Below are 72,089 nucleotides of genomic sequence, written 5' to 3' on the forward strand. Positions count from 1 at the left end.
CCTGCTGCGTTTCAAATTTCGAATTCTGCTCGCGCATTTTACCTGGCTCGTGGTGTGGCGCGGAGCAGCTACGGAACTCCGCATGACGTCTTCATTCCTTGCCAAGCTCACAATGCTGCCTATGGACGATTTTGCTGCAGGAGCGCACCGTGAGCCACCCGGCGTGCGTGTCCTGTACGTGCCACCATCTTTTGTGTGGAAGCACCAATGATGTATCAAAACAATGCTGTTTTTTTTTTCACAATGCGAAAAACCCTGCCAACCACAATTTGTGTCTGTTAATAAAGTTAATGAAGATGTCAAACAGAAGGACATCGTCGCTTCTACCTGAGCAATGCTGTGTTGTTTTACACAGCGTGGATGATAGATAAGTTTATTCAGCACGACAACCTCAGGTACATTCTTTTTCAAAGTAAAATCATCCGGTGGCAAGTTCATTCTTTTTACTAACGTTGGTTGACAGCAACACATGGACATTTGGAAATGCTTACTCTAAGAACTTTTTTTTTCTGAACATTTGGGCACAACATGAATCTGAAATTGGAATTGATGTTGTATTTTAGAGACTAACCTAATAACCATCACTTCATATGTATTTCAAGCATAATCCGGGTGAGAGATCGCTCACTGGTGTTGTCATGGTTGCTTTTTCTGAACTGCCTGTGCCTTGTTTTTATTGCGGTGACAGACACACCATTGTCATTTTCAGAGTACAAGTTTGTGGTGTAGATGTACAAGTATTTAACGCAAAAAATGTTTTCTTTTTCAGCCAATTGAAGTTTATGTATTTTCTGTGAACCTTTACAGCATGCTAACAGAGCTTTAAGGTGTTTTGTTAGCATAGGATTTGGGTTATATTCCCAATATCCTTATTTTTACACTCACCGTTCCTAGTTTTGGAGGCTGGATATGGGTTAGAGTCCCATTATCCTTGTTTTACACTCACAGTCCCTGGTGTTTGGGGCAGGATATGGGTCGGAGTCCCATTATTCTTAGTTTTACACTCACCGTCCCTCGGTTTAGGGGCAGGATTTGGGTTACATTCCCATTATCCTTAGTTTTACACTCATCGTCCCTTGTCTTAGGGGCAGGATTTGGGTTAGAGTCCCATTATCCTTGTTTTTACATACAGTTTCTCCCTACGTGGGGGCAGAAATATGGGTTTTAGTCCCTCTTTCCTTGTTTCACTTTATTCACACGTTGCTACGTTGTTAACTTTTCATATGGTTGGGTGATGGCTTATAGTCCTATTCACTTTACATTTCTATTTGTTCATGGGTTTTAGTCCCATATGCTTGTTTAAAGTCACTTGCCCATTCTAGGAAGATGACTTTATTGGTCTTAGAGCCAAGGTTTGTTGTCAAGGGTTTGATCCCTTATGTGAGGGGTGTAAGATCTTTATTATGTTTGGTTTTCCTTACGTAGAAATGTTTCTATCTCTATGGTTAATAATAATATCTTTCTGGTGGGACGATGGTTAATGTTAACATCTTTTGTTGTTGTATTTTTATCCATCTTTCTTTGATTGTTCACACTCTCGTGATGTGGTATTTTATTGTATATCTCTGAGAGTTGAACTATTTCGTATATTTGTTCTTGTACTATGTCTTTCCTTCTCGCATGCTTGTCTGGCCAGTAGGTGTGTCTCTCGGATAGTCATTAGTATTTTCATGCTTAATTTTCTCTTAGTTGTTTTCTTTTGTTGTGTTCTTTTCTTTCTTTTGTTATTCATGGAAAGGAGGATGGGTAGGTTCTTCTGTATATTTTTCCATTTCTTCGCGTTTTCTGTGCTGGTTATGTTTCTTTTCTTTGGTTCTTTCTGACCAATGTTCCTTCCTTTTTGCTTTCATTATGGAAGAAAGGGGATATCGTAGTATCCTTGCACCATGTTTATTTAATTTACATGTTTTCTCCATCACTAGCCCAGCCTGTAGAATGCTGCAGCCATGATGCGCAATAGAATGTTGGGAATCTGTGGGCCGCGGCCTTCAGTTGTGATTGGGCTGAGCATCATCCTGGAGGCTCCTGGTGGGGCTCTACCATCTTATCTACTTATCTACTAATAAACATCTTATCATCATCTACTGTGTGTGGACGTGAATACTACAGATTTACTTACGATGTAATACAGCAAAAATACCACAATGTTTTGTAGTTTTCCTTGGTCTGTTACAGGTTATTCCTGGATCTGGTGTAAATTTGTCAAGTGTGTGTGGCAATAGTGCAACTATTCGGGTGAGAGGATGCTCACCGGCGTGGGGCATGGGTCTCTAGTGTTCTACAGTATGTGGAATGGTATTAGTATTATCAAATGTTTGAAATTTCGTGATGCCACAGTTTTAAGCTGTTTAAGGGCTGGGACGTTCTAGTCTCCCGGTGGGTGGACATCACAGTTTATCCCTTACATGAGGGTAGTTCTGGTTTTGGTGGGTGGTTTCCCAACTCTATGTATTGTGGTTATGTCACATATGTGGTTTTGTGTCATGATCAATGTGTGTAACTCGTCTTGCGTTGCACGTTTGGTCTGCACGTTTGGTCAGATGTGTTGGTAAGTCGCCTTGCGCTGCACGACTTGTCTGTTAGTATGTGTGTAAGTCGCCCTGCGCCTCACGTGTTGTCCTGTGTAAGTCACCCTGCGCTTCAGATGTTGTCATGTGTAAGTCCCCCTGCGCATCACGTGTTGTCCTGTGTAAGTCACCCTGCGCTTCAGATGTTGTCATGTGTAAGTCGCCCTGCGCATCACGTGTTGTCCTGTGTAAGTCACCCTGCGCTTCAGATGTTGTCATGTGTAAGTCGCCCTGCGCATCACGTGTTGTCCTGTGTAAGTCGCCCCGCGCTTCAGATGTTGTCATGTGTAACTCACCCTGTGCTTCACTGTGTGTACCCACTATGTGGTCCATTTTATGGTACACGTGTGTTTTTAGTGTAGGTCCACCCTAGTTGTCTGTTATGGCCTTGGGTGTTAGTCGTGGGGTGTGCCCACCCCATACTACTTTAATTTCTAATGTTTTTTTGTTAAAGATGGAGTTATTGCTAGCTTGATATTTATTACTGCTTGGTATTCATCCTTCCCAAAAGTACGCATTGTTAGTTTTCTTTTATGCGTTTTAACATGGTTTGTGATTTAATAACTATATGTCTTAATAATTTTCTTGAGGGAGGATGGGGGATATTGATGCACATTTTTATATGTCATATTTTGCCATCTTTTTTTTTCATTGTTCTCCCTTTTGTGATGTTTTACTTTTAGTTGCATCCCTTAATTATGAACATCATCGCTTTTTTGTGTATAGTATTCTTCCTTAAAATTGTATTTTTTGTTTCCATTTTAAAAGGAAAGGGATAATGTTATATCCTGAGTATTACATTTAATTGTAATCACCCTAGGTCCTCCTAGCTGCTCAGCCAGAGTGAGAGATGGTAATGGAATGTTGGTGTGCCCGTGATGCGTGGAATGTTGGTGTGCCTGTGATGAATGGAATGTTGGTGTGACTGTGATGAATGGAATGTTGGTGTGACTGTGATGCGTGGAATGTTGGTGTGCCCGTGATGCGTGATAATGTTGGTGTGCCTGTGATGCGTGGAATGTTGGTGTGACTGTGATGCGTGGAATGTTGGTGTGACTGTGATGCGTGGAATGTTGGTGTGATTGTGATTAATGGAATGTTGGTGTGACTGTGATGCGTGGAATGTTGGTGTGCCCGTGATGCGTGGAATGTTGGTGTGCCTGTGATGCATGGAATGTTGGTGTGCCTGTGATGCGTGGAATGTTGGTGTGCCTGTGATGCGTGGAATGCCTGGGTGCCTGTGTGGATGGGTGGGGACAGTTGGAGATGGGCTGAGCAGCAGGCAGGCTGCTCATGGTGGGGCTGGTGTAGGAGATGTAGGAGCTGGTACATGGCTGAACTGAGACTGATACTACCCTGATGTGGAACAAATAAAGAAGACTTTGAAAAATACTACAAGGCTACCAGTCTCTCAATGCGCAGGTTACAACACTTAAGTTCTTTATTTAATGGAGGAAAAGTGCCGGGCGCGGTTGATTCACAAGTGCTGTAACCCGCCCTAATGGCCACCGCCTTACCGTCATGCCTTGCTCCTGTGACGTGGTGGTAGCAACTAGATTGCTACACCACATATCTCCCCCCCTTCAACAACACCAACAAAATACCAACAATATATGTTCACTTTTTAAACACTGTGCCCCGTTGGGCTGAAGATAACGTGCCATTATTACATCGTATCACGGGGTGGGGGGGGCAGGAAGGAGGGGGGGAACAAGGAGGGTAAAACATTTCAAATAGAACCAGGCTTACATACTGAAATCTCGGTATCTTGTAGGTAACACTATCGCTCTGCCTGTGCGTGAGCGTGTGAGAGGTGCTTGTGTCCTCTGTGCCTCACTTGTGAGTATTCTGGGTTCCCCAGTACTTTCCTCCCGGGCCCTGCTGTGCACGCGTGGAGTGCCTTGTATGGTATCTGAGACACCGGAGTCATGGCTCTCGTGGGACTTACTGCCTTGTGTGACATCTGAAGTACTCTGCCCATTTGTGTGGTCCACCACACTGTTGCTGTTCCTTGTCGTGTCGTTGCTAGGCGCGCTTGTACTTGGTCCGCCCTCATCATCACTCAGGTGCCACTCTGCTTGTCCGGTGCGCGTCGATGGTTTGGCTATGTTCCAGCTGATCACTTTGTTGCTTTTTGCCATCCTACTGTGTGACCATATCTTGCCATCACTTAGCAGGGCAAAGCACCCATAAGTTTCTCTGACCTGTAAAGGCTCACTGAACTTGCTGTCTCCTTTCCTGTGTAATTGTCTAAGCTTCTCCCTGACCCATTCCCCTTTTTCCAAGCAGACAGGGCGTACTCCATGCTTCCTGTTGTAGTTTTCCGTGTATATCGCCTGAGCCTTCTCTAAGTTGCTTCTGACCATTGCTGGGGACCATTTGCTTTGCAATGTGAGGTTCATCCACACCGAGTTATCCCGCGTGAACGGTTCCCGGCCTCAGAGGATTTTTAAGGGGCTTTAGCCAGTCATGGTGGGTGTATTGCGTTAGGCCCAAACGGTGTGCTTGATTTCCGTGTCCCAGTTTTTACCCGCACTGATTGCTGCTTGCACGGATCCCATGATTACGCGGTTAAATCAGTCCGCTAGGCCGTATCCTCCAGGGTGGTAAACTGGGGTGTGTCTGGTTGTGATTCCGTTTTGTTTTGTGAAAGCCTTCCACTTGTCGGACGTGAATTGCAGCCCATTGTCGCATGTGATACCTTTCGGGATCCCTTCTCATAAGAATGTGGTGGAGAGGAATGCGATGACAGTGTCTGTATCCACTTTTTCGCATATCTCGACTTCCGGCCACTTGGACTATCGGTCAATGAGAACAATGGCATACTTGGGCACTCCACAAGAATCCAGGGTGGGGCCCAGAATGTCGACAGACAGCTCCTCCCAGGGGTTGTGGGGAGTGGATAACGTTCCATGGGGTGGTCGAAGTAATGTCTGTGATTTGTCTGCATTCCCACACTGCTCCCATGCCCTCACGTACCTCTCCACGTGGGTGTCGTCTCTTCGATTTTACAATTCCTAAGTGGCCTTCATGCAGGATATTGAGGAGGCGGTGTAGTAACTGTTGGGGAGGGATGACTTTGGACCCTCGTACTAAGAAGGTGGCATCATTACTAAGGGAGAGCTCATCTCTCACCTCCCAGTATTTCTGGAGCTCGCTGCTGATGTGTCCTTTCTCTGGCCACCCTTGTGTAACGTATGTATTTACGCTCACCAGTTGGGGATCTGAGTCATATGCTGTCTTCCATTCTTGTGCGCTGATGACCTCCTCCTGGTCCGTCGTGAACGCAATGGTGTAGTCATCCCATGCTGTGCGGGTAAGCATTTCTGCCATTGCAACTGATCGGCTTAGGTAATCCGCCACTTTGTTTTTCGTCCCCGGTAAGTAGGTGACATCGTATTCAAAGTCCAACAATCTGAGAGTCATCTTGGCAATGCGTGGCGTGGCACTGGCATGCCCGCTCGAAGTGAGGACTTTGACTAACAGTTTGTGGTCCGTTCTGAGGGTGAATCAGGAGTCCCATAGATATTGATGAAACTTTTCCATGGCCCAAACGGCTGCCAGCATCTCCTTCTCAATGACACTGAATTTTTCCTCGTTGGGGGCGAGGGAACGCGAGGCAAAGCTAATGGTGGTTTCTGTGCCATCAGTGGACAACTGTGACAGGACCACCCCCAAGCCTTTGTTGCTGGCATTCGTGGTCTAAGCCGTGTAGTGGAATGGCGTCCCAGATGTCTGTCTTCATACTGTCAAACTCAGCATTGGTTTCGTCTGACCAGCTGAAGGCATTCTTCTCTTTCAAGAGTTGCCGTAGGTGGTGCGTTTTGGTGGCAAAGTTCAGTACAAACTTGCTATAGAATTCGGCCAGCCCTAGAAATGAGCGAACTCCCTCTTTGTTTCGTGGAATGGGTGCGGACATAATTACGTCGATATTTGCTTTCTTTGGGGTCATGCCGCTGTCGCTGATTTCGTGCCCCAAATATATGACGGAGCGTAGGCCAAACTTGCATTTCTCCCACTCCGCAGTGAGGCCGTTGGGGGACAGGGTCTTTAGCACAGCCGTTAGTTTGGTGTCATGATCCTGTTTGGTTTTCCCCATGATCAGTATGTTGACCTGAAAATATAGGACACCGCTGATGTTTTTGAGTAGTTTGTGCATAAGTTTCTGAAAAAACGCCACTGCGGATGCTAGGTCAAAGGGCATGCGTCGAAATCTGTAATACCTGAAGGGCGTGATAAAGGACGTCAATTTCCTTCAGGAAGGGTGGAGTGCTATTTGGTGATATGCTGCCTTAAGGTCGATGGTGAAGAACCACTTAATCCCTTTGGTCTGGGCTAACATTTCGCTGATTTTCGGGAGGGGAAACTTATCAACTATGATGTTCTTGTTTAGTTCCCTGAGGGCAATGCAAAGGCGCACCTTCCCATTAGGTTTGCGTGCCACCACCAAGGGCGCCAACCATTCAGCACTTTCAATTGGTTCAATCACCCCGTTGTGGTCCAGGCGCTTTAATTCCATCTGCTCTGCCTCTCTGCAATTCAACTGGATAAGCCTGACTTTGTGGCAGACCGGCGTGGCTCCTCCCTTTAGGCAAAGTCTATGTGTGAATTTTGAGAGTTTGCCTATGGTGCCGCCGAAGACTAAGGGAACGTAGTCTTTGTGTTTCATACTTCCTGGCGCTGGTGGATAGTCTGTCATGAGCACTTGTGTGTCCCCACCGGGGTTGAGTTGGATCTCCAAGGTCCCTTGGTCTGCCCACCCTAACACTGAGGGCCCTTTCTCTGCCACATACAGTTTGCCCATGGAAGTCCTCCCTGTGAATTATAAGTGAAGTGGGTGAAACCCTACCATGGGGATTTTTTTGCCAGTAAAGGTGACTGGGTGGATGTCAGTGGGGTGAAGGTGCGTGCCTAACATGTCCCAAATTTAATTTTGAATGATGGTGTATGGGGACCCTGAGTCAGCTACCATGGAAACTTGGACTCCCCCAATGGTTAACAAACATGATGGCTTCCTGCTGCTGTTACAATCAATAACTAGGATCTGGTCATTAATGCATAAAACACTGTCTTCATCGGCAGCTCCCTCCGCCCCCTTTGTGTCTGAATCATACATGACACATTTAACAGCTGCGTGGCTGGGTTTCCTTCTACAGACTTTTCAAAAATGACCCATAACCCCACAAAATGAGCATTTAACACAGAAGGCTGGGCAGCGTCTATCGTTGGCCATGTGCGAATGGCTCCCACACCTGAAGTAACTTCCTTTTTTGGTCTCGCCCTGGCGAAAGCGCGAAGCGCGTTCTCGCCGCGAGACCTATAGCCGTCAGCTATGCTTACAAGGAGCCAAAAGGGAGACAGGAGATGGGCACGCGCAGCCTCAGGAATCGGATCAGGTCGCGCACGCGTTCACCATCTCCTGTCTCCCTTGAAAGCTCCAACACACACAGCCACACCTCCCCCTGCTTTCGCACACGCTCACGCTCGCACACGCTCACACACACACACACACACACAAGCGCATACACAGAGAGACACACACACTAGTGCACATACACGCACGCATACACACGAGCGCACACATACAGACACCCCCCCGCTGCACACACACACACACACACACACGAGTGCACAGAGACCCCCTGCCGTGCACACACACAAGCGCACAGAGACCCCCCCACCACCACGCACACACACACGAGCGCACAGAGACACACACCCCCGCCGCGCACACACGAGCGCACAGAGACCCCCCCCCCCGCGCCGCTAAGCCCCACTCACCGCATCGGCGCCACTCCGGACTTCTAAAGCCTCCGTGGGGCTCTCCCTCGGGCATGGGAGCCCCGCGTCACCACTGCTCCTCTGGCCAGCCGCTCTGTGGGCGCGGGCTTCCTGCAGAAAACGGAAGTCCCGCCCCACGACAGGTTTCGGCAGTGCACGCGCAGTACTTTCCCTTTTAGACAGATGACTTCACATTCGGCCTGTAGAGAAAGTGAATGCCGGAAAGAGGGACGTTTTGCCCCGATGGCTTTTTTTGCGATATTTGAAAACACATATGGCTTGCTGTGGCGTGCGTGCACCACTCACGGGTGTGGTTTTTTTTTCGAGTGCCGCTTGTTTTCTGTCTGCGCATTGCGCTTTCAGGAAAAATTTAAAAACTTTCCTGTTTAACAAATAAGTTGCTTCTCCTGTACTTGGCCCTATGGGCAACACCTGTTAGTTTTCAGCGCTGGGACGCCTCCGGGCAGCTATTCTGCGCTTTATAAAACCTATTTTCATTTCATTTCATTTCATTGTTGTGAACATAGCAGCTAGTTGACAGAGAGAAAGTACTAGCCTGCGAACAACGCCTATTGGACAGCGGATGTGATGCTGTACGTTCACCCGTGTTCAGTGCTAGGCAGGAAGCGGTCACGGCTGGGCAGTAGGAAGATGGCGGCGTCTCGTCGCGCTCAGCATCAGCACCATCCGCCGCCCCCAGTGGTACCCCCAGCTGCCCATGCTGTGCCGCCCTCCCCGCCGCGGACCCCAGCCTCTCCCCGCGCCGCGGCTTGGACGCAGAGCCCGAGGGGGAGGCCAGCAGAGCAGCCCTAGCGCCGTCCTGGTTGGTGCTCCCTGCGGCCCTAGCCTCCCCGATCCCTCTCCTCTGGGGGTCGCCTCACGCTCTTGCTCGTCTTCCAGCAGTAGTGGCAGTACCAGCGGCCCCTCCTCCGGCTCCAGTCCTATGGATAGCCCCGCCGAGGCAGCTGGTGTGTCTGGACCCTTCCGAGAGCTCTTCGAAGCTTGCAGGAATGGGGATGTGTCCCGAGTTAGGCGACTGGTGGACACAAGCAAAGTAAATACCAAGGATATAGCAGGCAGGAAGCGCACCCCTCTGCACTTCGCAGCCAGTAAGAGAAAGGGAGATGCATTGACAGGACAGCTCGGCCATTGTGTCTCCTGGCTTATATTGATCTTAAATAGCTCCACTTGCGTATTTATTTATGTTATCTGCCGGTGTCTCTAGCCTATCGATCACAAAACCTATTCGTCTGTCCAAATGTTTACATTTTATAATAGACATGCTCTGTGTCAATAATGAGGTGGTGTTAATCGTTGCTGTCACTTCTTTGTATTGCATCATTTATGTAGCGTTTGCTACCCCTGTATGGGATGCTGAAAAGCTTGTGTACATGGACAGCATGCTCCGCCATATCGGGTGTGTTGTTGGAACTAGGTTATCTTTGTTTTGATTCTGTGTGGGAAATAGTTCCATCCTTGCATGATGACCACCGGGGTGCTTTTATTGTGTTATGGGGCGCACCGGGGTGCTTTTATCTTGTTATGGGGCGCAGTGCTTAGTAGTGTGCCAGAGATGTGCTGTTCTTGATTTTCCAGTAGCTGGCAACTTTGAGCTGCTCTGCAGGCCCCTGACAAAGCCAATAGTGACCTATGGGATTTGCCAATACTTGTTTTGTTTTGGGGTTGGGGCGGGCCAACCTAGACTGTGTGTCACGAAGGCCAGAGAATCCACAGGAGTCGACGCTAGTCCCAACGCCCCACCACCTCAGCAGCCACCCGATAATAAATATCGAAGTAACTCCTAAAGCGGGGGGGAAAGGGAAAGTGGAAGAAAAAGAGAGACAGCCACAGCGTTGTTGGTGATATGCTTCTGATGGGTCCACCCAGGCTCTTGTGTTTCGCGCCCTGCAGAAAGACACAAATATACCACAACCAACCCAACTAAGCAATTATATCAACACTCGTGATGCATTAGATTTGCTCTTACCCTTGGACCCGTGGCTATTGCTGCTCTCTGCGGTGTGTAGTAGGAGTTCTGATGTCTGTGACTATCTGGGTAAACATAACACTATCAGTAACATTTCATTTCAACAAACTCAGCTCTATGCAATGCTTTTGTCACTTAAATACCTGTCACTGGTTTGACTCCTATGATAAGTAATATTCTTCAACTGAAGTGTACCAAACTTGAAATAGATGCTGATTACTGGTCCTAAATATTACACCCTAACTATGAGTAAACTAAGAAAGCTCTAGCAAAGATACTTCTTGACTTGGTTTATCTCCAGATAAATTCTTGGAAATTCTTCACCTGTGTCAGAAAATGTCGCTCCTTAGAAGTTTCAAAATACAGTCTCTAGAATACGGCAAAATGTCCTTACTTGATATCCCACGTTGCGCATGCGTTTTTATTGAACTTGCCAAACAAACTGGAACCTCAAAAGCTGAATTTCGGAGCATGAGGAACAGAAGCTCCGACTCTCGGAACAGCGACAGTTGAAGTGCGCGGTTCGCTATTCGAACGCGCACCTCATTCCCTCCGCCTGCCGCGAGCCAGAAACACTAGACCGGCAACCCTGAATTCTGCCGCGTCTCAAAGTCTCTCCATTAGTTGTTCCTTGAGCTCGCAACACAGACAGACACTGTCTCATAAATAGTGGTGACACCACATGATGCCTTCTCCATCGTGAATATGTAAATTGTACTTTGACTCTAGGGATGTTCTTTACTTTTCGCTTGTCAGTTAACGTAGTGGCTAAACAGGTCTTGACACTGTGCGAGGGTGCAAGCAATGAGAGGAACAGTGGGAGATGGAGATGGCGGGGGATCAGCAGGGCCAGGAAGTGGGGAGTCGTTAGCAAGACCACAGAGAGCAGGGGCAGTGTGGGAGTGCTCAAGAAAACCAGAGAGCAGAGACAGGGGTCTGCAAGACCACGGAGAGCGGGGGAGGGAACAGCAAGGCTACAGAGGGCCTTGACCCTCAAGACCACAGAGAGCGTGGGGAGAGCAGAGGGGTCAGCAAGACCACAGAGAGCTGGGGTGGAATGGGAGGCGGCCGCAAGACCATGGAGAGTGGGGGGATGACAGGAGGGATCAGCAAGGCCACGATTGAGGAGAGGGCAGGAGGGGACCGCAAAAGCATGGAGAGTGGGAGCAAGGGTGGGAGACAGGAGTACGATGACTGAGAGCTGCAGAGGGTGGCAAGCAACTCGGTTGTGGGAGGGCGCGGGCCAACCAATGACATGAAGCTTGAGAGATGATTGCAAACACATGCACTCTTATGGAGTTCTACGCCTATATTAAAAAGAAGTACCTCCAAAAGCGTGAGTGGAAGGACACTCGCCAATGAAGGTACCTACAGGGAAAGCAGAAACGCAGGAAGAGAATATGAAACTGTTAGGCGTTGATTATGAGAAGAAAAGAAATTAGTGACTTTGAAGCTATCCTGTGGTAAGTAATTGGTGGAGTCTAAGCCATTTAAAAAATATATATATATCTATATATATATATATATCAGCAAAAAATCTCTAAATTGCCGGAGACAAGACCTAAGAACCATTGAAATTCACCATTTATGGTAAGCTGTACAAACCATAACTCGCACAACAGCCATGCAACACATAACTCGTACATCAGAGGTTATGCTCATGAATTCACAGTATTTATACCACTGAGTAACATCATCTAGAAAGACGTCATTAAATAACGCACAGCACACAACCACACACACACAACCACACACACACACAACCACACACACACACAACCACACACACACGCAACCACACACACACACAACCACACACACACAACCACAACCACACACACAACCACACACACAAACAACCACACATACAACCACGCACACAGCCACACACTCGCAACCACACACACTACCACACTGTCAGTGCACACTTTCACCAGGCACAGACAACATCAGTCTTCAGTGCACGCTTTCACAGGGCACAAACACCACCATCAGTCAGTGCACGCTTTCACTGGGCACAAACACCACCATCCAACATTGCACGCTTCAACCAGGCACACACCACCAGCCGTCAGTGCATGCTTTCACCAGGCACACACACACCACCAGCCGTCAGTGCACGCTTTCACCAGGCACACACACACACACACCACCAGCCGTCAGTGCACGCACACACCACCAGCCGTCAGTGCACGCTTTCACCAGGCACACACCACCAGCCGTCAGTGCACGCTTTCACCAGGCACACACACCACCAGCCGTCAGTGCACGCTTTCACCAGGCACACACACCACCAGCCGTCAGTGCACGCTTCCACCAGGCACACACACCACCAGGCACATACACCACCAGCCATCAGTGCACAATTTCTACAGACACATACACCACCAGCCATCAGTGCACACATCAATTGTTAACGCATCCACAATTATTATTGTAGCAATCGCAGTATGGCACACTTTACTTTTAAACATATTTATCTAAAGCGCAGCATGCCACCATTGCTACAAAAATAAATTTTAAAAAATTTGGCCCACAATTTATAGACTTTTGTTGCAATTGGTGTTGCAATATTTAGCAATGCCAATAGCTCAAACTTAATTAATGCGAGACCTATTGCATTACAAATGCTTGTTGATCGCTAGGTGACTTGTTGGGACCCGTAGAGTTCGGTGCTGATTTCCTGTTGGTTCGTGTCCCTGCTGTGGGTGGAGGTCGGTTGATCGATAGGTGCTTTAGGATCACTCACTCTGCATACAGTGGGTTTCGCCTCACTGTCTCTTTTGGCTGCGGCTGTGCACCTTTTGGACAGTTGCGCCTTTTTCACAGTGGTAATTATCTCATTACGGGGGGCATCCCCACTAACCCACAATTTCTCTTGGATGCTAGTATGTACTGTGTGCATTATCGAGGATAGAGGTGCACGCCACCTCGTAGACAATTTGTGGAGATGCCTCCCGCCCCGTAAAGGATGATGCAGGAGACTGGCGGAAGGCTTAAGTTCTTTATTTAATGCACGTGAAGTGCCGGGGCGCGGTTGATTCCTCCGCACTGTAATCCACCCTAATGGCCACCGCCTTCCCGTCAAGCCGTGCTCCCGTGATGTGGTGGTAGCAACTAGACTAAAACATCACAACATGGCACTGCATCTTACTGCACTATGAGGAATCTGTGCGCACTGCTGTTTACTTCACTACCAGGGTTGTTTGTAGAGGATCTCTGCCAGGAGCCGGGCTGAGCTGGGCTCTTCTATCCGGGGACCTCTGGGGGGGCTTTCCATGGGGGTGTTTGTTGGCATCATTTGAGTTAAAGAGGGGATCTCTGCACTGCATCTTACAGCACTGTGAGGAATCTAAGCACACTGAATCGTTCTGCACTATGAGGAATCTGTACGTACTGCACGGTGTTTACTGCACTACCAGGGTGCTTACATGGAGATCTTTCCCAGAAGCCGGGGTGAGCTGGGTACTTTATCCGGGGACTCTGGGGGGCTTCTCTTCCAGTTCTGGGGCTGTTCATGATCGTTATTTAGGTTGAAACAGAATCTGCGACCACTGCACTGATTTGCTCATACTATGAGACGCGTTTACAGAGTATGTGCAAAAATACTGCTGTTTAATGTATTATGAGGGTTGTTTACACCTAGCAGAACATTTGTACTCATTGAACTGCTGTTACCACAGTATAAAGCGCTTAAATAGCTAAGAGGGCATTTGTACACATTGAACTGCTGTTTATCGCAGTATAAGGCGCTTAAATAGCTAAGAGGGCATTTGTAAACACAGCACTAGTATTTTCTCAAATGTGAGCAGGGTCGCTATTAATATGCGATTGTGTGGATGCAGTTTTTTTAGCACTATTATTAATTTGCTTCTTTTACCACATAATCCATCATTTGCTGCATAATTTTCAGATTTCAGCAAAAAAAAAATAGTTTCTCAAACAAACCAAAAGCCTCTAAAAACATGGCAACAAACCTTGCAGTGCGGTGGAATGTCTTCGGCAAAGGTTGACTTTGTTGCCTTTCTGTTGCGTATTTCTGTATTTGAGTGTCAGAGTGGTGATAATAAAGCGAATCCTTCCACCAGGTAGTGTTAACGTGTAAAAGCGCTAAAATAATGAGGTATCGATCACATAAAATGTGTCACTTTGGGCCACATAGTAATGCCTTTTCCTGCTGCATAATTTAGTGAACATTGCCTCTTAATGTGGTCTCCCCTGCTGCATTATTTCAGTGGCCCTGATTATGAGGTAGGTTTACATCCTGCTGCTGAGCCGCCTGCCTCACATCAAGGGTAAAACGTACAGATGTCTGTGCTTGGCCCCGCATCACCGAACTATAATGTGATACCCCAAATCATAGCTCCTCGGTCTGTTCGGATGGCACGTGGTGCTCTCAGTCCGGCCAGAGCCTGAGCTTGTGTCCAGCCTGCTGTCCAGGGCATGGATGGTGTCATGGTGACAGGGGCATGCCAGGAAGGCCCTCAGCATCCCTGGCACCTGAGGCATCTCGCGCGGCTAAAGGAGGGTGAGTCCGAGCCCACAGCACGCGCCCACTCCCAGCGTGGGGTCCTTCTCATCGATCATAGCACAGAGAGGTGGGCAGCTGTGCGCTCTGCTGAACTTAGCTGCAACTTTGAGTGCTTGGTGGAGCCTGTTGGGGCTGTCTGGGGTCTGTGACACTGAGCTCCAGTCCTGACAAGCAGGACTGTGTGTCCCTGTCCCTCTGCAGCATGTCTTTGTGACACACCTGAGCGACTACTTGCATCCTTTCCTTAAACCCTTCAGTGTCTGACAGAGAGTCTTTTCCATATCGATCCTCCTGCTCTTCAGAGAAAGAACCCTACAGCTGGGAATCTGGGGGAGCAGCCCCTCTTCTTTCTCTGTTAGGTCTCTGATGTGAGAGAGAGTGCTCCGGGCTCAGCAGCCGTCCCCCCTGCAGGGAACCTTGGCATGAGCTCGTTGGCTCAGCAGAGACAGGATGGGAGCACTGTGTGTGTCACACAGAAAGGCTGGTGCAGGCCAGAGTATTCAGCAAGCGACAGGTCAGGCATTCATTTAGTTTAGTTTACACCTTCTTTTGAATGTCTCTGGATGCTTGTTTTGTTTGCTGTGCACATCAATAGTTCAGATTAGGTGCAAGTTTCAGGCAGTCGCACAAACTTATTTTCACTGTGCATCAGTGCCACGCCAAGGTAGTAAATACTATATAAATGCATTTAGAAAGCAATGCACTACTTATTGCAGTTGGAACATCGGGGGCTGCTGCTGAAATTGGAGGATAAAGAATGTACCTCTTGCATCAAAACATATGCCACCCGTTCTTTCCAACAGACGTGGGCACTTAAAGAAGTTGAAATAGATATGTTTTCTGTATACTCCCTGCCAGCAACACAAGCTGGCAGGGAGGAGGATGGGGAGGGAGTTCCAGGTTTTGCCGGCGAGGTGGGAGAATGATCTGCCGCCGGTGTTCGCTCTTCGGATGCGGGGTACAGTGGCGAGGGCGAGGTCAGCGGAGCGGAGCTGGCGGTTTGGGGTGTGGAAGGTGAGTCGGCTGTTGAGGTATGTCGATCCGATGTTGTTGGAGTGCTTTGTGTGCGTGGGTGAGAAGCTTGAAGGTGATCCTCTTGTTGATGGGGAGCCAGTGCAGGTCTTTTAGGTGGGGTGTGATGTGGCTGCGGCGAGAATGTCGAGGATCAGGCGTGCAGAGGCGTTCTGTATGCGTTGAAGCCGTGTCAGGAGTTTTGCTGAGGCTCTTGCATAGAGGGCGTTGCCGTAGTCTAGCCTGCTGCTGCCGAGGGCCTGGGTGACCGTTCTTCTTTTTTCGGTGGGGAACCACCCGTAGATCTTGCGGAACATGCGGAGGGTGTTGAAGCAGGAGGACGAGACGGCGTTGACCTGCTTGGTCATGGAGAGTGTTGAGTCAAGGGTGAAACCTTGGTTGCGTGCATGGTTGGTGAGTGTTGGTGCTGCTCCGAGTGTGGTCGGCCACCAGGAGTCGTCGCATGCCGAGGGGGTGGACCCGATGATGAGGACTTCCGTCTTGTCTTGGCCAGACCAAAAGGAGGTGAAATCTGTGTCTCTGGTGTACGTGGACTTGGCACGTAGGCCTGCAGGTCATGTCGACATGATTTACTGAAAGTGTGGCGTGTTGCAATAGCGAGCTGGAAGCTGGCAAGTTTGTTTTCGGAAGCCTTGCGTTGCTTGCACGTTGCAGCTGACTGATATACAGAATGGAGCGTGCGACCATTTTGTGGATTTCAGCTTGTGTCTTTCATTAGTAGTTCAAAGAAGACTATCGGCCTGAAATCATATATATTTGGTATCATGGAAATGTCCGCTTCGTCATCCCCAAATCTGATACCAAATCATATGTTTAATTAGAAGTCATCCATCCTCATCATCATCATCTCCTTTCCCTCATCCTCATCCTCATTCTTATGGGTGTGGTGTGGTGGACCACCTCTCCTGAATATGCAGTTAGCGCAGGAGCTGGAAATTGCTGCACAACAAGATGGGCATATTTTTATCAGGATGCATAGTGTCAAAAGGGCTGCTACCACTATTATGACTGCCTCAAGTATCCAAGAGCCCCAGCTGGTGAACCAATTCATAATATTTTCCCATAATTCTCCTGTGTGTATTCCATGGGCCTCATCCTTGATATCTTTTATCTTTTTTATTGCTTTATTTATATTCCCACTGTTGTCAGGGATGAATACACAGCATTGGCTCTGGGCAAGGGGAGATGCTGGGGAAGATGCCTCATGAAGGAGGGAACAGACTCCTCCTTCCTTGGCTAGAATGATATCGAGCGCAATTCTGTTCTGAATTACGACAGCCCTCATAGAGGTAAGTTCTTCTGTTATATTTCCCAAGGCATCAGTGGTAGAGTCCGCTAGATCCTCAATCATCCTGGATAACTGATGTATCCTTTCTGAGGTATAGATGTTTCCTACCACCGGGATCATTGACCCAATACCTGTTAACATGTGGTCTACCCATGCTGCTGTTCTCTTGGCCCTAACTAGTGTCAACTGTTCCTTTTCCGCTGGCACTAGTTTTGTGAAGTGGGTCATTTGAGGGATAATGGATGCAAGGTAACAACTACCATACCATCCTGGAGGTAGGTAGAAGTATGCCCATGGACCACAGACAAAGAAAAGGCCCCTGTAACCTACCAGACCTGGTGATGGCTCATCACGACTCCTAACTCGAGTTAGTCTGGTTGTGTGGTTACAGTTGCTCGTTCCCATGTAAATCTGGGGAACTGCCTTGGTGGGTAGTATGCCTTTTATCCTGTTTATCCTGTCCTCACAATCAAATAATCCCTGCTTTCCTTTTGTGAGTTCATCAAAGGTGCACTCAAATGAAACACACTCCTTCCAGTTTTCTTTGGACAGCAGTTCTGAAATAGTGCATGTTCTTGTTGCTCCCTTTGGCAAGGCTGGTATTCTTTCTGGTGTTACCATTTCATCCTTGAGGATGCATGATGGGGCTGACACTTCCCCTACCCTGAACCTTGGTATTCTCAGGTTGCCTGCCTCAATGTCATCCCAGCCCGTTCTGCCCCTCCATTCCTTATTTCGAGAAGTCTTGTCAAATTCTTTTAGCATCTCTAAGTCTCCCTTATTTGGCCGCATATTCATACAAGGGATCCTCTTAGGTCTTACAGGGGGGCCTGTTGTTCTTCTGCTATAGCTATAGCCATTCCTACCGCTGGGATCAGTAGTCGCTGTTTCAGATGAAGCAGACACTTCAGATGAGGTCATTCCTATCGATACCGACGCAGACATGTTGTGTTGACTTTGTAACATGCCACGCAATAGGACACAGCCTACATATTTGGATACCGGCAGCACATGGTATTTTAAACTATGTGTGGCATCTGTGGGTAGGTGGGTGCAGACATAGCAATCTGATATATTTAAAATTGTCACATACAGTTTCAGCATTTCAATGTACTGGTTTCCTTCATATGTATCCCACAATCTTTCTTGATCCCCTTTATTCACATCCACCCCCATATCAGTATTGTTCATTGTTATATTCTGTTCATAGTCTTTAGGGGATTTTGTTGGCTCTGGTCCATCGCTACCATCCCCCACTCTTCCATTAAGATGTGGTATTTCAAGCTCAGCAGAATACGTTATTATAATGGCTGTAACTATAATTGCAGGCGTTGGTACTAATATTGCAAGAATTACTGCTTTCCAGGTACATGTGGGTCTGTCAGTGGACTGCATGATTCTGTACAAAACTTTCCCTTTCCTGTATTATACAGTCTTCTTGTGAATAGGCCCTAAATGTATTCTCCTTTCTCTTGGCGCTATGCTAGCTGGCCCTTAGAGTCAAGCAGTTAACCACTGTTTTTCTCTTGTATTTAATGTCACGAATGAGCCTAGGACCAATGACCTCTGTTGCAAAAACGGCACAATGGAGAATGTTCAAAAGTTTGGAAAATGCTGGAACCCGTACTTTCTATTGCACAAATGGCACCATTCAGAATGTCAAAACGTAAATCTGTTAATTCTTGTCCAGGGACCTCCTCTGGGCCCGTGGGAAAGGCAATCTCATAAAAAACTAATTTTATCAGTTCACTGAAAAATATGGGTTGTGGGACAAATAGTGTTAGCGTTGCAGGTATGTCTCTTCCTGGACACAAAATAGTTAATTCTATCCTGGACCTTTGTCCGCAGGCTTGTATTGACACAGATCGAAGCCTGTTTGTTCTGACCACCTGCATTCAGGCAGCCGTTCTTTAATTATTAATCCACTTCTTCAGCTTGCTGTCTGCGGGAGCGAAGGTCATATTCTCTGCGAGGCCCTTCTGCTGCTGTCTGAGTCGGTGGGATCCGTTCTATGTCCGCTACTTTCTTTGTGTGTGACGCGTGGATCCACGAAGCTATGCCGTCACACTTCACAGCTGTGGCCGTCGTGAGGATGACCTGCCTTGGCCCCTTCCATCTCGGCTGCAAGCAATTTCTTCGTGTGTGGGCCTTCACCCAGATCCATTCACCAGCTTTTAGATCATGGGCGGGTGGCGTCGCGGCAGCTGGGAGTGACGTCAGCACCTGGCAGTGAAGGTAACGTAAGACATGGGTTAGCTCTTTACAGTAACACAACAATAAGTCGTCCATTACTGACAGGGGGGCTGTTGACATGTGGCCTGGTATTTGCATGGGTCGGCCAAATACTATTTCGTGGGGACTTAACTTTGTCACTCTGTCAGGTGTACATCTCATTGCTAGAAGCGCTAGAGGCAGCGCATCTACCCATGAGAGGTCAGTTGACGCACAGATCTTGGCAATCTTATTTTTCAGAACTCCATTCTTCCGTTCTACAGCCCCTGCCGCCGGCGGGTGATAGGCACAATGGAGCCTTTGTTTTATAGCCAGTCCTTTGCACAGCCCCTTGATAACGTTGGAAATGAACGCAGGTCCGTTATCTGAGGCGAGGAGGGAAGGTACCCCAAATCTAGGCAATAGCTCCTTAAGTAGACACTTGGCCACACTCTGTGCATCACAGTGCTTGGTGGGGTAGGCCTCTGTCCACTTGCTAAACATACAAACGATTACCAAGACGAATCTATATGACTGGGTGGGGGGCATGTCTATAAAATCTAGCTGAAGGCTTTCAAATGGTCCATGGGGGTGTGGGAAGTGGCCAGGCGCAGTTGGGGTACCCTTTCCAGTGTTGTACTGCGCACAGACAGAACACTGCTTGCACAGCCTCTCTGCTGTCTGGCGGAATTTTGTGTTGTACCAACACTGGGAGAATAACCTGACCATACCATCACGCCCCACGTGTGACGGTCCATGGAACAATCTACTCATTGAAGGGAGCATGATGGAAGGCAGGCACATCCTGCCATTGGGTCCTACCCATAGCCCCTCTTTTGTTATTGTGCATCCCTGTTGCCTCCACTCCTCTTTCTCATTGTCAGCTGCATCCTTCTGAATACGTATTGGATCAAAATGCAGAGAACCCTTATCCTCTTGTGTGTCTGTCCTGTGGTCTACTAGTTGTACCATAGCTTGCTCGCAGCCTGTAAGCGCTATTCTCTTCGCTTCTTGGTCAATGAAAGCATTGCCTCTGGAGATGGGGTCTTTTGATGAAGTGTGGGCAGCACATTTTATTATAGCTACTTTGAAAGGTAATAGCAGCGCTTTGAGGAGTTCACAAATCAATTGTGCATGCTGTATCTGCTGGCCTGCTGATGTAAGGAATCCCCTCATTGCCCATAACTGGCCGAAGTCGTGGACCACCCCAAAGGCGTATTGGCTGTCGGTGTATATATTTACTTTCTTTCCTTCAGCCCATGCACATGCTCTGGTAAGTGCCACGAGTTCAGCGGCCTGCGCACTTTTTGCTGCTGTCAGTCTTCCCCCTTCCAATAATCTAGTGGCTGTGCCCACCGCATAGGATGCTTGTAGTGTTCCTGTGTCATCTCTTAAGCATGATCCATCTACAAACAAATCTCCCTGTGCATCTGGGAGCGGTGTATCTTTCAGGTCTGGGCGTATTTTAGTATGCCTATCTATTGCCAGAGCACAATCATGAAAGGAATCATCTGAATCAAAATCCTCCAGCTCATGCTCTGTAGGGAGCAAGCATGCGGGGTTCAAAGTGGTGCATCTCTTGATAATAATGTGTGGTGTCAAGAGTACTAACTCATACCTGGTGAGGCGTGCATTTGTTAGGTGTTGTGTCTTGGTAGATGTCAGAAGGGTGTCCACGGCATGTGGAACGTGTAGTACTAGTGTGTGTCCTAATACTAAGTTGTCTGATTGTTCCACAGCAAGGGCCGCAGCTGCCACTGCTTTAAGACACGGTGGGAGCCCTGAAGCCACTGGGTCTAGCGTGGCAGAGTAGTATGCCACGGGGCGGTAGAAGGCTCCGTGTTTCTGGGCCAAGACCCCCAAAGAACATGAATTCTTTTCGTGACAGAACATGTGAAATTCTTTGCTATAATCTGGTATTCCTAATGCTGGTGCATCCTTTAATCCTCTTTTTAGCTCATTGAAGGCTATCTCACATTCTTGTGACCATGGTACAATATTAGGTATGTCTTTGTGTGTTAGGGCCTGCAGTGGTTTTGCAATGAGAGAGAAGTTTGGTATCCAGTGACGACAGTATCCTGCAACCCCCAGGAACGCCCTAACTTCCTTCTGAGTGCGGGGTCTGGGAAAATGTGTTATTGTCGATATTCTGTCTGGCAAAAGTTTTCTCGTTCCTTCTGTTAACTCATGGCCTAAGTACTTCACAGAGGTGAGGCAAAACTGTAACTTCTTTGGGGATACTTTGTATCCCTTTAGTGCTAAGTGTCCTTCACACAAGCCTCCTTTGAAGGCGAGGCCAATAGCAAATCGTCAATATACTGGATAAGTGTGGACCCCTCCTTCAGTACTAGGGAGTCTAAATCTGTTTTTAAGGCATGTGTGAAGATGGATGGTGACTCTGTGTAGCCCTGCACCAGCCTTGTCCAACAATACCTCTTTTGTCTGAAAGTAAAGGAGAAGAGGTGTTGGCTGTCAGGGTGCAAGGGAATGGTAAAGAAGGCGGAGCTAAGGTCCATGACGGTGAAGGTGTTTGCGGTCACTGGTACATTAGATAATATTGTTGCTGGGTTTGGGACCACTGGGAAAGATGGCAACACTATTTTGTTCAGTTCTCTCAGGTCCTGAGTGAATCGATAGACAGGGGCCCCAGGGGCCCCGTTCGGGCCCTTGGGGGCCTTATTACTTTTTTTTATCGGAAGGATTGGTGAATTACATTGGCTGTATTGAATCTCCCTTAGGATTCCTTGCTTCAGTAGGTCTTTTATTACTGGTGCGATGCCCTCCTCCCCTTCCTTTGAGATCTTGTATTGTGGCACTCTTGGGAGAACTGCCCCTGGCTTCAATTTTATTTGCACCGGTGGGTAGTTCAATACCCGCCCTACGTCATTGGCGCTTGTTGCCCAGACCTCCGGCGGCACACAATTGCGTAGTTCTAGTGGTATTTGGAGGTCAGTGCTGGCAGGAGTGCATTTCATAAAGGCTTGTATCATTAAACCGTTTGCCTTGCTCTCTAAAAAGACCCCTGTTGGTGAGCAGTGTATGGTGCATTGTAATTTGCATAACAGATCTCTCCCCAGTAAATTCACGGGGCAAAACCTGCTAAGAATAAATTGGTGGTGCACTGTTATCGTGCCTACTACAAACTGTAGTGGCTCCGTAAGGTATTCTGTAATCGGTTGGCCAGTCATGCCTACTGCGGTTATCGTAGTCCTAGAAAGTGGAGCCTCGGGCGTTGTTAGTGCCTTCAGCATTGATCTTTGAGCCCCTGTGTCAATTAGAAATGGAACAACCCTGCCCAATACCTCTCCCTCTACATATGGTCCGGATTGATCTACTGCTATTGCTGGTGCTATTATCACGCAGTTTCCCACTTTCAGGCATCCCTAGAATGATGCTTGGGGTGGGGGTGGGGGCCAGTCATTCATTACTGGAGTCCATCCCTCCCCCCCTGCCCATTGCTGCTGAGTCTCATTTTCATGTGGTGTGTTGTCTCGGTACTCTGTGTGCCGAGTGTAGTTGGCGTGCTGGTGTCTGCCCTCTTGCCCGGTGTTCTGATTGTACCTACTGTCCTCATTTCTTTTTTTTAATATTGGACAATCCGCTTTCCAATGGTTAGGGTCCTTGCAATAGAAACATGCTGTTCCTTGGGGTGGCAGGGAGGTTGATCTGCGGGGTAAGGAAGGTGTCCTACCGTTCTGCTGTCTTCCTATGCCTCGCCCCCCTCCTCTGCTCTTTTCCCTACCTCGGTTGTTGCTATAAAACCGTTCTTGTGCTACCATTAACCTCACTTTGTCTTTCTTTAACTTTTCTGTCTCCATTGCCTGCGCGCTAGCCTGGAAATCTGCGCAGTATTTAGCCGCCGATAGCACTTTTTCAATTTTCTCCTCCTGCCAGCAGACAAAAGAGGTTTGCAGGTGTGTCCTGATGGGTGGTGCAAGGCCTTGTACGAATGTAGTTACCAGGGCTGGCATTGCATCTCCCATAGGATCTTTCAATCCACTGTTCTGCCTATATACTTGCAGGAGGCGGTCAAAGTATGCATTCACGCTTTCATCTTTCTCCTGTTTGGTACTTGTAATTTTGCTCCAATCAACCCTATCTTCAGGTACCTTTTCCTTCAAGTGTTCCACTACTTTTTTATATAACTCCTCTACTTCTTGGCCTGGCTTCCCTCCTTTCCCCCGCTTTGGTTCAGCATCTGGCCACTCAATCTTTCTTTTACAATCTTCCCAAAGATCTTTAGGTATTATTATGTTAAAATAGCGTGTTGAGATCGCTCCACAGTAACCCTCCTAATGCTGTCATTCTGCTAAGTTCTTCATACCACCTCCTTGGTTCCTCTCTTAAACGGGGAAAGTCTCTGCTAAATGCGCTAATGTCTTGTCTTGACCATGGGACGTAAACATATGCTAAATCCTCTGGCGCGCTGCCAGGTGGTGGCGGTATCTCTCGTAGGGGCATGATAAGTGGTGGGACTTCTGTTGTGTTGGCTGTGGCTGTGGCGATGGAGTGGGCAAGAGAGTGGGCCACGTCAAGTACTGCACATGTGTGTATTAGCTGCTTCCACTGTTGTAATTTGTCTATGGCATATTTAAGCGTTTCCTGCAGCTTGGACTCCTCCCATGTTATTAAGTCTGAGTCTGTGAATCCGAACTTCCCAACTTCCCAGTCATATTTTTCTGGTAGTTGGGCACGACCACCTGCAGCTGTCTGGGTGTCGGCTTGCTTAGCATATACTAAGTGGGCCTGGGGTGCTTTGTTCATTAATTCTGCTCGTGCTAAGGACAGCTTTTTCTCTAAGTACCTCCTATGCTGTGTTTGTATAAAGGAGTCCACAGTTAGTGAGCCGTCCACAAGCCGCTGTAGTAGTGCTTGACAATTTAAAGAATCGCTTTTTAACATCAATTTTGGTGAATTTGGGTTTGATGCTGAAGCTCCTCCAACCGTTCCTCCCACACTGCCTCTTCTTTTGTTCTCTGGAGCTGGCTCTGCTTCTGTCAAACACTGCTCTAGTGTGGAAATATCATGTTCTGTGTGATGGACATATGTAAATGCATCCCATATTAGCGAGTGCCACTGTTGTTTGCTGTATGAGTCATCCAGTGATTCATCCTCAAATAATTGCTGCCATGGTCTGTCTATTAGTTTAGGTATTTTAACCGCCTTTTTACTACATTTGTTTAGAACACTGCGTTTCTTCCCGTTGTAATCTGAAGCGGCTCTAACCGCTATCTCCCTCATCAATTTCAGCGTAGCCAGGTCTTGGATAGATTCCAATTCTAGTTTTGCAACCTTATCTTTCAGCGCTCTGTGTACAAAGGCTATTGCTGCGTCTCGTTCCCCGGGAGTTAGCTCAGTGTGTTCTGGCTCAGGTACATGCAGCGGTGAATCACCACCCATGCATCCCAAGAGAATATCTTCTAATACTTGGTCATCTTCCTCTGCCCCACCTTCCACTTTCTCTTCTTCTTTAATTTGTACACATGGGAATGCGCCTATTGTATCTAATTGCTCTTTTCTCCATCTGCCCTCCAATTTTGCCTGTAATATTTGTTTTTTAATTTCCATAAGTTCGCTGTGGACCTTAGATTTGACTGCGCTTGTTGACCGCATATCGCTTAACACAGAGTCCCAATTATGGTACGCCTCCCATTCTAAACTTCTAATCTTCTTTCCTTTCATATTTAGCATCTGGCGCAAGTATGACAATTTTGCCATGTCATATGTGCCATTACATGGGAATTGGAGATCCGGGTTTTTAGATGTGAGATCGTGCCACTTGTGTGTGTACGTAATTGAGCTTAAGCCTCTTTTTATGGCCACATTATATGCAGGTGAGTTCTTGGGTGGGGCTGGCTGAGCCGTATCTAAATTCTTTTTACTGTTTCTGTTACCCATTGTTGTGTTGTGGTGTGTTCTGTGTAGCAGCTAGTCCTAAACGCTGTACAAATAACTGTTCACGTATACCAGACAGGTGGGTTGCAGGGTGGACTTTAGCACGGTAACATGTGATACAATAGGTTGACAGAAATGCTTCATATATATTTCAGCCACACAGTATTTGCAAGATTGCAACAAGAAAGCCATACATCAATCGCCCCAACAGTTCATGTAGTGCCAATTCACCAAAGCTATTTCACAAGGAAGAAAGAAGCCAGATCCTGGTTGTATATTGGGCCTTGATGGCCTCTGAAATAAGTAAGATAGGAAAACAGACCCTGTCTATGCCACAGGGTGCTGACATTCAACAATAGAGCGATAGTGGTGAATTGCTTCGTGCAGTTCAGACAATCACATAAACATCTAAGACAAATTCTGGGGATCCTACGCGGCAGCGCTGTAGAAAAAACCTTCTGTGCAGATAATGTGTGTGAGTCTGCTGTACTTAGTCCCAAAAGGAGTAAGGGGGATACTAGAAACCCTTTTTAGTTTTGGAATTCTAGAGAGGTACCCTTCAATCGGTCTTTACAGTCAGTCCCCTATTAGAGGCCAGAGAGTATTATGGACGGGGTGCCTATTTGGCGAAGCTGGTTAATGGGTGTGTGATGTAAAGGTCTTTTATCAGATCTCTGTCAGGTAGCGTTGTAATACCCAGAATAGATGACTAAGCTGGCCGAGGAAGTCTAGAACCTGGTACAAAGTGAAAAACACCCCACGTACCTAACAGTATTTGGCCACTAAATAAGCCAAACACATCACCAGGACACAATAAAAGAATGCAATGAACCCTAAAATTATTGAAAACAGAAATACTGGTGTACAAAGCGTCACACCCCCCTCTTCGTGCCGAGAAATATCCCGAGGCACGAACCTAGAACCACTCTGGTGCCTAGCAGGACGTCTCCAGGGGGAGGGTGGAGGCTGAATCCAGGCAGGGCGACGGGCGTTAGTTAAAGAACCAGGAGCGCCTGGAGCGTTCCTCATAAATGCCCAAATATTAGGCCAGCGGCGCGCGGGCGATGGTGCAGGACCCAAGTCAGAGCTCATCAGAACAAATAAAATAAAATCACAATCAACAAATGCACAGTAGAAACAAAATCTAGCAGCCAACCTGGCCACCCGTATCGCGATACCTAACAGGCACAAACACTATGTGCCAAACTGGGGAGCAAAACTGCCACGCCCTAAAACGGCGAGCTACCTGCTACCACCCACAGGGGAGCAAAAACTGCCACAGCTCACAATGAGGGGCCAACTGCTACAACCCAAAACCGGAGTGTTAAAGTCCCCTCCCAAGTGTACTCACCGGGCTTCGTCCAGTCTGTTAGAGCATACCGACGTCCGCTGCACCCACTGGGAATGGTCTGGCGAGGGTATCCCGCATCCCAGCGGCCGGTGACTCTCTGCGGCGGGGGGAGGAGGGGGTGGGGGTTTTGCAGACCTTCGCCCTCAATGGCTGGCCCAGGGCCCACTGACGTGAAATCACCAAAGAGTTACTGCCGGCCAGGAATCCTGCAGAAGCTTGCCGTCACCAGCCAGCTAGGGAACGCAGGGGACCAAGGCCAGACCCTATAGGAGAGAAAAAATGTATGTGAGAAAAGGCAGCGGACTTCAGGTAGCAATGACAGAGGCGAACACACGCCCGTTACACAAAAACCCAGAAAGGGTCAACAGCACCGAGAGCCGGAGAAAAGGAGAGAGAGAGAGAGCTTTAGACGGGAGCTACTTCCTGGGTCGTGTGATGGCAAAAACAAACGTAAACCATCAGAGCCAGGACCAGCAGAACGAAGAAAGTTATCAGAAAAGGGACCACGAAAGACATGGGGTCTGAACAAGTCATGTAAATATCCCCGGGGCACAGGCACACCTCGCCAGACATGGGGAGTCAAGAAGAAAGAAAAAAATGTCAGGAGAGATAAGAACCCAACACAAGCGTGCCAAGAGCCAACAGAGCAGGACACTACCAAAGACAACGGAGAGGCCACAAACAGGTCATCCACCGGATCCAGCCCCCTCCAGCTACCAACCAGGTCGGGGAGAGATAAACACACAGAACGTTATCACCTCAAAACCCCTTCCCCAGAAGGGTGCCAAAAGGGTCCTGATCACCGGTGTCCGCTCCGTCGATGTAGCCAGTCAGTTGTATTGGGCCCGCAGCATTCTTCACCAAATGTCGAAGCTATGTAATTAACTGCAAAAGTAAAAAGATCAATGACAACAGTAAAATAAACAATTCGCTCTCAGCATGTTTAGGTAGGCAAGATTTATTGGGAACCCAATTAGAAATAATCACAATGCAATATACGTGCACACGGAGACCTCAGCAAAGCTCACTGAGTGCCCAATTGGTATGACAGTGCAGAGACATTTTATAGGTATAAGCCCCCACAGGATGAGCATCATAGCATACGTAATCTGGATCAGGCTATGACCTGCTGGACCAATCAGTGAAATGCACATGTGGTGTGATACCCTTTTAAGGCTCGAAGGGTGCCTATACCCTAATGTTACTGCCCACGTGACATCTACAAGAGCAGATTTGGGTTTTTCCCTAAAGGTGAAATCTGTGTCTCTGGTGTACGTGGACTTGGCACGTAGGCCTGCAGGTCATGTCGACATGATTTACTGAAAGTGTGGCGTGTTGCAATAGCGAGCTGGAAGCTGGCAAGTTTGTTTTCGGAAGCCTTGCGTTGCTTGCACGTTGCAGCTGACTGATATACAGAATGGAGCGTGCGACCATTTTGTGGATTTCAGCTTGTGTCTTTCATTAGTAGTTCAAAGAAGACTATCGGCCTGAAATCATATATATTTGGTATCATGGAAATGTCCGCTTCGTCAGTCTGGGTTGTTAAAAATCTCCAAGTATCATTATCAGGAAAATAAAAACAGCAGAATACAAACAACACTCCGAACCCAAACATTAGCCATGACTTATAGGTCCTTGATTTATTCAACATATACTTGCCTCCAGGAAACCAGAAAGACTATTCGCCAACCTTAAACTTAGTAAGCAACTGTATCAGTAACACGCAAAGTGAAATCCCATGTTACCTCTCAAACAATAAAACAAAAAAATGCCCCCACATCTTACTGATATCTGGCGATTTCAACACTCGGCTGGATACGTCTATGGTCGATCAAGTCAATGAGGAGGTCAGGAGAGGCCCAGCTACGCGGGGGTTTCCCACCCTATGGTCCACTAGAAGAGGTCAGGAGTTCAGGACCTTCCTCTCGCCAAGCACCACTGTCCCCTTAATGGGGTCACTCCCTTGGATCGTCCCTCACAGCATACCTTCAGATCCGGTAGCCGAGAGAATTTAATAGATTATCTATTAATCGATCCGGAGTCCTAGAATCCAAATGCTGACAGACTGGCAGAGCCAAACGAGGAATTGAAAGTGACCACCGTCCTTTAACCGTTGCATTCAGATCCCTCTTCATGCACGAGACCAATGGGATACCCTCACGTGCGATGGCCTTGGGACATCTGGTAGTAAAACTGAGCAGGAAAAATATCTCCTGGCTTCCCATCTCCCGTAATAACCGATGTGGCACAGAAGCGCGAAAGGATCTACCAGCTTTAAAGAAAACCTTTCACCCGGTGGTCTTTCAGAAATGTGATAATCTAATGAGACCAACCCACCAACTGGCAATTCCTCAACTAAGTCTAGCACCCGTACCAAGCAATTTGAAAAAAACTGGTTTGTCTCTGAATGTGTAAAGCTGAAACAGGCACTAGTTACCACGCTTAAAAAAAACAGACTGACCTCACTCTGACAAAGGGAAAAGACTGCTGAAACCATTGAGGCAGGAATATACATTTATCATTAATTTAAAGAAAAACCATCTAGGCCACAAAGCATGGGAAATCCTTGAGAAATCGCTAAAAGACAAACAAAAGTTTTTGAAATCTGGTTACAGGTTTGCGAAGGCCCAATCAGAAACCTGGAAACAGTTGTTACACCTTCTGCATGGGGTAAGCATTCCACAGAAATGCACAAAACCATCGCACTTGTAGTGAATCCTACCTCTTTGGAGGGGCGAAATTGAATCTGAGTTCACAGAAGTGGAAATCCGAGCAGCTACTTATAGCCAAGACATGAAGAAGGCCCCCATACCTGATGGAAGGCCGAGCGATGTATACCACACTGATGTGCCAACTTGGGGACCCGCCCTCACAACAGTTATTAATGCAGCCTGGGGAAATGAAGACGTGCCCCCCCCTCCACGGGGTGATATGCAATCATATTTCCCCTCCATAAAAAGGATTCACACAGTGATCCAGATAGCTATCACCCTATTTCATTAGTGGATGGAGTTAGAAAGATATATGGGAAAGCTCGACTTACTCGACTGGGTGAACGAAGGGGGATATTATCACCAATACAGGCTGGTTTCAGAAAAACCCAGTCGAGTGGATCAAGCAATTGGGCAGAATATTATGCCTAAAATAGGCATGCACAAAGAACACAACTCTGTTCATGACTTTTATCGAGCTTAAAGCTGAACTTGCTATCATGAAAAAATACCAATATTGCTTTTCGCCGATGATGCTGTCCTCCTGTCCTGCACTAAGTTATCGCTGCACAAACTGCTCAACAGATTTGAGAACTGTTACACAAACAAGAATCTCTGGATAAGCATGCTAAAAACGAAATTCCTGATTGTAAGCTCTTGACAAACCCAAAGACCGCTTTCAAAATCATCAGCTCCTCAGTAGAATCAAATAATAGGACTACTAGGGGGGGTCAGATGTGATGAGACGCGGTCCTGGGTCACACCGCTAACTATGAGTGAAACCAGCATGACCCACCATTGCAACGCAGCACTCAGATTCGAGCTCAGCCTTCCCTGTCTGGTACCCCAGACTACAATGGGAGCACTCAGGATAGACTTGGGCCTGAGGACCATTGAATTGCTTCTAGCCCAAAAACCTGTACTGGGTGCAAATTTGGACAACACCTGAACAAGCTGCTTAAAAGCCTTGCATGAAATCTGGTCAAATAGTAGCTGGAAAAGTTACCTTGGTTCAACCATATTGAACCATCCTGTCGACATTAGGCTTCAAGGAATTCTGCATAATCCTGAACTAATGGCGCCCTCAAGAAAGTAAAGACAAGTACTGGGCACACACGAGAGCCGAACAGAGGGCACACGCATGCCACGGTTCTGGCGACCAAATCGTTCCCCTGTTCAAAGCCTACACAAACAGGCTTTTTCCAGCATTGAAAAGGTCGACTTTACTAAAAACTGGTCAAAAAACCCAGAGGAATCCGCCACCTGCATCTGCAAACAAGGAGGAGAAGAATCCTTACTTCATTTTATGCTACTTTGCACAAAGTCTTTGCAAGCCAGGATAGTGCATTTACGGCCCCTTTTGATTGGGGAGAGGAGTTGGCCTAATGGCTAGGGCGGTCGACCTCGAATCTGGGAACCTGGGTTCAAGTGTCAGCAATGACGCTGAATATCCTGTGATTCTGGGCAAATCACTTAATCTCCCTGTGACTAACAAAAAATTAATGTGTCCTCATGTAACAAAACTGGTGCTCTGTAAAGTGCTCTGATACCCGATTCGGGACATGATTGCGCATTATAAAACTCTGTAAAGTAAAAACAAAAAGAACACAATATAAGACATTGCAACGCAGCCGGGTACTTCTGTCTCCTTGTGGATTCTGAAATGCTTTTCAGCCCTGTAGCCTCTTCCATCTATACTGAAGGAAAAGCAAGGAGCAGCAACCCCGGCCAGAGCCCCGGCCTACATGGCGCCTCCCCTTAGAAAAGCATAAAAACGCGCCTCCTTTTCACGATCCATCACAACGTATTCTCTAGACAACGAGGGCGCAGCATGCAGTGCTGGAATAGAATGGGACACAATCATAATGGTCGTACGCGGACATGCAATAAAAGCGGTGTACAGCGCCTGCATGTCCCTCAATAAAGAGGTGGAAGATCTAGAGAAGGAAATACAGCGATGGGAGCGCCTCCCACCCGTTTACCCACATGTCATAAACACGCTGGCCCAAGCTAAGTTATCCCTTAAAACAACACTTGACCGATGGTGCTTTGGATTATAAACAATAGCTAACCAGAAAACATGCGGAAGGGGACAAAGCGGGCAGCACACTAGCGTGGTACTGAAAACGGACTCCTCCCAAACACTCATCACTGCCATTTATAATCTCGAGGGTCGGTTGGTCAACAGGAAGGCTGAGATGAACTTGGCCTTCTGCCAATACTATGCCTCCCTCTACAGAGCCCCCTCACCGTATGATAGACAGGAGCTGCAACCCTTCCTGGAATACACAGCTCTCCCCAGATTCCGCAAACTCACTTCACTGCCCTAGAGTCTCCATTACAGTAACCGAGATAACCAAAGCCATCCAGCAATTGGCGAGAGGCAAAACCCCGGGGACGGGCGGGTGGCCCTTAGAATTCTGTGCTACATTTAGCACGCGATTGGATCCTCGCTTACACCGGGTCTACTCAGAGGCATATGACCAAGGTATCCCACCACTCTTACTCCGGGAGGCAGTGCAGGTGGGGTTACTTAAGGACCCGCTTCAGATGGGCTCATATCACCCACTGTCTCTTCTGAACGCAGACTATAAAATACTGGGCAGAATGCTGGCCAATAGATTGCTAGAAGTGACACAACTGTTCGTTCGCACAGATCAAAACAGTTTTTTACCTGGGGGAATACCAGTTTGAATCTTTGCTGTCTCTTTATGCTTCTGGACTGGGCACACACAACAGAGGAACCAGCGGGAATAGCCTCTCCAGATATCGAAAAGGCGTTCAATACCCTAGGCTGGGAGTATCTTAACTCCTTGGCCGCGGCGGTAATTCCGCCGCGGCGCTGGGGGGGAGGAGGGGCCGTGCGGCGCAGCCATGCTCGTGACGGAACCACTCCGTCACGAGCCACGGGCGCGCTGTGCTTGTGACCGAGTGGTTCCGTCACGGCCCGCCCGCTCATTAGAACGGCCGCGCAGGCGCGGAATTCCTGCAGCGTGGGCGAGGCGGCTGCGCCGTGACGGAACCACTTCGTCACCAGCACAGCGTGTCCGTGGCTCGTAACGGAGTGGTTCCGTCACAAGCACGGAAGGGGTTAATGTAGTACTAGTGGGTTATGGCATATGTCACGAGTTACTGCATTGGATAAAGCTACTGTAAACCACACATGGGCCCGAGTAAAAACAGGTCCCACGATATCGGACTCCTTTATCATAGAACGTGGCTCCAGACAGGGATGTCCACTATCACCAATTATTTTCGCCCTAGCCATGGAGCCCTTGGCCTGTGTGCTACATAGCCGCGTAATTGAGTAGGGTATCAGGGCACACAACCAATGGCACATTATCTCGCTATACGCTGATGATGCACCGGTCTTTCTACAGGGCCAACAGGCAGCGCTACACAGCTTGACAGAACTGCTGGACAACTACGGACATATATCCGGCCTAAAGGTGAATTGGGGAAGATGGATCCTGTTCCCAGTTAGATACCTGACCCCAGAACAAAGGGCGAGCTTACCACTTGCCCCACTTATCTGGTCCTTACACTCCTTGAAGTAGTTACGAGTACGAATATACCTCTCACAAGTGGGCCTCATAGACGGCAACCTGGGCAGGGTGATCGCCAACGCCCGAGCCTCATTAACATTCTGGACAGAATTACCTTTGTCCCCCATGGGTCGCATAGCCATATCTAAAATGTTACTGCTTCCCAGACTCCTGTACTTCTTTGCTGCCTCCCCTTTAAACTACCAAGTATATTGTTTTGCTACCTGAAATCGCTCCTCACATCTTTAATCTGTGGTAAGTCCAGAGTTAGAGTAGCCCTCACAAAACTCAGTGTCCCTGTTACGGAAGGCGGTCTGGGTGGCCCCAACTACGAGTACTACTATGCAGCAGCACAACTACAATGTCCAATGCGCTGGCTAGCGGGCCGCAACATCACTGAGTTGGGCCCCTGGACGTCTGGCTTACAACAGCCCGCACTGCTTAAGTGGCTATCCAGATCCAAGTCAGTGAGAAACACCCTGATGTCCACGGCCCGTAGCTGCTGGTCCGGCTACGTGCTACGTAGACACTCACCTCCGCCCTATGCTCCAGAGCTACCCCCGGGGTACTCCCTGGCCCATATACTAGCATCAAGTGCCCAGAACTGGCAGATTGGTCTGAAATTGGCCTATCTACCTGGGGAGACCTATTCGTAGACTTGGGCCTCTGCAAATTTGCCACGCTGATGGACGACTATGGTATTTCCCCCAGCTCCTTCCTACTGTATGTGTCACTCACACATCAGTCATTTAAGACGTGGGGCTACTCGGCGACGAACCTAAAACACCCAATTTATTACAAACATTACTGACACATGGTAAGGGTAGGAAAGCAATTACTACACTATACAACTCGATGAAACCAGACGTCATGCCCCCACTAGCGCCACTTAGAGAATACTGCGACGCAGCACTGGCAATAGAACTAACTGATAAAGTGGATACAACGTAGAGGGTCCTAAAGAGAATATCCATTAATGCAAGAATTAAGTGTGCACAATTTAATTACCTCCATCACACGTACATTACCCCGCATAGACTGGCGTGTGTGTACCCGACTTCATCTGATATATGCCCTAGATGTCAGAACTCTGATGCCACGTTTATCCGTATTGCATGTACATGTCCCCAACTAGCAGCCTATTGGGACGAGGTGGCTGTCACACTATCTGAGGCCATGGACATAACCATTACGTTACAGGGCCATCTCTTCAAGTTCAAGTTCAAAAATTTGTATAGCGCACTACTCACCCAGAGGGTCTCAAGGCGCTTGGGGGAGGGGGGGTACCTTACTTATCGAATATCCACGTTTTTAGTTGCTTTCTGAAGGAGAGGTGGTTCTGTGTAAGGCGGAGGTGGGTGGGGAGAGAATTCCAGGTTTTGGCTGCTAAGTAGGAGAAGGATCTTCCCCCCATGGTGGATTTATGGATGCGCGGAATTGCGGCGAGGGCTTGATTGGACGATCGTAGTTGGCGGGTGGGGGTGTAGAAGGACAGTCGCGTGTTGAGGCATTCGGGTCCTAGGTCGTAGAGGGCCTTGTGTGCATGGGTGAGGAGACGGAACGTTATTCTCTTGTTGACGTTGTTCTCTAGATCTCTTCCTAGTAACCATAACGAAGCGCAACGCACGCCATAAAAACATCGACAAATTTCTAGACCTAGCACTCGGCCTTTTTAAAAGCAGACTGGCCATGTCCTAGAAGTCGACCTCAGCACCCCAAACGCAAGTGTAGGGGAGAGGATGTGCCCTTACTGCTAGAGCAGTCGACCTCGAAGCTGAGGAACCGGGTTTGAGTCTCTGCAACAACGCTCAGCATCCTGTGATACTGGGCAAATCACTTAATCTCTACGTGCCTAACAAAAAGGAATGAATGTATCTGTCTGTAACGAAACTGATGCTCACGTAAAGCGCTCTGATACCTGATATTTTCGGGTCGAGTTCGCGCTATATAAAACTCAAATCCAAATCACGTGTGGCTCTCCGACTTTTGCAGGGCACTAGTAGCAGAACATGAGCTGACATTAGACAATGGTTCAAACCGCCCCCTACCCCCACCCCCCCCCCCCCCACCGCTGCTTCTAATCATTTGGACTGGCACAAATACTTCAACATTTATAGAATAATCCACATAGCATAATCCATACCAACCCGCCCCTTAACGATAGAGGTCCCTCCTTGCTCCACCATCACTCATGCTCGTGGCGGCCCACCGTCACCTCTACGCATGCTCCCCCCCAACCATCTATCGATTAGCCCACACTGCACTAACCACCTGGCCCTGCTCAGTAGCCCCTAAAACTAGTCAGTCGTCTTCCCCTCCCACCCTTGCGGACAAACTCGGACAGCTCCAAATCCCACGACATCCAGCAGGTGCCCAAATAATTGGGCCTACAACGACACGCCCAAAGATACTGTTTAACAAATGTGTCCTTTACTTTGTATGATTGCTGCTAAAATGTTAATTGGTATGTTAATGAAGTTTTTCTGAAACCACAGGATCTCTTAACAGCACCAATATCAGACCACTGATTAGATTATATGCATTGAAATGTTTTACTGTAAACTGCCGAAAGATTATATGTTTAACTCCCTTGACCATGGATCTGTGTAAACAATATTGAAAACCAATAAACACTATTTGAAGAAAAAAACAATTGGGGGCTTAGGGCATGATTCACAAAAGTAATCTGAGACAAAATCCTAACTTTACTACTTTCAGCATTCACAGAGGGCATTTAGGAGAAGTAAAGTTAAGAATCCTAACTTTACTGCTCCTAAATGCCCTTTGTGAATACCGAATGTCGTTAATTTAGGATTTTGTCTCAGTTAAAGTTAAGTTTTGGTCTTAAGTTTAACTTTCTTACACGCAGGACAGCCAGGTCACATTATGTCACTTTGGCCGTGCTGTGGCATGCTTTGTTAGTATCTGAAGGTCTGAAGAATGACACTTCCCATCTGTAGGAAGGTGGATACCTGACTATGGTTACCCCAGATTTTTTGCCTTGTGTTTAGCTGGTTTTCGACTTAGTTGGCCTGGGATCCTGCTAATTAGGGCCCCAGGCTATCTGCTCTCTCTATAAAATGGACTCCATGTACCTTAGGTACATACCTAATTGGATATTGGGTCACCTTATGAGCCCCTGTATAGTGTACTATAGATGCCCAGGGCATAGGTGCATCCAAGGCCTACCAGGGGCTGCAGCATATCTTTTGCCACCCCTGGCTGGCCATCCAAACTGACACAATTGGCTGATCACTCAGCTGGGGCAAGGTCGTGTAATCACCCCTTGCTTAGATGTAGTATCCCTATGTCTAACCTTATATCTAGACACATATACACCTGTAAGTCACTCCTATGGCAGGCCTTAACAATCCTGGAGGCAGAGTGCTTGGTTTTATGTGAGATGGTGCTCTAGCATGAGCTGAGCCTGTCTGCAGCTTTCGGAACCATGTCCGTATAGCTGTTTTAGGATATTGCCATACCATATACTCTTAATTGCATTATGTACCTCGCGGTCAGATACTAACTTTGGTTTGGCTTTATCAAAACATGTCGTGTAAGGTGTCATACGCTTTGGAATACTACCCCCTCCCCAGTCCTGGCGACGGAGGTAGCATTCCACCCTTCTAGAGGGAGAAGACATGTTACTTCCATTAATCCCGGTTAAAGTTAACCAGAGCCTCAGCATCACAAAATGGATGCTGCTGCCACAGACACAAGTCTGACCTCCTGCTGCTGGGAGTCCTTCCAGCGAGGGAGGCTTAGACAATAGGTTTCCTGTCACAGGGAGGTACTAGCACCACCCCAGACAGGCTATAGTGTATTGGGGCAGGGAGGGCTGAATGAAATGAGACACTGCCTGGGGCACACTAGGTGTCCCATGCATAGTCCAATTCAAAGCGGTGCTGGGGCACTCCAGCCCCAGCTCTGGCGCGAAACTGGACAAAGGGAAAGGGGTGTAACCACCCCCTTCCTGGGTCCCACCCATAGGAGGGACCTAGCAGGTAATCCAGCCCCTAGATTTGGTATAAAGGTAGGAGCTGAGTAAGAAGACTTTAGATTTATCCTGACTGAAACTCTGATACGAAACTCTGGACCTTCGACATCCTACTCGACGTAGAAGACTGAAGAATCTCCCTTGTGGTCAACGAGTGACCACCCTGTGCAAGCAGGCACCTTCAAGCGCTCAACGGTTTGCTTTGTCGTTGCTCCCGCCGGAGGTCAAACACAGAGCCTGACAAGACCCGGACTTCCAGACTTCCTTCAGCCCGATCCACAGCCACAGCAAAGCTGAGACCCGTGGAGACGACGCGAGACGTGGGACCGGCCATCTTGGAAAGCCAGCTAATTGCTTTCCGTGCAACTTCTGAGGCACCCTCGAAGTTGTGCTTTGGGGATTAAGAAGCCCCAGCCCCGAGCACCAACTGCACCGAAGATCACCTCTCCTCACTCACAGAGTGCTGCGTGGCGCCCTTTTGCATTTTCCTGCTCGACGCGTCTGTCCGGTCACTTGCCCGTTGGCTAGTGGCCTCTGTGATGACGAAACCTTGAATTTCCAATGCTGGTCTGGTTGCTCCAGACTGGCCCTTGCTCCCCTGAAAAGGAGCAGCCCATCAGACCTTGCTGGTCTGACCCAGAAGCCATCTTCGATTCCTGCATGGGTTGCATTTGCCAAGGCCTGTTGATTCTGAATCGAGAACCGACACCGCCAACAGCGAGAGCCTTCGTGGGACAGTCCATGCCCAGCTCCTGGTCATCGTCGACACCTCCTGGTCTACGTGGCAGCGGAGACAAACTTCACGACAGCACCTGATCGCTTCCCGGCATCGCCTGGTTCCTTCCTGGTTCCATCCTGGTCACTGGCTAGTGTCCCAGACTCTGTCCCCTCTGCTTTCAGGTACTCTTCATCCTCGATCCACCCTTGGATCCAACCGGACTCTTCTCTCCTGGTCGCCTGCAGCATCTCTTCTCCAAGGCTCCATAGAACTCCACGACGAAACCCGACACACTTTGGGACCTATGCACCCGCTTCCTGTGGGTGAGTTAACGCGAGTACTGCGGTGCTCCTGTGAGGAATAACTCTCCTAGTGTCCTAGTTTCAAGTGGTTAGTTCCTAGTCCAGTCGGAAGACTCCTAAACCTTTAACTTTCTAACTTTACGCACCCATTGACTTCTATGTGTGCACGCGTGTGCATTTAGACACTGCACCTGCATCCGGTGGGCCTCCTCCTTCCTAACAACGGTTAGTCCAGTGTAGTCCCAGCGATTCCCAAGGCTCTAGGCCTTACTATTGTTCGTGACGTGGTTCTTATACCACTATTTTAGTACATGGTTTTAAGGGCCACCAGGGCCTATCCATATTTGTGAAACTTTTGTATGTTATATTAAGTCACTTGTTATGCGCTTGTGCTTCAGAGGGTTGTTTTAGAAATAAATACATATATATTTTGAATATATAACCTGTGTGGTGTCCTTTCATTTGGAATTAAAAGTTTACATATGGTAAAACAGCTGGCTTCACATGCACTCTTGAGTTTAGCCTAAGGCTGCTTTTGTCCATGCTACCCCTAGGATAGCTGGTCTATAAGGTTGACTTTACAACCATCACTATAAGGGTTGTTTGGACTGGTGCAAGGTGCTCACTAGAATAGTGAACATCATATACCAGGCCAACTTCTCACACCCTGCATTAGGATTTTCCAATCCACCAATAGTAGGAGCCGATGGGCCCGGACTGAAAGACAGATTTTTGGGTCCAAGCATGAGAAAACAAAAGGCCAGCAAGCAAAGACACTTCCAGCACAATCCAAGTCCCTCGAAAAAGTCTGCAAAAGCTCGACACCCTGTCTAACACGTCCAACCAATAGAAACCCAGCAGCATGGAGAAGAACGTACACCCACTGGTTCGAGTGAACATACACGAGTGTCAGGGAGATTTATGGTGGCCAACTTCTCACACCATCCTCATCATAAACAGTTGTAAACTCCATAGGCTGTGCGTCAGACTGGGTTTCCTAAATCAAGAAATCTGCAGAGCAGCAGCATTACCAGATTAGAGACTGTGAAATTCAGGAATGCGAAAGGTAGGCTTCGGGCTTTATTATGCTGTGGCCCGAAGGGTGTAAACTGCCACCACCCTTGAAGTCTGCCAGGCACCAAACATCCTCCAGTAAAAAAAAAACCTCAAGATCCTATTATTTCAGCAAGAACTCCTCACAGATTGACGTTTTACTAGTCAGATGGTCTAAAGTCCTATTTTACTTTTCTCTTCAAACTTGCCACAGCAATATTGCAGACCCCTGCCCCCTTTACTCCACTTCCCGGAGTTGCAATACCCTCTTTAATTGATATTGCCTCAAGCATTGCCTGTGTTTAGAGAGAATTTCCATTTGTATTCTGGGCTCCCTGCCTTCCTATTCATTTTGGAAGCTCCTCATTGAGAGATTTTTGAATGGGAGTTGTGCTCTGTTCTGATGAGTTGCAAACCTGTGTCCCCAACTTAGAGAAGCATCTGTCCCTAAACCCAGGTGAGCTTGGCACCTTTTCAATATGTCTTCTGCAGATCTGGGGCTGTGTCGGCGCAGATGCTAGAAAATCATCACAAACTCTCATTATACATTTGAGCTTTAACTTCAATAGCTATGAAAGCTAATAATAGAAACAATAGGGTTTATTTAGTATTCCTAGTGTTCTGTAACATTGCTCAATTACAATGTTGGTTGCAGGGAGGAACCAGGCAGAAAATATTTGACAAGCCGGGGCTGGTGGCTTAGGGGACTAATGCGTCCGCTGTAGGGGCCTGTGTTTGACCTCACAGTCCCAGGTCCAATCAACCTTTCATCCTTCTGAGAATGTTCTAGCCAAGATGGCCGCTTGGTAGGAGCTCGAGTCCGGAGCTCCTAGTGCTTGGGATCCCTTCCTGGGATTTATCCCTTCTAGCACTCATCTTTAGCGTTGATCACAAGAAACTGGAGTAACAACAATCGAAAAGTAACTGGAACGAGTGGCAACATCGATGCACACACTTACCTGAAGCACTGGCGGCTGGGACCCCTGCAACTCTCACCGGAACAACGGCGGAGCCCAGGAAGGTAGATGAGAGCCTGTTGTGGATGCAGCGGTGGCTGGTAGCGGTCAGCGACTGGGAGGCTGTGGGCGGCGGAGAGGCGCTGTCGTCTGTTGTCTGGGGCCCGACACTGCCGTGACTGCCTGCCGTGACTGCCTGCCATGGATGCTGTGATCGCCGTTTACAAGTGGTCGCTGTGAGCCAGGAGAGCGGAGCGAAGCGGCGGGGCCAACCCCCCTGTGAAGAGTGCCGACGGTGGAGACAGCGAGCAATTCGAAGGCCGACCCTCCTGCGAAGAGAGCGCCAACGTTGGAGGCAGCGAGCACTCCGTAGATCCTGGAGGTTTGCTCCCTTGCGCTGGAGCGCCAAGCCCTGGTTTACACGGCGCACGGCGGTGGGAACTCTGGCCTCTCCCCCTTTCACCGTCTTTCCAGACTGCCCCCCGGGAGTGATGGCGCTGATTGGCGGCGGAGCCCCTGAGCAATAGCGGCTGGGCTACAATGCTTCGTGGGAAAGCTGGGCGGTGGGTCGGCTGGATCACGGCTGATTACACGCTGTGACTACACACGGAGTGAAGGCGCCTCTTAGCCCCGCCCCCCCAGGAAATGCACTGAATAAAGCAAAACATCGTTGATAGCACTACCCTCGGCTATCTACCATTAATGGAGTTTCATTTATTTCTATGGAACATACAACTAGAAAAGAGGAATTGACACACCAACAAAGTGGAAAAGGGCGTGTTGAAGCCAGCAGATCATTCTTCTCGGACAAAAAGAACCCCAGAACTATGGCAAGGTATCGTGCCTCTTGCTCAGTGTTTTATTTTTACTTTTGCACCACTTTTTAGGTGATTTTCATGACTTTACCTTTGTGATCCTCTACCCAAAACGGCTGGGGTCATAAAACTGTAGTATTTACTAGACTCCATCTCCCCGACTTTCCCAGAAAACAGATCTTTCACCCAAAATGGCTGGGGTCATAAACTTGCAACTAAAAACTGCCAGACCCTCACAAAGCTAAACTAAAGCACTGCCCTTCCTTTGGTCCTCCAAAATAGACATAGGACTCAACGCTACCCCCCATTAAGATAGAAGCAGGACTTCCTCGATACTTGTCTGCATCCCTGTTCTAAGGGCATAATAACAAACATAGGACTACTGTACTCTTTGCTACCTCTCTATCTCGGCGGCCATCTTAGACTAGTCAATCCTCATCTCTTCACCATTCCTAATGAAGCGGCCATCTTAGACTAGTCAAATTCTCTACCCCTACATACACACTTCTTAACTTCTTAACTTTTTCTTTTTCTCCTGCCTCTTCCCTTTTGTCCTACATGGAACCCACGGGCAAACACACATATAAAATTAATTACCCCCCAGAGCTCTAAAAAAAAAAACGCAAAACGTTTTATACACAAATTCTCAAAGTCCCACCCTGAAACGCCCTTTTTAGACACTTACTTCTCCCTCATCAATGGAGCTAAGAACACCGATATCATTCTCTACACTGCACGCAGAGCACAATGGAGAAAAGCATTCCTCACCCTACTCACTATCTCGACCTCCAAGAAAACTGCCCATGGCATAACACTTTCCACCACACCATCCCAGCTCTACCCAGCTAGAGCATCCATCACTATCTACAATAACGGTACCATCTTAATTCAATCCACAGACAGAAACCTTGACCTCTTTGACAACCTGTTCCCCACTTTCAAAGAATACGTTTCCAACGCGCAGTCCCCACACCATCCGGCCTCCAATACCAACATCACCGACCTCACAGCACCTCCTACCACTAACACGCACCTCCTCCCTCCCCCCAGTACTCTACTCTATCACCCCCTGGCTACATATATCTCACACTCCTCAACCCCAGACGCGGATCTCCCTCCCGCCACCAACTCCCCCACCACCCCACTCCAACTGAACCAGAACCCCACACTTCCGACTAGCTTCTCAGAACAACCCACCTCATCTGACCCTCACAACATGACTCTCTCCCATCCCATCTCCCCCCCCACTTTCTCCACCCCCGCCACTCCCGCCACTCCTAGCCCCCACTCCTCCCTCAACCTCTCCCCCCCACTCTTTGCACTCACGCCACTCCTGGCCCCCACTCCTCCCTCAACATCTCCCCCCACTCTTTGCACTCACGCCACTCCTGGCCCCCACTCCTCCCTCAACATCTCCCCCCCCACTCTTTGTACTCACGCCACTCCTGGCCCCCACTCCTCCCTCAACACCCCCCCCCACTCTTTGCACTCACGCCACTCCTGGCCCACACTCCTCCCTCAACATCTCCCTGCACTCCCGCCACCCCTAGCCCTCACTCCTCCCTCAACCTTCCCCCCCACCCTTTGCACTCTCGCCACTCCTGGCCCCCATTCCTCCCTCAACCTCTCCCCCCCCACTCTCACTCCCTTCTACTACACTTTCACCCCCGCAACGACCAGCCTCCACACGTCCCGCAATTGCCTCACCCCTCCTATCATTGATTCCCTGTCCAATAACACCAACACCGTCACTTATCCTTTCACTCCCCCCCAACATCGCTACCTACGCGAACTCCAACACACTCACTAACACCCCCAACTCCAACTCCAATCACCTCAACAACACCCCCACCCCTCTCCCCCCTTACTCCAGTCACTTAGACACGTGCTCTCCCTCAGTGCCCCCCCCAACTCCTTACCCAACTGCACGCTGGACACAATCATGACCACTCTCCTCCAAGTGAGAGAAGAACTCCACACCCTCAAAGAGTTACTCCTCACGCACCCCAGACACCCCCCTCCCACCACCACTTCTCAACGAAACAACAACTCCCCCTCACATCCTACTCACCCCTTACATTGGACCTCTATCCCCTCTCGCAATACCTCCAACCGCCCCCAGCGCACTATCAAGACTCTCTCGGACCTCGACATACATACCCTACTCCGCACATATGTCCTGGCAACCCAAAACCTCTTAGCCACCACACACCTGTCCATTCCTACAATTCTTTCCAACCCTCTCATGTGTATGTGTATAGGCATTTATATAGCGCACTACTTACCCGTAGGGTCCCAAGGCGCTTCGACCGCTGCGAAACCCTTCCTGGTTTCCCTGAGAGATGGTCCCTTAATGGGTATCTCCAGGGTGAGACCAGGCATCCCCGGCGGTCTGGTGGGGCCGTTAGTGAAGATGAGGCAAGCTAATGCCCAGAGTTGCCGAGTGTGATCGCTGATCAGAGTGGGAACCGAGGCGAGAGAATTATCGAGTCCGCTGACCCTGGTCCAGAAACCTGCCGCGCCGGGAATCGAACCCTGGTTCTGGGCCGTCCTCTGCTCTCGGGTCTGCCGCCTCTAACCAGTGAGCCACACTACTTCACTCTCAGACACCCCACGCATAACAACAGAGGCTCCGTCCCCAACAACCTCACTAAAGTCCCTCTCACTATAGATCCCTCCTCCTCCCCTTGCACCCCCAGACTCAAATGCACACTTCTCAACTGTAGGTCGGCCCAAGGACACTCATCGGAGGTCGCTGACCTCATCATTTCCTTGAACCTTGACTTAGCCATCCTAACTGAAACATGGCTAACTGAATATTCTACTCCTATCATGGATATCCTAGTCCCCCCCCAACTACTGCATCATTAGACTTGACAGGTCCAACAAGACAGGCGGTGGAATCGCATGCATTTACAAGAGCAACCTCTCAATTAATAAAGTCACCGCCCCTTCTCTTACCTCCTGTGAATACTTCTGCCTTGATGTCATCAGTGAAAACAAACCTGTATGTTCACTACACATCATGTACCACCCTCCTGGGGACAACCTCATCTTCTCCCAACAACTCATGGACACAATCTCAATCAACTCAGGACGGCAAAACACACAAATCTACCTTGGCGATTACAATCTTCACTGGAATGACTGCAGTGACGCAGTGATTAATAGCCTCAAAAATTTCCTTAACGCTTCTGACCTCACACAAATCTGCAACAGCCCGACACATGACAAAGGCTCTATCCTCGACCTTGTCATCTCCAAAGAAGGCACTATTCAACTTGATTCAATCCAACCCTGTGACTGGTCAGACCACCATATTGTCACATTCTTCATCAAGGAAAAAGTTAAACGTATCCCGGTCCAATCCTCCAAGCCCAAAGTTTGGAAAAGAGACCTGAGGAAACTCAATCCAAACTCTTTACCCCTTAACAGCTGCAATCTCCTACTCCCCCCCTACCGACGTTACTGACGTTCAGTATTTAACTGACCACTATCTCAACACCATGGCCTCAATAATCAATGAGGCTGCACCGATGCAACTGAAAAGAGTCTCCACCAAGATCTCCAACCCCTGGTACAACGGGAGTCTCAATGAAGACAGACGGGCTATGCGATTGGCAGAGCGCACCTGGAGATCTGTTCCCTCGGCACTGCACCTAAAAATTCTGAGGAAAAAGAGAAACGCATACTTCAGGAAAATAAAACGCTCAAAATCAGAGTTCTTCAGACTCCAGCTCGACCAAGCAAAAAACCGTCCAAGTAAACTGTTCGAGCTAATCCGATCACAATCTAAGGAACAACCCATAGCTGTTGACATTATGGGCATTACTCCTTCCTGTGAAGATTTCTCTGCTTTCTTTAACCAAAAAACTGACAACATAAGGAGCGATCTCCTCATTGACGCAAGCCTTTACTCAAAACCCCACTGCATAACACCCAATGAACTAAAAAATAATGCGACATGGTCATCCTTTGGCACCTACTCTGAAGAAAAAATTGACAGAATACTTAGCACCCTGAAACCATCCAATCACCTCACTGACCCTCTTCCTGCTAACGCCGTAAAAGACTTCACCCCTTTGCTCCTCCCACTCTGGACTAAAATTGTCAATAGCTGACTTCAACAAGGAACCATCCCTGACTCCCTCAAAGTTGGACAAGTTACACCTTTACTGAAGAAACCAACAGCCGACCCCACTGATCTAAACAACTACCGTCCGATTACCAACATTCCCACTCTCGCCAAACTGTTGGAAAAATGCGTTCAACTACAACTGACAAAGCACATAGAACAGTTTGATCTCCTCAACCTTCATCAATCAGGCTTCCGAGCAGGGCACAGCACTGAAACCGCTATGACTCACATAATTGACGACGCCCTCCAAATTTTAGATCAAAATGATACCTGCCTCCTCATCCTTCTTGACCTCTCTTCAGCATTCGACACTGTGAAACATGAGAACTTACTCGAACTCTTAAACACAAGAATGGGTCTCTCTGGGACTGTTCTTCAGTGGTTCACTTCCTTTCTACACAACCAGTCTCAAAAATTCAAGAGCAAAAACTTGATGTCCTCTCCAGTACCTGTTTCGTTAGGTGTCCCCCAAGGTTCATGCCTATCCCCTACTTTATTCAACCTAGTTATGCAACCTCTCACCACCCTGCTACAAGCATCCAATGTACACTTTCACATGTACGCCGATGACACTCAACTATATCTCAAGCTACAATCACCCAAAGACATTATGCGTCTGAACTCAACGATCAGAAGCACCCAATCTTGGCTGGCCGATAACCACCTTAAACTCAATGCTATGAAAACTGAGTTCCTCCTGATCTCACCTCCCGCGAAAATATCTTACCACACAAACATGGCTTAAGCACCTAACTGCACTCAATGTCCAACCGACCATCGTGGATTCAGCAAAATCTTTAGGCATAACACTTGACACCAACCTCAACATGCAGCAGCATATCAGCAAGGCAACTAAGGGGGCGAACTTCCAAATAAATACCTTGAGGAAACTTAAACCATTTCTCTCAGCCAAGGACTTCCAAACTGCAGTACAAGCACTAGTCATCCCTCGCATAGACTACGGCAGCGTGGCCCTCTGCGGCCTCCCCCTAACTACAACTGCACCCCTAAGAGCTTCACTAAACGTGGCAGCAAGACTCATCACTGGATCTAAAAAACACTCACATATCTCCCCTGACTTTAAATCCTTGAACTGGCTGCCTTTTGAAGCCAGAATACAGCTGATACAGCTAGCTGAAAATTGCCTGCATGACGCACAAGGCCATACACCTGAAATCACCCGGCTACCTCACGCAGAAGTTGACAATTTCCGGCGGCTCCAGAACCACAAGAAGCACAAACAATCTTCTGCTGAAGCCTCGAAGATTCCGGAAGGAAAAAACTTACAAACGCTCCTTCTCAGGAATGGCGCCCAGGATCTGGAACTCACTCCCTCCTGAAACCAGACTGATCTCCTCCACTCTTCTTTTTAAGAAAGAAATTAAAGCTATCCTCATGGCTAAATACACTTGAACTACTACGTTTGATTTACTCTGCGTTGATCAGTATTACCTGTCTGATTCCTATGCACATATGTTTTACTTGTATTATTGAACTACCTGATTGTCCATGCTCCCTCATATTTGTACTATTTGTAATATTTGTACTATTTACATTGATTTGATGACCTACCTTCCTACTATGCTCCCTCGTTTACCTTCCCTTCCACTCCCTTGCCTTTGTAAAGCGCTCTGTTATCTGCAAAGATCTTGTTCGCGCTATATAAAACTTTCAAAATAAATAAATGATAAAGTGAGTACCATTGAGTTGGGTAACAATGAACATCTGTTATTCATCGCCAAGAGACCATTCTGGGAGAATGTGCGCTTTACAAATACACATGTGATGTTTATTTTATATTTGGTACTCAGGCAACATTCGTTCGAATGCACTACTCTCTTTTAGTCTGCATATTTTGAGTTTTTGTTTGATGTCAACATGCCTGTGCCCAGAGAGGCTTCCCATAAACTGAAATGCACCAACATTCTGACTTTACTTTTGGGTTTTACAGCTATTTCTGTATTATTTATGTGTAAAGTCCAACATTCATACATAAGCATCTTGGTGCTAGAGTATATATATATATATATTCACTGAAAAAACCATAGGTTATAAACCATATATAGTTAGGAATTAGCATTTAAAAAACCTTACTTTACTCACACAAAACCATTGAAATTCCATATATAGTTAGTTGTACTAACTATATATCGCGCACCCGCAATCCACTGCTGATCATGTCACATATTACATCATTCATGACATGGTCAGTGACATCACTGATGACATCACTGATGACATCTCAAATGACATCACTGATGACATCTCAAATGACATCACTGATGACATCACTGATGACATCTCATTTGACATTACTGATCACATCACTGATGACATCATTCATGTGATAATACGATGAACCTCTTCAGACTCTAATATAACCTTAGATACACTCAGTGTAAACACAGACTCACAGATTGTCACTCATCCATGAAGTTACACACACACCTAGTCAGTCATGCAAACAATCAATCACACCTCCATTTCCTTAACTATACAGTTAAACACACCTTACTTATTCAAACATATACTAAAACATATTTACTCACTTATACAATCCTGGATACAAGTTCACAATGATCCATACAACCACTCACACATTCACTGGCTCTTATGCACAGTTATTTATATATGTCAACTCTCACATGTACTGTATTTTACATATGTACTTACTTTGACATGTAGCACTGAGATATCTATTCACTCACCAATACAGTCATGCACACAGTCAACCGCCCATACAGCTGTTTCCACATGCACTTTTGAACCCATACATCTATGCAGAGAGTCATACACCTCCCAGCCACCCATACACACTCTCAGTCTCCCATACAAATACTTGGGCAACCAATCAATAACCCATATAGTTAATCATATAGCTACTGATCAACACATGCAGCAGTTTACAGAACAACAGACATAATGATGCACACATTAAGACAGTTTAGTCACTAACCCATGCACTCAGTGAGACACATTTAATCACTCACTCATACAGTCAGTCATGCACCTACTAAATCCTTTGTTCAGACACTTCTACATCCACTCATTCTTCAATATGTAAGACATATTTTAACTGTACAGAAACATACAGTCACTGGATGTTGTCATCAGTGATGTCATCAGTGATGTCATTTGAGATGTCATCAGTGATGTCATCAGTGATGTCATTTGAGATGTCATCAGTGATGTCATCAGTGATGTCACTGACCATGTCATGAATGATGTAATATGTGACATGATCAGCAGTGGATTGCGGGTGCGCGATATATAGTTAGTACAACTAACTATATATGGAATTTCAATGGTTTTGTGTGAGTAAAGTAAGGTTTTTTAAATGCTAATTCCTAACTATATATGGTTTATAACCTATGGTTTTTTCAGTGAATTTTCAAGGTTTTGTAAATGCTAATTCCTAACTATATATGATCTATAACCTATGGTTTTTTCAGTGAATATATATATATATATATATATATATATATATATATATTATATATAACATTTCTATGGCAAAATGAAACCCCTTATTTTGTTCCTTTTCAAATTAAATGTATTAAGTGTTACCACTTTATTCCAATCAAGATGACTTCAGGTGTGCCATACTTTTGTCATAAGTAAGACTGTTAGCGTTCTAGTTGTTCTTTAAAACACTCTGGGACATTCTGTCACTGGGCTATAGTTGGGCTACATCTGGCTGATATTTGGGCTACATTTGTTTTTTTTGTCTCTGGCGGCCATCTTTGGGCTACATTGGGCTTCATTGGGCTACATTTGGGCTCCAACATATATATAGCCCAATGTAGCCCAATATATATTTTTCAAAGTTAATTTTCGTAAAAACCACTGGAGCATATATCTTGAGACATAGCAAAGGCAAATCGGGCTACCAGTCCCTACAATTTTGCCAAGTTTCGTGGAAATCCATTCAGCCGTTCGAGCTAAAAGTGAGTCCAACCGCCCTATGGAAAACTCAATGTTAAAAACACGTTTTGGGACCCCCCTTTTTTCTCGGCCCCCGCTTGACGAAACCCCCCCCCAAATTTTCAGGGGCTGCTCAGAAACAAAATGTTCCATTTTCCAGAAAATTTCAGCCAATTCCGTCCTCAAACGCCAAAGTTATTCAACATAGAATTTTCAAAAATCCCATAGGAAAAAAATCCTAACTATATATACCTACTGGCGACCGCCAGTAGGTAATATATATATATATATTATATATATATATATATATATATATATAACATTTCTATGGCAAAATGAAACCCCTTACTTTGTTCCTTTTCAAATTAAATGTATTAAGTGTTACCACTTTATTCCAATCAAGATGACTTCAGGTGTGTCATACTTTTGTCATAAGTAAGACTGTTATCGTTCTAGTTGTTCTTTAAAACACTCTGGGACATTCTGTCACTGGGCTATAGTTGGGCTACATCTGGCTGATATTTGGGCTACATTTGTTTTTTTTTGTCTCTGGCGGCCATCTTTGGGCTACATTGGGCTTCATTGGGCTTCATTGGGCTACATTGGGCTACATTTGGGCTCCAACATATATATAGCCCAATGTAGCCCAATATATATTTTTCAAAGTTAATTTTCGTAAAAACCACTGGAGCATATATCTTGAGACATAGCAAAGGCACATCGGGCTACCAGTCCCTACAATTTTGCCAAGTTTCGTGGAAATCCATTCAGCCGTTCGAGCTAAAAGTGAGTCCAACCGCCCTATGGAAAACTCAATGTTAAAAACACGTTTTGGGACCCCCCTTTTTTCTCGGCCCCCGCTTGACGAAACCCCCCCAAATTTTCAATGGCTGCTCAGAAACAAAATGTTCCATTTTCCAGAAAATTTCAGCCAATTCCGTCCTCAAACGCCAAAGTTATTCAACATAGAATTTTCAAAAATCCAATAGGAAAAAAATCCTAACTATATATACCTACTGGCGACCGCCAGTAGGTAATATATATATATATATATATATATATATAAGATGGCCTGTCATCACTTGTAAGGCACTGTGCTCCACAGTGGGCCTCCAATACCTTACACAAACTCACTGTCTCAGTCTTGAGATTCCCTAGTTTAGGAAACATTCACCCTCAAGCACTCACTCTCACGTGACACCCCGAGGCTCTGTTTTACTGCCTCCTTAACGGAATGCACCCAGGACCACAAAGCTATCCTTGTGAATGCCACTGACAACACAGAACTGAGGGAACTGATGATATTGTTTTATCTCTCGCCCCACATCATCAATGTATATGTAAGCATCACTCCTCTGACATCAAAGTCCTGGGGCCACATTATAGTTGTGTTGCACCCGGAAAATGCGCTGTATTATGATTAAGGCTCCCTGTTTTCCGTTTTTACAGATAAATACTGACAGAAAACAATGTGTTTTCTGTCTGCATTTATTTTTAAAGGCAGATAAATACAGAAAATTGTGCTTCTTTAAGTGAACCTCCATGCTGTCTTTCATGAATTATAGCCCAATAGCTGAGCAGATGGACAGCAAGGAAAGTGGAAAAACAGGATGACATTTCTTTAACTGATGGCAAATGTCAACATGCATTTGTAGTATAATGCTAATATTTACTAGTGGATGTATTGGTATGTAATATTCGGTAGCTTAAATAGCGATTACATGACAGACATCAAAGTATGAGTGCACATCGACAGTTAACTAAATATGGAAATATACAGTTTTTCAACTTAATTTTTATACAAACCAAAAAATGTAATATGGATAAATACAGATAAAATGGGCAAAAAATAATTATGGATAAATACAGATGGAAATGATAAAAAAATATATATCATGAAACTGGGAGCCCTGATTATGATGAATGCGGTGCCATCAGGGCAGCCAGTGACTCGCCCTGCCCTGGGGGCAGCGCATTCATGTGAAAAACGCAGCTGCTGCTTTGAAGCCGCTCCGTGTTTTCACGGCGCAGGCGGCAGGCACCTGCCCTTATAAAAGGGATTTAAGATATCCCCTTAACAGGGGGTGCAGTCAGTTACTGCACCCGCCTGCAAGTGATGTCTGGGGGGTTCATAGGCTTCCCTTTTCCCCCCTCCAGAGGGCTACCATCAGGGGGCGCACTGACAGTGCGCCACCTTTTACTTTGCGCAGAGTCAGTGCGCCTCCTGGGACCTCCTTTTCTACGCCTGCATCGGTAATACGGCACAGGTGCAGAGGCAAAGGGATTCCCTGATTTGCATGGGGCACCCCCCCCCATGCCAATGAGGGAGCGCCTCTTTAAGATAGCGCTGGTGCTTAATGTGCGCCAGCACGATCGGTGTTACATAAGGGGCCGCACACGCGTCTACGGCCCCTTCTATAATACCAGAGTGCCCCGGCGGTGCGCAAAGGTGTGCAAATGCCCACCCCTGGGGCACTTTGTGTAATACGGCCCCTGATGGATGACTGTCTGATATCAGCGTTTGTATGACTGTAGTTGGCTGTTTTATCTCTCTTTTTTTTCAGCATATTTACTTGTATGTTATCTGTTATTTGCTCCATATTATTCTTCTTCTGTCACTTAACTATGGATCTTGTTCACGCGCTGGAAAAAAACTAAACATAAATAAACCAAAGCTTACTTTATTTTTCTTAGAAAGTTGTTTCTCAATTAAAAAAACAAGATTTTAAGGGAGAGCTTATTTTATTTATTTTCATGAGACACCTCCTTTACATTTAAACAGGATATGTTGTTATGAGGTATTCTACATAAAGCATATATATTCAGTGATGCTTTCTTTTTTAAATCCACAGAGAGCAGTTCCATGAACATATCAAATAAGGACAGATAATGAAGAAAACTTTATGAACTCTACTAGATCAGCCCACGAAGATCCAGAATTGACAGCATCCATCGCTCAGAACTGAACATCGCTCTAAGCGCCTAAGGAACCTGCTCAGGAGCCGACATGTCTTGAAAGAAGTAGGGAAGAGCAATCCCTTGGGTGTTAGGTGCAAGAGTGTCACGAGACACAAACAAAAGCATACATTGAATCAGACGTTGTCTTGGGTGTTTGAGGGATCGTGAACTTAGAGCAGCAGATTGCTTCACAAAAAGCATTTTATCTCAACGAGTGCTTCTAAATTATGAGGTGGTGTGCCAAAAACCACGTAGGTTGCACGCGTTATTTTTAGCAATAATGTAACCTCAACTGTGCCGGCCCTTGGGCAATACAGAAAGAAATTGGAGGTGCATCGCTTCACAGTGCACTATTAGCCCTCGTGACACACACCTTCTTTGAACTATTGCACTGTAATCAATATTGAGTCATACGTCTGCGCCTCTTGCCCACTGTTGTGCACTCTGTTGCTTCCCAGCTGTGTTGAGGTTATATTAAGCCAGGCCAGCGCCTGGATACCCTGACGTGTGATTAGCAGCGCTTTACAATTCCTGTTTGATTGACTGAGAAACATCCCTGCATCCAAGTCTGCTTATAACTTGAAAAACATACACCAGAAATTCCTCGAATATGCATTAAATGTGAGAATGTCTGAAGTGTTTCATTCGCCATGTTGGTCCATCAGCAAACGCAGGACGTATGAAAAAACATAGCCAAATCAGAGTGTAAACGCTTGGAGAAAGACCATACACTGAGTATCTCAAGATGTTTGGTTTCCCATCAAATGTAAAGGGCCAACAGCAAACTCATAGAGGAGATAAACCATACAGGTGCAGTGAATGTGGGAAGAGCTATAGACGGTCATCAGACCTGTGCATCCATCTGCACACACACACAGGAGAAAAACCATACCACTGCAGTGAATGTGGGAAGAGTTTTAATCAGTCATCAGCACTGAGGCGCCATCAGCAATCACACACAGGAGAGAGACCATTCAAGTGCAGTGAGTGTGGTAAGACATTCATTCAATCATCACACCTACTGGTCCATCAGCGAATACACACAGGGGACAAACCATTCAAGTGCAGTGAGTGCGATAAGAAGTTTATTCAGTCATCCCACCTACTGGTCCATCAGCGAATCCACACAGGAGAAAAACCACACACGTGCAGTACATGTGGAAAGAATTTTAATGAACTGTCAACACTAAGGTGCCATCAGCGAGCACACAGAGGAGACAAAACACAAAAATGCAATGAGTGTGGGATGACTTTTATTAGAAAATCGCACTTAGTAGTTCATCAACGAATACACACAGGTGAAAAGCCGTACACGTGCAGTGAATGTGCAAAGCATTTTAGTGTGTCTTCAAACCTAAAACGTCATCAGCAAACACACAGAAGAGAAAACGTTCAGTCGCAGGCGACGTGAACTTGGGAAGATATTGAATCTATCATCAGAACTAAGGTGTCATCGCAAGCATACAAGGGAAAAACCATAAAGGACAGTCCGTGTAGAAAGAGCTTCATTCACTTATCACCCCAATGGTCAGCGAGCACATCCCAAAGTCAAACCAAGGACGTGCAATGAACGCGGGAAGAACTTTGATGAACCATCAATACCAAGGTATCACCAGTGATCACACAAAGCTGAAAAACACAGTTTGTATCATAAGAACATTATTCACTTTGCAATCACTGGACCAACACACTGTGGGGGAAACAGTACAGATGCAATGAATGTGTAAAGAGCTTTAGTGAGTTATGACACTTAAGGGCCCATCAGTGAACACACACGGGGTTCAAACCTAAATGCCTGCACTGAATGCGGAATGGGTTTTAGTCACCAAACCTAAGGCGCCTTCAGCAAAAACACACCATTGAAAAACCACAGGCGCGAAGTGAATGTGGCAAGACCTCTATTTTACATTTGTGAGTTTTTCTAAAGTACTACCGACCACCTTCCACAGGCTTCAGAGTGCTCTGGGTGGGAAAATATAAGAGGGGACGGTGAAAGGCTATAAACGGTAGTGCATATCCCAGAATCGAGTAGTGGAAACCTGGCAGAGATGTACGATGTCCTGAGATACCTGCTGTCGATATCTTCACAACATGATGACATAGTCTTGCAGAAGAGAAAGAGCCCTGATGACCTCAGTGGGGAAGACGCAGCCAGTCTTGCGTGTTTGAACACCAGGGCCTGGGGCTCCAACTGAAGAGGACGCTTGAGATGAGGAAATGATTAACCAAGTGCCAGATGGAAGAGTGTAAGTTTAAGGATCTTCTGAAGTTGAGGAGGTCCGTCTCCGGTCATGATTGAGGAGGTAGTGAGTTCCATATGGAAGAGCCCTGTACCTGGGGCGGTCAGCTGCCATATTTCTTTTTATATCTGAACTAAGGGCACTGGAGGCAGACCTGAGGTTCCGGTTGTTTGGTAAGTGAAAACAGTTTTTACTATGTTTCACCCATCCTTTCGGTGAGGCAGAGTGTTTTCAAGAGCCATATTTTACCGGCAGCCAATGGAGGGATCATGTGGGGGTCATGAAAGCAGTGGATGCCATTGGTGACCGGATCAAATCCAGAGGTACTCTGCATTTAACGACTACTCTGGAGAGGAGAAGGCATATATGACTTCATGGATAGAGTCCTACTGGAACAAGGTGAACCCTTTAAATACTGTGGCACTGATGCCAGCCGATGGGGATAGTCTTCTTGATTAGCACCTGATGGTCTGTGATGTCAAAGTTGGCCGTGTGGTCTAGAAGGAGGAAAGTGCAGCCCTGGCCTTGGAGTTCAGCCGTTCTTCCCGGCTCTGTGTTGACCTGATGGATTCCGAGGCCGGACTGAAACTCAGTTAGATGGGAAGACCGGTGGGAGGAAAAGACAGTTTCAGTTGTCCTTCCAACAGAAGGGAAGGCCAGAGATGAGTCTGTAATTAGATGAATAATCAGGTCTGTAATACATTTATTTTGAATATTTGCGATGATTGCACGCTTAAGTGCCTGAGGGATGACTTCGTAGCAGAGGACGTATTAAATAGTCTGTCATGATCCTTGTAAGTGTTCTTTATGTCTTTGATATTACAGATGAACAACGGAGGAAACCTTTTTCACCTTGTTCTCTACATTGAGGAGAGAAGCAACTTCTGATGCTTGCACCAAAGAATGTTATTGTAAAAATAAATAAATCTGAAAATGATTTTTCTTGCCATTGAGTGCCAAGTGTAGTGTGCTTCTAGTTTGATATGAGCTCTGTGGGCATGACTGAGCCCCTGCAAGCACCAATCAAAGCAGGAGAGGTACCATTGGAAAGGGTCAATGTCTCCTCCCCTTTCCAACGGTACTGCTGGCGGGATACACCTACCAGGCAGCAGGGAATGGGGATGGAAAAGTGCCTGCCTGAAATATTAAAAAGAGTCTTTCAGCCCCCGGGTGGGCATTTAGTGGGAATAACCCCAATCTGCATTCTCTTGGATCAGGAAAGCTCACGGTCACCCCTGGGCCAGTGGCCCATAATTCAGGCCAGACGCCAACCTCTAAAGGGCACCCCAATCTTTCTGCCGGCAATGGAGGGCAGAAAGATTGTTTCAAAGTTGGTTTATCCCCAGTTTGTCCAATGGAATGGTGGGGTGTGTGGAGGGGGCCTTAAATCCACTATGATGCCACGGAGAGCTACGGGCCTGACCCGCGCCACAGTTTTTTTTTCTGTCCTGTAATGTATCTTCAGTGACCCTGAGCTCTAGAAATTATGACGTCACAAGATTCTCCGAGTGTTGTGCTTTGGCTAGGTCGTGTATTCTGTGCCGGGAGCTGGTGGTCTGGACTGAGTGTATCCCCGCAGGTCGCCGCGCCTTTAATGCTCAATAAACCTCTTATGCAGACAACTCCACGTTCCTGAGTAGTGATTCCTGAATCTTCTTACTGGAAACTCACTCCTAATACAAACACCCTCTGGCGGGAGCTCCAGAGCAATGCCAGTCCTTGCTACTGGGGCATGCTGGACATGTCCAGAGCACACACTAGAGGTAGGGCTGAGGATGTGTCCAAGCGGTTAAGCAATCCTTACATCTAATGAACCATCAGCAAACAGTCACAGGAGGAAAAACACACACACATGCTGTGAGCGTGGCGTGAGTTCTACGGGCCTCATTTATGAGAAATGACGCATCGCTGCGTGAAAGCAGCGATGCGTCACTTCTCAGTGCGCACTCCTTGCGTCATGATTGATGCGTCATTCTTCTAATATGACGTATCATGTGGCAAGGAGTTACAGATACATCAGTATTTCTGACGTATCTGTAGGCGCAAAAGTGACGCATTGCTGGAGTGTGTCACAAAAGTGACGCAACTCCAGCAATGTGTACTTTCACATGGGCAACTCCCATGTTGTTAGTGCATGCGTCAGTCTTACGCCTGCCATGAAGCAGGCATAAGATTTGGAGGCATTAGCGGCCAAGAAATGGCGTAGTGAAATCTTATAGATTTCACGGCATCACTTCCATGACTCTTTCTTGCGTAAAAACGCCCCCCCTGCATACATTATACTTAGCGTTTGGGCGTGGTAATCGGGTCCATCCCTCTTTGGTGTGAGCACGCAATGGAAGATGTGGCCCTTTACTCTTATCCGTATCTACAGGCGATAGCCCTATTTAAGGAATTCTTCATTCAAGATTGAAAGGCCATCTAGTCAGTGATGCAGCCAGTTCACAGGTCATAATAGGGCTTTCAAGATTCCCTACTTAATAATATAAACAAATGGCTTAACAAATTAAGTGGTAACTCTAGGTTCCATAGGAACTGTAATACTCATGGGAATTTAGATGTAACCGCACAGGATTGTACTTATAAGAATGTATAAATTATTGTATTAATTACACAATTGTATATAGAGATTGTAAATACACTTGTTTTTTATAAGACAATATAGGTAACGAATCATGCAAAGTTTATAGTTGGCAGAGTCGTTTGTACTCCTCACTTTGGGTTCAGGGTGTCTTGATGGAAAGAAAGAATTAAGCACAATAAAATGTTTAAAGCTAAGTTTGTTGACCCTGTTAAAAAATATATTTTCACCAGTTACCAAATTGAAATTGTACAGAATTTCCTGAGGAAGGCAATGCCGAAACACGTTGATTTGGAAATATTTGGTTCTGTATATAATCATGTCCATTTATCAATTTTGTAGACTGTATCTCAAATTTGGTGTTGAATAGAAAGACTCATGTAAAGAAAATTGTACAAATATTATCATGTTGAATGTCAAATGAATTAATTGTTTAAATACAACCAGATGTACAATTTTTCATTGTTGTAAAAACAGTATAATAAGAAAAAGTATTGACTACTCATCCAAAAAAAACAAGCTAATAAAAATGTATATTTTTTACATGAAACACTATTAGATGAATCATTTAATATGGGTTAACTGTTAGCTTTATGATAATAATATGCACATAACCTGGTGCTCATTATGTCTTTTCTAAAAAAAGCGGGTATAACGTGGCGCAGGGGTTTACAAAGTGACGCATCTACCTAGATGCATCACTTTGTAAATATGGAGCAACAAGGCGCATTTTTTACGCCACTGGTGCGTCACAAAAAGTGACGTACCAGCGGCGTAAAAGTGACGCACGGCCTCATAAATGAGGCCCTGAGTGTCATCATGCCGGCAGTGCCACCAGCAAATAAGGAGGAAACAATGCATACAGATGCAGAAAGGTACTGTCGGTAAAGTGCTATGTAGGACAAAGCTTCTCAGCACTATATTCAAAATCTCATTTTACATTTAGTACCATTGAGTTGGGTAACAATGCACATCTATTCTTCCAGGGTTAAGATGCTCTCCGGGGTGAATGTTTGCCTTACACGTGCACATGCGCTCTAATGTTATGTTGTAGAAAGCTTATGTTCATGTTGCGTCACTTTAGGGCTGGCACCAATAGTGATTGCCCAGAATCAAAACAATTTAGGATATATTACTTGATTTAAATGACTAACATAGATGTTGGAATAACAAATGTCCAGCCCTGTTGTCATGGTGATGACACTAAAGTATTTTGTATCAGTAATTCAGAATGGATGCTTTTAAACTAATTGATTATATAAAGAGTTGCTGTGTTCTTGATTGATTTATAAAGCCATCACCACCCCAACATATCTTGAAGACGAGTTCACCCTCTCTCCGACAGGGTTTGCTTTTTGACACTTCCGCAGCCAGGACCCATCAGACCGCAGACCAAGAAACTTAAAAAAGGAAGAAAAAAAACACAGCAGGAGACCTTTTCCATCCATGCACCCAGGATCCGGATTAACAATATCCTGTCTCGGGACCGTCCCAATGTCGCTCCAGAGCAGGAAAGAGTTGCAGAAGCCGCTCTTCAAGGTCTCACTGTGCAATAACCGCCCGCAACCTGCACAGCCTCGTCCTCTTGTCACGTGACTAACTATTGTCAGAGATTGGATCACTCGCCCATTGGTCTAGATAAAAAAATTGGGAAAAAGGACAACCATTGTAATAAAGAGGCCACGCCCCCTCAGCCGTCCTGCACGGCATATCCTTGTCTGCACCACGCAGAGGAATAGTAAGCCATAGGGGGTATATTTACAAGGCAATGGGGCAGCGTGACTAGCAATTTTGCAGCTCTGCATCATTTAAAAATGCAGGGATGCACTGTATTTACAAGACAATGGCATTCCCTGTGTTTCCCCCTGCGCTGGCACTAAAAAGAGCTGCCTAGTGCCAACACAGACACCCTTGCGCCACAGTGCAAGGGGGCCTGCATTGCAGGCATGATTGTTTATGAGCAGGAGGGGACACCTTCCTGCACATAAACAATATTTAAAGGCGAGTTGCTCGTTTTATGTGGGCTGCAGGATGAAGCACACATAGAACGAGCAAAAACGAGGAGAAAGGAAAGTATTTCTCCTCGTTGCGCAAATCTAACGCCTTCTACTCCGTGGAGTTAGTTTTTGCACTGCCACAGATTTACAGATCCTTGTAAATCTGGGGCAACATTAAAAAGCAGTGGGTGTTGTGGTGGAACCCCCACAGCAACACCCACTGCACGCCTCTTAAAAGGGGACTCAGTGGCTTACTGCTGCTTTGTACATATGGAGCAAGCATTGTGCCACCTGCACGTCGGATAAATTGACATTCCGGTGGCGCAATAACATTGCAATTATGCCCCTTTGTACCTTGTCATGATTCTGGTCCCTGTCCGGGATTATATGTATAATTGTTGTTGGGTTGGAGCTCATGGGTGGAGGTGAGGAAAGTTGGGTTGAGCTCATGGGTGGAGGTAAGGAAGGTTGAGTTGAGCTCATGCATGGAGGTGAGGAAGGTTGGGGTGAGCTCATGGGTGGAGGTGAGGAAGGTTGGGGTGAGCTCATGGGTGGAGGTGAGGAAGGTTGGGGTGAGCTCATGGGTGGAGGTGAGGAAGGTTGGGGTGAGCTCCTGGGTGGAGGTGAGGAAGGTTGGGTTGAGCTCATGGGTGGAGGTGAGGAAGGTTGGGTTGAGCTCATGGGTGGAGGTGAGGAAGGTTGGGGTGAGTTCATGGGTGGAGGTGAGGAAGGTTGGGGTGATCTCATGGGTGGAGGCGAGGAATGTTGGGGTGAGCTCATGGGTGGAGGTGAGGAAGGTTGGTTGGAGCTCATGGGCGGAGGTGAGAAAGGTTGGTTGGAGCTCATGGGCGGAGGTGAGATGGTGGGGTCGAGCTCCTGGGTGGAGGTGAGGAAGTGTTGTGCACATATGCTTTGCTGAGTTAGTGGATGCATAGGAAGCTCACTTGAAGGGAGCTTGTTCAGTGCCAGGTACAGGTGTCCAGTCCGGTTGCCGCGCTAGGCATGGTCTTTTCCCCGACCCCTGTCTGCATGTTACAGATACAGCTTGTTAACTGGTCTCCGTGCGCGTACAAGGACACACTGGAAGATGGCTTTACAACAAACGTACGGTGAGTTGGGTAGTAAGCTGCTTGTCCTTGGTGTGAAAGTTGAGAGGGCTCTGATTGGATGACCCAGCCCTGGACAGATCCTTTTCCAGAGTTGATTTCCTGCTTTTGAGTGGTGGCCGCAGTACCCCAAGGTTGCGGGGCGGAGGGGCCCTTTGTGGTGCCTTAAGGAAACGGAGTCGTCAGCGGCGTCATATACGTCGTCAAGTTGCTTTTCCTCTGTTTTCCGCACAAAACACACAGTCCCCAGTGCTGCAGGCGGAAGAGCTAGAAGTCTTTGTTGTTCCTGAGACTTCGTGAACGGGGGACAAGCTCTACCTCAAGCCCTTGGAGAGACTCACAAATTAGGTTGCAGAGAGTCCAGTCGAGGCCTTTCACTGCCTATGACAGAAGCAGCCACTGTAGGTCAGCCCAGCAAAGCACCCAGCAAAGCAGTTGTTCCTTTTCCTAGATTCTCCGGCTTTCTTCTTGGCAGCCTTCTTGTTCCAGAGGAGTTCTCTAGTTCAGGGGTCTGGACCCCAGTATTTGTATCCAAAAATCCTTTGCTGCTCTAGGCAGAGGGTGTCTGTGCCCGGCCAGAACCAGTTCTGCCTTCTCTGGTGTGAATTCCTGGCAGGAGGTGGAGACGGCATTGTCAGAGGCAGACCAGGCACTTTGAGGTGCAAGGAAATCTCCTCCCCCTTCCCCCATTGCAGTCCAGGTCTATTTGTCCTTTTCCTGACCCTACCTAGAAAGTCTGGAGCGCTCCTGCTCCCCAGCCTTCACTAAAAGATGTATCTTTAGATTCTGAGTTCAGGCATACTACATTTTATTACTGAATTCCCTAGGCCAGTTAGGTTTATAAGATGTTATAAACAAATCTCCCATTCTATCCTATGCGGAACTGTTAGCCTTGCAATAGTGAAAAACGAAATTGGCTGTAATTCACTATTAGGGCACGCCACACACCAGGGCATGTTCTACCTTTCACATACATTGTACCCTCCACAGGGGTACCTTGTGCCTACCTGAGGAATGTCTGAAATGTAAGAAAAGGGAAGGTTAGGGACCGGCCAGTGTGTGCACTGGCCTAGTCGACATGGCAGTTACAAACTGCCCGCAGAGTCTTCAATGGCATGTCTGAGTTACCGTTTTCAGGGCTGCTCACGGGGGTGGCACAACCAGTGCTGCAGGCCCCCGGGTAGCAATTGATTCACCGGCCCTGGCACACGCAGTGCACTTTACTAGGGGCTTGCAGGTAAATGTTATGTTTGTTATGTTACCAGTTCTTGTATAGCGCACAGCTGCCCAAGCAAAGGGGCGTCCTGGCGCTTTCAGGATCAGTAAGGCGGGCCAGACCCCACAGCAAAGTAGCTCCAGAAGAAGACCATAGAGGCTAAATTAAGGGAAAGAGAAAGGTTTTAATGGGTTTCCTAAAAGCAAGCAGACATTCCATACTGTGTATCTGCACTGGCAAGGAGTTCCATAAATTTCCCGCCAGACAGCGGAAGGAACGTACCCTCCGCACAACAGCGCAGAGCACAATTGGCGAGGGGGATCATAAGGGGTAAGCAAATTATCCAACAGGCTAGGCCTAGCGAGCTTCAAGATCTTAAAAGATAGACACAATGTCTTAAATTGAATGCGCTTTTCCATAGGAAGCCACTGAAGTCTCCGAATAACGCCGGCAGCAGGGCAGAACCCGCGAGCCCCACCAAGGTTCTGGCAGCAGCGTATTGAACACGCTGCAGCCGGACTATCTCAGCTCTAATTGCCCCCAACAGGAGGGAACGGGTATAATCCTGACGAGATTAAATAGTTGACTGAACAATCAACTGACATATTGGAGGTTCAAAGAACTTCAGAAGAGGCTTCAGACCCAGCAGAAGGCCGAAGCACGTACCAGCAACTTTTCTGGTATGGACCTGGAAACTAGGAGAGGAGTCCCTCCATACCCTCAAATTTGTTACCACTTCCTTTGAGCTAGGGGTTTTACCCAGTGCATTCGGCCACCAGTGCTCACTCCACAAGCTCACGTTCTTCCCGACCAGCAAAACTTCGGTTTTGTTGGCATTCAGTTACAAGCAGTTGGTAGCCATCCATTCCGCCACGGCTGCCAGCCCATCTCTAAACCTGGAGGCATTCGGAGAGGAGCCTTCAGCCAAGGTCACCACAAGCTGCGTGTCGTACGCATACGAGACCATAGTAAGGTCCCACTGCCTGCCGACCGCTGCCAGAGGTTGAACGTACAAATCAAATAACGAGGGACTCAACGCCGAGCCCTGGGGCACCCCCTGGTCGATAGAATGTGCCTGAGAAAGAAACGGGGGGGGCAGACACTCGGAAAGATCTTCCGGTCAGAAAAGATCTGAACCATTCCAGAGCCAAACCAGTCACCCCGCCTCCTCCAGCAGCTGTAGCAGGATACCATGTGAAACCGCGTCAAAGGCGGCACTAAGATCCAACGGGATCAGTGCCGCTGTCTGACCGGAATCGAGGATGGTCCGCAGATATTCAGTCGTGGCCAGGAGAGCCGTCTCAGTACTGTGGCCCAGGCGGAAGCCGTTTTGCGATGGATCGAAGATGTTGTTGGAGTTCAAAAACAGTGTGAGTGCGTTATTAACATGCGCCTCTGCTATCTTGGCCACCCAGGGGAGAAGAGATATAGGTCTGGAGTCTTCAAGCTTGGCCGAGTCAAGAGATGTTTTCTTGAGAATGGGGGGTACCCATGCCTGTTTCCACAGCGCTGGAACAGTTGCTGTGGAAAAGGAGGAGTTAACTATTTGGCATAGCGGGCCAGAAATAGGGAGAGTGACTCCCTAAACTGTGCTGGTTCCAAAGGATCGTACGGAGAGCCAGATTTAATTTTTCCACTCAACCGAGTGAGCTCATCCTGTGAAATATAAGGAATGGCTGCCAGAGTCAGCTGTGACCCGATTCTATGAGACGAGATGGTACAGGGAATGGTCGCTTGTCAAAAAGACTTATAGATAGCACAGACTTTCTCCACAAAAAAGGTAGCTAGATCCTCACATTGCTGTGCGGATGAAGTGAAGGGCACAGTGGCTTCCCTAGTCCTGAGTTCTTTAAGAATCTTAAAAAATCAAATATCCAATCATCGAAACACCAATCTATAACACAATTTACACAGAGTTCATATGCACTTTAGCACTGATTAGCAGTGGTAAAGTGCTCAGAGTCCTAAAACCAACACAAACAGGTCAGGGAAAAATAAGAGGAAAAAGCAAAAAGTTTGGGGATAACCCTGCAAAAAGGGCCGTTTCCAACAGGATACCGGATCCCAAGGAATCCACCTCCCGTTCACTGCCCCAAGCAACCCATCAATGCCTTGTGCATTCATAGCGTTTATGGGTAGATGGATCCCAGGATTGGGATAGGAAAAACAATGTGTTCTCCTAAACGCCTGGCATTTGCTAACAACTCCTGAAAGCCGCCACACCATGAGGTACAAGAGCTCCTGACTCATCAGGGAATGGAGATGACCTTCTGGATCTGCCAATAAATCCAGACAATTGATGTGTAACGAGAGTTCTTCGGAGGACCACTGGCCTCCCACCTCCAATGAGCCACAACAGGCCCCGCAGCCCCATCAGCTAGCATCCGTCTCTATCACTAGCTCCGGGACTGACGCAAAAATGGCTCTGCCGTTCCAGGCATCCATGTGTTCCAGCCACCAATTCATCTCTGTCCTGACCTCCGCCGTCAGATGAATCTGTTCGGAGTAAGACAGGCCCTTGCAAAGATGGAGGATTTTCAATTGTCGGAGAGCCCGGTAGTGTAATGAGCCTGGGAAGATGGCGTGTATGGAAGACGCTAACAGACCCACTAGGCGAGCCAGGGTCCTCAAGGATATAGTCAGAGAGGCAAGGGCTCTACTCAACTCCTTCTTGATTGACAATCTCTTCTGTAATAGTGGGAGAAGTTGGGCTCTGATAGAGTCCACCTGGAAGCCTAGAAAATCCAAACTTGTGAAGGTTCCATGGCTGACTTTTCCCTGTTTAGGACAAAGCCCAGGTTCTGCAGAAGACGACCTATCCAAGAAAGGTGAAATAGGACGGTGTCCTTGTCATGTGCCACAACGAGAATTCAGGTATTGAACTACCGGTCGAAGAAGCTTGGTGAAACACCAAGCGGCTGAGCAGCGACCGAATGGCATGGCGGTGAATTCGTATCACCGATGACGCCACTGGAATTGTAAGAATCTGCGGTGAGGGGCAAAGATAGGTACTGCTAGATATGCATCCTTTAAATCTAGCCGAACTAGCCGATTGCCTTTCTGGAGGAGGTCTTGTAGTAAGTGTATGCCCTCCATTTTGAAGTGGCAATACACAATCCAGGAATGTAACTCTTTTAGATTGAGTACGAGTCGATGACCCTGATCTTTCTTGGGGACTAAAAATAGTGTACTGGTGAAGCCCTTGGAATGTAACGTTGTCGCAGTCACTGCTCCTTTGGTTATAAGTGACTGAACCTCGTCGTCTATGAAAGACGTTTCTGCATGGGAAAAATTAAGAGGGAACGGTTGAATCCCCTGGCAGGAAGTGGAATAAAACACCAGGTGAAACCCTTGTACTGTATAAAACACAAGAATCCTGTGAGATCGCTACCCAATTGTGGAAAAACAGTTGATTTTGCCCTCCTACTCTGGCCTCTGATAGAGGGAGAAGGCTCACCTGAGTACGCTGTAGCCGCATTGTTGTCTCCGCCTCGGCAGCCGCGACCTCTGCTGCCTCGAATTCGTGTAGAGTACAAGTTTGATTGCCTTTGGGGGCGCCTACCCCTCTGGGGGCATATCCACTGGTAGCCTGTTGAAAGCCACGGCCTGGCGTCCCGCCTTGACAAAAAGGCCCCTGCTAAAGACCTTTCTCAAAGATATCTGTACCTTGTCTATGGCTGCAAAAGATTACACATATTTTCTCAGATCTTTGACAAACTTGTCACCGAACAGCAAACCGTTGGCCAACGTGCCCGCCTCGTTGGAGGCCAAATCCACTAGTTGTGGGTCTATGCGCATCAAGACTGAATTGCGGAGTTTGGTGGATAGAGCGCAATTAGCATTGCCTAGGAGGCATAAGGCTCTCTGCGCCCACTCCAGGATCTCATTTGGATCCAGTTGGGTTTGGTTGTTTTTAGCTTGCACCGCCAAATCAAGGATGTTTGTGCTGGGACCGGGAATCTCGAATACCTTGTCTTGACACCCTTGCCAGGTCCTGTCTAAACCCTTCTTGGGGTCTTTGAAGAACTTCTTCAGAAACGTTGTCATGTTAGGGTCGAGCTCTGGGGTGTCCGCCACCTTCCCTAGTAAAGAAGGGCGTGGGCATTCAGAGCGCAGTATGTTGCGCGCTTCCTCCTTGAAGCCTTGGCGCAGATTAGATTGTACAGAGTGCGCCTCCTCCCGACATGAAACCCATTCTGTGGATCTAGGGTGGATGATTTGCTTAGGCTCAAATAAATGATTTTTTTTGGGCGGTATATATGTTGCACCTTGCGTTCACGCTTGGCAGCCAGCTCTGAACTTCCTGGAATCATCTTGTGGTCTGAGGGAGACTGACAAGGATGCGGCGGGGTCCGCTGTGGCAGTGGAGCTGCTAGGAAAACCAAATGCTCCTGAGTCCTCAGTACTTTCATATTTATGTCCCTGTAGGACCCACTGCGCCAGATGCTAGAGAACCTCTGCTGAGGACTCTCTAGAATTACTGCGGGCAAAGCCCGCCTCATGACAAGCCAAACTAAGTTTAGACGTGCCTCCTGCCGTGCCCAACAATTCACGGCAACCATATCTTTGGAGGGGTTGGGTAAAGGCGCGTAAGGTTTTAATCACTGCCTGATTCACCGAGCATTGCACTTCAGTATCAAGCGCTTCTACAAGTCGCTCCTCCATATCCTGCTTGTTGGAAACCGGCTATTTCTGGTAGGCTAAGGCTTATGCCAAAGCCAGGCAGAAACCACCATTCCAGTCAGGGCAAGGAAGTCACACGCCAAGATAACCCCTGCTCGCCCTCTAGGTAGCATGGCGCGGGCAGTCTAGGCTAAACTCAGAGGCGATGTGTAAAGCATTTGCGTCAGCGCACGACAGCCACAACATTCTAGGTACACCACAAAAGAGACTCCACACAAGGTTATATTAAAATAACTTTTGTATTGTCAAAACATATCAGATAGAAATCACACATGTACATTGTGCCAACTGGCACGGCAATATTCACAAGGGATTATGTACACAGGACAGGGCCACATAGGCCACTGTCATAGTCAGCACTTCTAGAAATAGAAATAATACTTATAGAACTTAGAATAAAAGTGTATAAAATCACTGTACCACAAAGGAACAGTTATAGATCACACCCAGTAACTACTGGGGACAGGTAAGTACCACCTACGCAACCCTACACTCCTTGGGAGACTGTCACGCAGGGGACCAGGACCTCACTAGGACCACCTGTACTAAAAGAACAACCCCCTAAGTATCACACAGCATTTAGGGGTCTAAGAAAAGAACACATTACCCATGATGCAATAACCTACATTCAGAGGAGTAATAAAGAGAAACACAGGATGCCTAAAGCATTCAGAGGTGTTAAGAATAAAGCACATGATGCAATAAAATACATTCAGGGGTGCAGCGCAAGAAGACACATGATGACTAAACATTCAGAGGTGCAGCGCAGGAAAAGTAAGACACATGATGCATAAACCTACACATTCAGAGGGGTCAAGAGTAAAGCAATAGCGCAAGAATCACATGATGTCTAAAAACATTCAGAGGTGTAAGATCAAGGTGCGTAATCATACTAAATGCATTACATTTCCTAGCACCACATCACAATGCACAAAACTCACATTAGGCAAATACTATCACCTGAGCCACTACCTGTGGCAGTCCCTAGGCCAACGGCCTTGTTGGGGCTCAGACGCCCTGAGTCCAAAGTCAGGGTGCCAGTCTCAAAGTACAACAAGCATTGGAAATGCAATAGGTCTCGCACCATTAGAGTTAGTGCTTTTAGAATTGTTTATGGGTTTTTTTTGTAAATGTTTAGCATTTTTGTTTCCTGTAGCCAATGCTAAAGAATTACAAATAAAAAAAGCCATAAATATTTATAAAAGCTGTAACTGAAATGGTCTGAGAGCTATTGCACTGTGTGAGGGTGAGGTGTTGAGGGTGAGTGAGGGTGAGTGTGAGGGTGGGTGAGGGTGAGTGTGAGTGAGGGTGAGGGTGAGTGTGAGTGAGGGTGAGGGGTTGAGGGTGAGTGAGGGTGAGGGCATTCACATGTACTGCGCGTGGGTGTCCTTCCTTTCCTGGAAATGCTAACTTTACTGTCTTAAAAGAAAGTGAAAGCAAAGCAGACTAAAGATCGAACAGAGATCGTCGGGGACTTTCCACTTCGACGCAAGTGTGGCTTTGTTCAGCTGTTAGGCAGAGGGTGTTTGTGGAGTGTGGGCGGGGCTACCTGTATTTGATGGGTGACTTCACCTTTCGTAGGAGTTTGGAGCTTAACATTGGCCACAGGCTAAGCCAATAGGCCCTAGAGCCCTAGTCTTCAAACTTTTTAAGCCCCCGCGTCAATACATTTCATTAGGGCTCCCAGGCGAGCGTGGGAAAGGAGAGGAGGGGAGAGCAGCAGAAGAAGCCGAATGAGAGAGATCGAATGAGGAGAGAGGCGGGGCAGGAGCCCGCTTGTTAATAAATAATCCCCGGAGGTGGTGATATTTCCCGGGATTGTGACAGAACATTTCTCGCTGCACCAACACAAACAGAGGCAGCGAGAGACATGTCACCGGGGGAGGGGGCGGGTGTCTGCGCGCTGCTCCGGGGACAGCGGGGGAGGGGCGTGTGTGCGGTGCTGCTGGGGAAGGCATGTGGGGCTGCTGAGCAGGGACAAAGGCAGAACAAAAACGGAGGTTGGATGGGCAAAGGAAGAAAGAGGTGACACACGAACTGGAATAAATAAAACTAAAAAGTTGAAAATTGGGGATATTAAATAGAAAGGGGTGAAAGAGGGGGAGGCAGGAAAGTAAACGGAGAGCGGTGAGACAAAACGAAGACGACTTTCAGGAGGCGAGCGCGGGAAAGGAGAGGAGGGGAGAGCACGGCGGGCAGGGGTGGGGCGGAGAGGGGAGAGGTGCGACACGGCAGGCAGGGGAGGAGAGTAGGAGGAGGAGGGGGGAGGAGAGTAGGGGAGGCACAGAAAGGTCTTCTGCTCGATGTTAATGATAGCCAAATGGCATATATATAACCCAGACGGGGCTTATTTACAAAGCCAGCGGGGATCTTCAAAGGGTGGCACAGCTCTTGCCCCGGTGGAGCAACAATGGGCAATGCAGCCGTCCAGGACTGTGTAGCTATGGAGAGCACAATATTATACCATTAGTTGCCCGAGGCTATGCCATGTTAGCTACAACTGTAGGGTGTTTGTAACACGAGCTCCAGACATTTGTTTCCACGCTCTAGGCATTGACAGTTATAGCCGCTCAGCAAAGCTTCGTGGTGCCTTTGTCTGGTGGAGCGCGGAGCGTAGATGATTTAAAAGGCAGCTGAGACATGCAGGATGAAAGAGGAGTGTCACTGTAGAATGCTGGAGATGAGAGGGACTGCCAGCCTAAGATCCAGGAGGCGAGAAAGACCGTCAGTGTGGAGTGCAGGATTCGAGAGAGACTGTCAGTGTGGAGTATAGGAATGAGAGAGCGTCAGTGTGGCATGCAGTATTCGAGAGAGACTGTCAGTGTGGAGTATAGGAATGAGAGAGAGCGTCAGTGTGGCGTGCAGGATGAGAGAGAGACTTGTCAGTATGGAGTGCAGGAGGCGAGAGAGACCGTCAGTGTGGCGTGCAGGATGAGAGAGAGACTTGTCAGTATGGAGTGCAGGAGGCGAGAGAGACCGTCGGTGTGGCGTGCAGGGGACGTAAGATATTGTAATTGCTGGGTGTACGAGGCGTGGGAGACTGTCATGTAGGGTGGGTGCAGCAAATGAGAGAGATTGTCAGTGTGGCGTGCAGGATACGAGAGAGACTGTCAGTGTGGGATGCAGGAGATAGAGACACTGGAAACGAGAGACTGTCAATGAGGCGGGAGAAACGGTCATTGTGGGAAGCCGGAGTTGAAATAGACTCAGCGTGGGACGCCTGGGATAGGAGAGACTGTCGCTGTGAGATGCAGAAGATGAGAGGCAGTGTGAGTGCAGGTGTGTGGGTAGGAAAGGACGGCGTGTACGTCATGAGTGCGGGCACGGTTTCTGTGGGGTGAAAGGGAGAGGAGGGCTGCTGGTCTGGGAGGGTGGTCTGTTGGAAGAGGGGGTCGCCGTGGGAGGCACTGATGACGCAGTACTGAGGGAGAGAGTCCGTATTTGCACCGAGTGGTCGTCGGAGGTGTGAGGGCACAGGCCGCGGTGCCCGTGACATTGTGAGTGAGGATACGAAGCCGGATTTGACGGACGGGATTGTGACAGAACATTTCTCGCTGCACCAACACAAACAGAGGCAGCGAGAGACATGTCACCGGGGGAGGGAGCGGGTGTCTGCGCGCTGCTCCAGGGGACAGCGGGGGAGGGGCGTGTGTGCGGTGCTGCTGGGGAAGTGGAATAAATAAAAACTAAAAAGGAGAAAATTGGGGATATAAAATAGAAAGGGGTGAAAGAGGGGGAGGCAGGAAAGTAAACGGAGAGCGGTGAGACAAAACGAAGACGACTTTCAGGAGGCGAGCGTGGGAAAGGAGAGAAGGGGAGAGCACGGCGGGCAGGGGAGGGGGCGGAGAGGGGAGAGGTGCGACACGGCAGGCAGACAGGGGAGGAGAGTAGGAGGAGGAGGGGGGAGGAGAGTAGGGGAGGCACGGCCTAGCGGCCGTGCAATCAAGAAGTGAGGGGGCGGGAGAGTAGGCAAGGCAGGCGGCTGGGGGCATGTGCACGCGCTTTTAAGCTCAATGCGCATGCGCATTGAGCTTAAAAGTCACGGGCACTGCAAGGAATCGCCACGATTCCTTGCAAGTTGGACAAAGAGTGGATAAGCCCCCATAGTCTCGCAAGCTCGATGCGCATGCGCATCGACAGGGGAGACCTAAAAAGCCTAAACGTGGCAGGTGCCCACAAAGTGCTGGGCACCTGGCGAACAACCAACTTGCGCCAGGGCCCTCACTGGCCCTTAGGCGCCAACTGCGCCATGCTGGAGCCACACAGGCTCTGGGCATATCACACATGCCCCAGACGTTGGAGCCACAAAGGCTCTAAAGCACCATGCCAACCGTTGGAGCCACACAGGCTCTTAAAACAATGATGCCCCCAGGAGCCTCACCGGACTCTAGCCCTCACACTCGGGGGCAGGAGGGGACGAGCACCGACAATATGCCCCGAAGCCCCCCCCTCTCGAATATGGCCCTCTCTGGAGCCAAACGGGCTCTACACACCGTTGGGGCGGCCCGCTGCCATCCGGGGCCGCCCTGAAGCAGTGCCTCTAAACCGGCACCAACGCGAAGCAATGCGGGCCCTCAAGAGCCCCTCGCGGGCTCTGTGCTCACGGTGGGGCGACCCACTGCCATTCGGGGCCGCCCTTCCTTGGTGCCTCGACCGGCACCACGAGAACCCATCTGCCCCCTCACGGAGCAGCAGCATCACGGACCCCCCCAGCCCTCTTGACTCACCGGGCTGTTCTCGGCGGGGGCTCCTCTTCGCCCGGTCTCCCTCCCTGGGACCGGGTCTCTTCACCGGCAGCGGGCGGGGCTCTCCTTCGTTCGCGGTGGGGCAGGCACCGCCAATGTGCCTCGCGCCCCCGCCGCAAGTCTCCGCCTGCCGCTCCTCCTTCACTCGGGGCTCCCTCTGCACACGGGAGCCCCAGAAGCCGACCACACGCCTCTTCAGAGGCCGCCGGGTTCCCTCAGATCACGGGAGCCCGGCCGACCCGCCGCCATGCTTCTCCTCCGCTTCATCCCTCGTGCCCCCGGCCTCAGGGCGGCCCAGCCAATCCCGTCGCGGCTCCTGCGACGAGCCCCTCATGACGCGAGGCCGCCAACCAATGGCAGCGCGGCCTCGCCGATGACACGACGATCCACGGGCCAATCCCGTCGCGGCCCCTTCGTGGTGGTTTTTCTCCGCGGCAAATCGAGGTGGGCACTCGTAAATAATTAAATCAATACAGGCAGGAATCCTCAGCGCGTCCAGCGCTATAAGCAAGCAGGAAGGCGCTCTTAAGCGCTAGAGAGTCCAGAGAAAGCGCTCTCAAGCGCTCGGTGGAAATGAAGCGCTCCAAAGCGCTAGACAGCAGGCAGAGCGCTCCCAGGCGCTCAAGGCGAAGCACAGCGCCTCCAGGCGCTAGGAACCAACTCCAGCGCTCTCCACATGAAAAGGCAGCTTCTCCATGCTGCCATGGTCCCAGAACTTCCCCAGGGGTAAAGCCAAGTCCCCCCTTCAGCCCAGGCAGGCAGAAGGGTCCCCCAGGAGTCCAGGAATCCAGGCATCCAGGGGCTGGGCAGCGCCCACCCCTGGTAGATCCAAGTCAGCCACAAGAGCAAGGACAAGAACATTTTGGAAGGGGAACAGCCCCTTCTTATCCACAGAAAACCCTTTGAAGTCTTTAGAAGTCTTTGTGTAGGCGAGCCCTAAGCTCTGGGAGTATCTGGTTTCCCTCTCCTGTCAGCCTCAGGTCAGAGGTGACAGGGGGCCATCGAGAGGGAGAGTCATCCAGGGTGGGCCGACAGACACAGCCTGGCACCACCAGAGCTCTTTCCACTCCCCCCTAACAGCAGATGGGGGGCCTTTCATCTACGGCTTGACTCAGACCCCCTCCTCCAGACAGTCCATCTACCAACAGGCCCAGGCATGCCTGGGCCAGGCCCATCAGCCAATCACGTGCTAGCAGACTCACTACACAATTATGCCAACTTCTAAAAGTGGTGCTTCTGGACTAGATACAGCCATGCCGCATACACCATTCTGCAGCATTCATTCTCACGAGTTCATACATATCAAACTCGACCCTGCACTCCCCATGCATCAGGAATCTACCATGGGCATACATATTTCCCATTCATTCCTATGGGAGGGCAGGTCACTCACCATCCATACACAGAAAGCACACGCACTTTACACTGTACCACAGTGAAAAAGTGCGCAGAGGCCTACAATCACCAATCCAGGTTCCAAAAACAGGCTAGGAAAAAGCAAAAAAGTCACGGGGTAAACCTGCCCAAAGGACCGGGTCCAACACATCCCCCTTCCAGCCAAAACGCAGGGTAGACCAATCACTACACTGATGGTCTTCAATGCTTTGGGCGACAAAACCACGGAGACGGGCCTGCAGGGCAGGGCCACCTTACAGTTTTTCGCCACTCTGAACCCACAGGGATTTCCCTCAACAAAAGCTCTCTGATACAACTAGGATACCCCACTGGTACCCACTAGTCATCCACAGCCAGGACCAGGCC

General features: G+C 48.0%; 1 protein-coding gene across 1 annotated transcript; it reads left to right on the top strand.

The window, feature by feature from the left end:
- The first annotated feature begins 19,198 nt into the window (after positions 1-19,198).
- On the top strand, positions 19,199-57,125 carry LOC144780841 (uncharacterized). Its single transcript, XM_078659335.1, has 2 exons — positions 19,199-19,421; positions 51,655-57,125. Exon 2 carries the CDS (start codon positions 52,506-52,508, stop codon positions 53,169-53,171), a length of 666 nt encoding a protein of 221 aa, XP_078515461.1. The 5' UTR covers positions 19,199-19,421; positions 51,655-52,505; the 3' UTR covers positions 53,172-57,125.
- The last annotated feature ends 14,964 nt before the right edge of the window (positions 57,126-72,089 follow it).

Source organism: Lissotriton helveticus, chromosome 9 (genome assembly GCF_964261635.1).
Source record: "Lissotriton helveticus chromosome 9, aLisHel1.1, whole genome shotgun sequence".
Classification (NCBI taxonomy): Eukaryota; Metazoa; Chordata; class Amphibia; order Caudata; family Salamandridae; genus Lissotriton; species Lissotriton helveticus.

Bases quoted from the DNA above. Each gene is read 5' to 3' on its own strand.
- LOC144780841 (XM_078659335.1), top strand. From the start codon at position 52,506: ATGTTTGGTTTCCCATCAAATGTAAAGGGCCAACAGCAAACTCATAGA.